The 72,089-nt window shown below is 36.9% G+C and overlaps 3 protein-coding genes and 1 pseudogene across 5 annotated transcripts; all 4 read left to right on the top strand.

Annotated features, from left to right (window-relative positions):
• The first annotated feature begins 19,597 nt into the window (after positions 1 to 19,597).
• LOC108999050 lies at positions 19,598 to 22,757 on the top strand (annotated as a pseudogene).
• A 12,038-nt stretch (positions 22,758 to 34,795) lies between these two features.
• Positions 34,796 to 35,954, top strand: LOC118348222 (uncharacterized mitochondrial protein AtMg00820-like). Its single transcript, XM_035689265.1, has 2 exons — positions 34,796 to 35,179; positions 35,838 to 35,954. Exons 1-2 carry the CDS (start codon positions 34,796 to 34,798, stop codon positions 35,952 to 35,954), a joined length of 501 nt encoding a protein of 166 aa, XP_035545158.1.
• Positions 35,955 to 44,075: 8,121 nt separating this feature from the next.
• LOC108999067 (receptor-like serine/threonine-protein kinase SD1-8) lies at positions 44,076 to 51,410 on the top strand. Its single transcript, XM_018975865.2, has 7 exons — positions 44,076 to 45,547; positions 49,509 to 49,661; positions 49,751 to 49,941; positions 50,034 to 50,244; positions 50,330 to 50,567; positions 50,704 to 50,854; positions 50,961 to 51,410. The coding sequence occupies exons 1-7, from the start codon at positions 44,278 to 44,280 to the stop codon at positions 51,270 to 51,272; spliced, it is 2,526 nt and encodes an 841-aa protein (XP_018831410.1). The 5' UTR covers positions 44,076 to 44,277; the 3' UTR covers positions 51,273 to 51,410.
• A 6,027-nt stretch (positions 51,411 to 57,437) lies between these two features.
• On the top strand, positions 57,438 to 65,964 carry LOC108999048 (G-type lectin S-receptor-like serine/threonine-protein kinase At4g27290). 3 transcript variants are annotated; one of them, XR_004801371.1, is made up of 9 exons: positions 57,438 to 58,981; positions 59,650 to 59,784; positions 61,737 to 61,894; positions 62,040 to 62,250; positions 62,380 to 62,617; positions 62,693 to 62,843; positions 62,964 to 63,245; positions 63,329 to 63,403; positions 65,934 to 65,964. XR_004801371.1 is itself a non-coding variant. In XM_035689659.1 (8 exons), exons 1-8 carry the CDS (start codon positions 57,703 to 57,705, stop codon positions 63,350 to 63,352), a joined length of 2,478 nt encoding a protein of 825 aa, XP_035545552.1. In that variant the 5' UTR covers positions 57,438 to 57,702; the 3' UTR covers positions 63,353 to 63,453. The 3 variants fall into 3 exon arrangements, 2 of the variants coding, with proteins under 2 accessions (XP_035545552.1, XP_035545551.1); XM_035689659.1 differs by lacking the exon at positions 65,934 to 65,964 and having other exon boundaries at positions 63,329 to 63,453; XM_035689658.1 differs by lacking the exon at positions 65,934 to 65,964 and having other exon boundaries at positions 62,964 to 63,453.
• The last annotated feature ends 6,125 nt before the right edge of the window (positions 65,965 to 72,089 follow it).

Raw genomic sequence — 72,089 nt, 5'->3', positions numbered from 1 at the left:
ATGATTCATTTTTCCAGTAGCTCATTATAGCTTTCTTTCTTGAATCCTCCAAAAGAGCTTTGGATTCCTAGATATTTCATTCTAGATGTGGTTTCTTTATACTCCAACTTTTCGAGGATGGCTCTTTTTGTTGCTTGGTTTGTATTGCCCGTGATGAAGATTGAGGATTTTGCATTATTGATTTTTTAGCCTGACGATGCCTGATATTTTTCCAGATTCTCATTTATGGTCCTTGTTGTGCTTTTTGTGGCTCCCCCAAATATCATGAGATCATCTGCAAAAAATAGATGGGAGATTGGCTGGCAGTTTCTGCTTAGTTTAATTCCTTCAATGTTTCCGATGGCCTCCAATCTGGTAATTAAGCTTGATAGAATCTCAGTGCATAATATAAATAGAAAATGTGAGATGGGATCACCTTGTCTGAGACCTCTCTCCGCTTTGAAAAAACCTCTTGGAGAACCATTTATGAGAACCGAAAAAGGATGTCATTGTTATACATTCTCTGATGAGATTGATCCACTGACTGTTATAGCCTAAACCCTTCATTACCACAAACAGGAAATCCCATTCTATAAAATCAAAGGCTTTCTGCATGTCTAGCTTGATCGCCATTCGGCCTTTCTTCCCTTTTAATTTCTTGAAATGGTGAATGTAACACCCCGCTCCTTCCTTCTTACGTACGCTCATTCTTTCTGACGTACGTTCATTCTTTCTGACGTAGGTAAATTCAACTGCAAGCCTCGTCATGCATGCCGAACCACAATGGTGTGTTTTCAAAGATAGTATGTGACTTCTAAGGCACGCCCAGTGTTTTAAATGTGCTGGAAATATTTACAAGGAGTATTTCTAGTGTTATTAAACCAAACTTGATTTTAAATACGACAATTATAATATTTTTGAAGAGCTCCAAAAATATTATAATTGCCGGAAATCATTTTAGTATCATTATTAAAATGATTTCAACTATTTAAGATATTATAAGATTTAAATTATGTTGAAAGCTTTTATTAATTAAATGATTTTATTCTCTTAAATATGTTAAGTAAGACTTCATTATTTTATTAATGACGAAAGAATATTATTTTATAAACTAAAGTTAGTTTAAATAATATTCTATCTTAATTCCTCTAAGTGTTTTTAATTAAGTTAATGTTTACGCATTTTCAAATCAGTATTTTAATTCTCCACCGTTAGATCATTTTGAAGATCCCAAGATGAAGGGACTGGGCTAAATACCCAGACCCCTCTTCCTTCTCCCTCAATTTTCGCCCAGCTCTCTCTCTTTCCTCCCTCTCCCTCGCAGATTACACTGCACGATACCCCAATGCCCGAACTGCTCCACCCCACAGCCCGGCATCGCCGTGCGCCGGTAGGTCTCACCTCTGCCACCACCGGCAAAACCTCACTCTGGCGAGCCTCCCCACACCAGTCTCACTCTCTCACGCTCTCTCTTTCTCTCCCTCGGCAGTGCATAGCCCGAATGGGCTTCACGTTGCTGTGCTGACGTGCACCGTCCAACTGAGCCACCACCTCCACGGCAGCTTCCCCTCCCACCGGCCATCACCCTCTAGTGAGCTCGGCCCCCTCCATGCGGCCACCTTCCTCCCATGCACGTACATAGTCAAACCCATGCACGAGTTCACTGTGCATGTTCCTAACGCTGTCGTGCGCGGCCACATTGGCCACCGGACACCACCACGAGCTCGTCCTGGTCTCCCGCTTCCTCCTTCACCTGATCCGAGGCCCATAGCCTCCCTCCACCGCATGAGCTTCTCCTCTCCCTCACGCATGGGTTCTCCTCCCTCCACCACCGTACGCAGCCACCCACGGTGTGTGACCACCCTCTCCAGCATCCTCAGACAACCACCGACCCATCCCAACCGTCCATAGCCCTGATCTGCCACCCATGCATGCACACTCTTTCTCACTTTCTCACGGGCTTCTCCCCCCTCAGACACGGCCATTCCTCCCACCACCAAAATGGACCGTCGTACCACCACCACTGAGCCTCCATGGCTCCACCAGCAGCCTCCCTTAGCCAAACCCCAGGTCCAAACCACCACTTTATATGGTGGGTAGCCACTGCACGTGATGGACAGCCACTGCGTGTGGCTGACCGCCACTGTACACGGGTAGATCCGCCGTGTTACGCTCCTTGCCACCATCACAAGACCACCACGAGCCCTTCCAAGACCACACCTAGCTATCCAATTGCCCAAATAGCCACTATACGTGGGTTAGCCGCCACGTACGACACTTCCGATATCATCGACCGTGTCGATCAGCGAGCAACGGACGGGTTACCCCATCGATATTATAAGCCTCTATTCCTCGTTATTTATGTTAGATGTTAATTAGTTGATTAGGTTGTGGAATGTACTATTAGTATTGTGAAGTTCGCTGTATTGTGATGTGCTGTGTAGTGAAGTGTTGGGCATTTTGTGTAATGAAGTGTGGAGCATAGTTGGGAAGTGTGCTGTGAAGTCTTGTGGACAGTGCTATGTAGTGTGGTTGTGGAGTATGAGCTGTATTGGTGACGTGGCATGTGGAATGGGAACAGTACACGCTGAGTGTACTCTATGTGTGGTGTAGTGTGAGATAAGAAAAGTATATGTAAAACATTCCCTCCTAGCATATTGTGGAATGGTGGAGTGATGCACCATATCGCGGGTATGCCATAGTGGTGATGTGGCGAGTGTGTGTAAAGGGAGTACACATGGAGTGTACTTCATGTGGTGGAATGATGCACCATATGGCGGGTATGCCATAGTGGTGATGTGGCATAATGTGTGTGAAGGGAGTACACGTAGAGTGTACTCCATGTGGTGGAGTGATGCACCATATGGCGAAATAATGGTGATGTGGCGTAGTCTGTGTGAAGGGAGTACACGTGGAGTGTACTACATGTGGTGCAATGATGTACCATATGACGAGTATGCCATAGTGGTGATGTGGTGTAACGTGTGTGAAGGGAGTACACGTGAAGTGTACTCCATGTGGTGGAGTGATGCACCGTATGGTGGGTAAGTCATAGTGGTGATGTGGCGTAGTATGGGTAAAGGGAGTACACGTGGAGTGTACTCCATGTGGTGGAGTGATGCACCATATGGTGGGTATGCCATAATGGTGATGTGGCGTAACGTGTGTGAAGGGAGTACAAGTGAAGTGTACTCCATATGGTGGAATGATGCACAATATGGCGGGTATGCCTTAATGGTGATGTGGCGTAGTGTGTGTGAAGGGAGTACACGTGGAGTGTACTCCATGTGGTGGAATGATGCACCATATGGCAGGTATGCCATAATGGTGATGTGGTGTAACGAGTATGAAGGGAGTACACGTGGAGTGTACTCCATGTGGTGGAATGATGCACCATATGGCGGGTATGCCATAATGGTGATGTGGCGTAGCATGTTTGAAGGGAGTACACGTGGAGTGTACTTCATGTGGTGGAGTGATGCACCATATGGAGGGTATGCCATGATGGTGATGTGGCGTAACATGTGTGAAGGGAGTACACAAGGAGTGTACTCCATGTAGTGAAGTGATGCACCATATGGCGAGTATGCCATAATGGTGATGTGGTGTAACGTGTGTGAAGGAAGTACACGAGGAGTGTACTCCATGTAGTGGAGAAATGCATCATGTGGTGCGTACGCCGCAATGGTGATGGGTCGTAGTGTGTGAGAGGAGAGTATACGTGGAGTGTACTCCATGAGGTGCAGCAACACAACTTGTGGCGTGTCGCAAAGATAAGGACGATTGTGTGATTGATGGGCGTAAAATGTGGTGAGTAGTGTCGGGAACTGTGGAATAGTGTCCCAAAGTAGCTGTGATGTGGCCTATAGTCTGAGGTGACAGGTGTCACCGTAATTGACTTATGGCTAGGAGTATGTGTGAAGTAGCAGAACAAGTGTAAGAGTGTGTAAAGGAAGCATGACTGGAGAATGTCACAAAGTGACATGACCACTAGTAGTCGTGCTTATGATGGGTGAGGAGTTAGTGTAGAAATGGTGTGGCAGGGATTGTGACAAATGTCACGATGTGTTAGGAGTACATGAGGAACCGTACTCGTGATGAGTTAGAAGTTGGAGTAAAAATGACGTAGTGGGATGTCAGGTGACTTAACAAGGTCATGGTGTAGCTTGGGCGTAGTCCCAAGCTATATGACGTGACATAAGGCGTAGTAGTGAATGGAGTCTTGTCGTGTTAAGTGTTGGGATGAACTGTCAAAAGGGACGGGTAACATGAAGAGTCATGCTAGCCGAGTTAAGAGAAGGTTGGTATTAGAGTATGGCCCTTGTCCCTACGAGCGGGTGATCAACATGTTATATGTTGGGCACGTAAGAGCACGGGATAGAAGGAGAGTGTTCGAAGTGATGTGTAGCTCTATTTCTAGTTTAAGTTGCTTATGCATTAGATAGAGAATGACGTTAAGGTTATGTGTATGCATGTAGATTGCCATCTGACAAGCACATGAATGGACTGCCTGATATGCAAGTAGCATGGAGTCCAGGTAAGTATTACGTTCATATCTTCTAGAGTTTTATAAAATAAAAGAAAAAGAAAACAAAAGGCTTTTCCTTTACAATCTTTACGATGCAGTACTAAAAGACACGAAAGACGTTTTACGAAAGAAAATATAAGTATTCAAAGGTATACATATGTATGGCCCCTCCTGGGCAACACCCTGTTTACGAATCCAAAGTATTAGTTGTACGCATGTGAATGGATGACTATAAGTTGTATCTATTTTAGGTATTTTCTAAGAAAATCCATGAACTGATGAAAATGCATGAAAGACGATTTTCGGGCTTACGCCCCCAACAATGTTTTCTCATGAAAAATAATGTTTTCTCATGAAATGACTGTTAAATGAAAGAAAAGAAAAGAATGAAAGCTACAACTCTTTAGAGTTGACATGAATGAATGAATGAAAAGCAAGAAAGACGTGAAAACTGATGCTTTTATGGATCCTACTAACCGATGCTTTTATGGATGTCATGAGGTGATGCTTATGGATGCCATGAAAGATGACGTTTAAGGTGATGCTTATGGATGTCATGAAAGACGAAGTTTAAGCCCATGTTTTAAACGATGTTTTTCCATGAACTAAACCGTTAAATGAAAAGGACTGAACTGTAAGAAAGAACTAAAATGAAATGAATGTTTACTGTATGAAGATACGTAACGGCCATATGAATGAATGGAAAGGATACCAATGAATGGGCAGATTGCAATGCTGGGTAAGTAGTACTGGTAGTGCACCCAGTGCTGCCCCTGACTAAAAAGGGATTCCCAACCCGTGGCCACTGGTAGAGTCCGGGTCTAAAGGAAGACCGCTAACCCCAACACACGGGGAGTAACAGTGTGTACTGGCCTATGAAAGTAATAAGAAAGAATGGATGAATGCATGAACGTATGAATGCATGAATTCTTAAAGAAATGAAGGCACTGACGGGACACATTTACAAAAAGAAAGCCCCTTTTTAAAAAGAAAACCCAATCCAATGACGTTTTCCAAAAGAACGCATGTAGGCACGTATGTATGTATGTATGTATAGTATGCATGGAATGATGAATGCATGATTGAAAACCTATGTTGTTATATTTTAACTGTATAAAGTAATGCTTACAAGTCATCGACTCATTTTAGTTTTTATGTATGTCTCTCCCCACAGGAACTGAAAGGTAAGGACGGACATGGCCCATGGGGAAGAGCACGGAAGTATAGGCATGAGCGTTTAAATGTACGAGAGACCTTTTTTATTGTAAGATTAATGTTTTCCACTGTAAACCTCTTTTATTCTAAAAGCACATTTTATTCTATAAATGTAGAGTCTTGCACCCTGGGTATGCAAGTAAAAAGTTTTAAATCAAACGGTAATTCCCGTCGTCCTTTTTAAAAAGATTTTATAAAAAGTCTCACCACAAGGATGGGCGTTACAGTGAAATAGCTCATAAGTGATAATAGATTTATCCCTGATATTGCGACCCAAAACAAAGGTTGTTTGAAAATGGGAGATTATAGTTGAAAGTTTTTTTTTTCAACCGATTTGCCAATCTTTGTGATGGTTTTATAGATAACATTGGTCAAGCTAATTGGCCATAAATTTTTTGGTGAACTCGGGTTTGGCACTTTTGGGATCAGAGCAATGTTTGTATGGCTCATTTGTTTCAGTATCTTCCCACTTCTGAAGAAATTCTGGATCGCAGCAATGACTTCTTTTTTAATAATATTCTAGTAATTCTTGTAGAAGAGAGCCGTCATACCATCCGGACTTGGGGCTTTGTGATTTAGGATTTGTTTTAGCGCACCATAAATTTCTTCTTCTTTTGGTATTGACGTTAAGAAAACATTATCTTGATCTGATACTTGCTTCTGAAATAAGTCTTCAAGCTCTGTTGGAATGATAGGTTTTGTGGAGGTCTAGATGGCTCTGAAATGATCTATAAAAGCTAATTCAATAATATTTTGATCCATGGTCCAGTTACCTAGATTAAGCTTGAAGGAGTCAATTCCATTGGTTTTCCTTCGAATTGTTGTTGAAAGATGGTAAGATTTTGTGTTTAGATCCGATGTTATGAGCCAATTGATTCTAGACTTCTGGTGCCATAGTGTTTCTTCATGTTTCAATTGATCTTGAAATTTTATTTGCAACATGCGTTCTTTCTAAAGACTGCTGGTACTCGGTTGGGCGCATTAAAGATTAGTGATCTCTGATTCTAAATGTTGAATATTCTCTTGTCTTCTTCCAAAGTGCACTTTGTTCCAGTGCTTGAGCGCTTCTTTTGTATCTTTAATTTTTCTACAAAGAATGAAAGAGGGATTACCACTAACTTGCTTGCACCATGCTTCTTGTACTTTCACGGTGTTTAACAATAGGGGATGATGGTCCGATGCCCCTGATGTGAGATGTTGAATAGTGGCATTAAGGAACAGTAGTCTCCATTGTGCACTTGCTATTCCTCTAACAAGTCGTTCCCTGATAAGTGCTCTACCTTGTCGATTATTAGTCCAAGTGAAAGTGGGTCCCGAGAAACCAATATCAACTAGTCCATGAGTAGTCATAAAATTTTTTTTAACCACCTATAGAAGAAGAAGTTACTGGACGCCCCCCTATTTTTTCTGATTGGTTCACTAGATCATTGAAGTCCCCTATGCATAACCATGGGCTTAGATAAGAGTTGTGGATGGTGTCCAAAGAGGTTTAGAAATGTGCTTTTTGTTGCCATCTTGCAAGAGCATAAGCATAAGTGGCTAACCAAGGGTTATGAGAAGGGTCAGAGTAAACCAAAATAGAAATTGCATTAGTATTCAGATGCACCGGTTCTATATCCATACCCAGTCTCCACGACAACAGAAGTCCTCCATTTTTCCCCAAGGCAGGGAAATTAATAAAAATATGGAAACCTAAGCTATTTACAATACTAGGGGTGCTTACATCAGGCACCATGGTTTCCAACAAAGATATAATATCCGGATTATACTTTCTAATGTTAGCCCTAAGACTTCTGATTGCTTTGGGGTTGGCCAGTCCCCGGCAATTCCAAACCAGTGTCTTCATGGAGCCTTTGAGGGCCTAGAAGCCCCCGCCTCGCCTACTGCTTTCTTCTTCTCTGATGAAACCAATTTTGATGTAGCTCAAGTATACGACTTATTTTTTATGTAGTCCTTTTTCTTTTGAATTTTCCCAATGGTTTTTGCATGCATTAAAAGGAGCATATGAGCCATGTCTTTGTCCTCCTTGCTAATATTGATCTCCGTAGCATGTTCTTCCAGATGATCCTTTGTTAGATTCAGCATTTTGCTTTTAAAATTTTGTTCTTTTGCATATGTTGAAAGCAGGTTCCTTTTCAAAGGGTTGGGGTCGCAAGTCTGGCTAATATGGGCTCCAAGATGGACTAGGATAAGCTGCACCGGTTCAGAAACTTGCTCAATGCGGATTGAGGGCCTTTCAAAAGACTTGGGCCCATGATAGTTGCTAAAGATAAGTGAAAGCATTGGGCTTGCTTGAATAAATGGGACCATTTTATTGAGCTGGCCCGAGTCTATACTAATATAGCCTTGAGAGGCTTGTGTGGCTTGGAAGTCTTGCGGCCCCGTAAAAGTCTGAGCCAATTTTGGGCCCATAGGAGGAGTTCCACTCGATTGGTTCAAAAGATGGGAATTAAGGGACTCAGTCCATTGAGTTTGATGAGCTTTAAAGCTCATATCAATTGCATGAATACACTTCCAGTTCTCTGATCACGCATCAGGGTTCAATGCATAAGGGTAACAGAAACTTTGCATTGCCAATTCCATCAGGTTGCTATAAAGAAGTTGTTGTTCCGTCAGATGGGAGTGGGTATGATTGCTTGGGTTGACTGATGGGAACATATTTGGTGGGAAGGTATTAACTTCCGGAGTAAAGGGGAACAGGTTGGTTGTGTAACGCCCATCCTTGTGGTGGGACTTTTTATAAAGGACGACGGGAATTACCATTCGATTTAAAACTTTTTACTTGCATACCCAGGGTGCAAGACTCCACGTTTATAAAATAAAATGTGCTTTGACAATAAAAGAGGTTTACAGCGAAGAATATTATTTTTACAATAAAAAGGTTATCTCGTACAATTAAAACCCATGCCTAGACTTCCGTGCTCTTCCCCATGGGCCATGTCCTTCCTGACCGTTCAGATCCTGTGGGAGGAGGGGCATACATAAAAACTAAAATGAGTCGAAAACTCGTAAGCATTACTTCATACAATTAAAATATAACAACATAGGTTTTCATTCATGTATTCATCATACCTACATACTATTACGTGCATGCATATGTGTCATACGTGTGTTCGTTTGAAAACGTCACTAACGAGGTTTTGCTTTAAAGAGGGGCTTTCTTTTCATAAAACGTTTCTCCCATCAGTGCCTTCATTTCTTCAAGAGTTCCTGCATTCATACGTTCATGCAACATCCATTCTTTCTTATCACTTTCATAGGCCGGTACACACTTACGCCCCGTGTGTTGGGGTTAGCGGTCTTCCTTTGGACCCGGACTCTGCTCGTGGCCACGGGTTGGGAATCCCTTTTCACTCTGGGGGTAGCACTGGGTGCACTACCAGTACTACTTACCCGGCATTTCAATCTGCCCATTTATTGGTATCCTTTTCATTCATGTGGCCGTTATGTATTTTCATACATTTCATGCTTTCATGTCTTTCTTGCTTTTCATTCATTCATTCATGTCAGCTCGAAAGAGCTGGAGCTTTCATTTAGTTTTTTCTTTCTTTTAACAGTCCTTTCATGAGAAAAACATCATTTGGGGCATAAGCCAGAAAATCATCTTCCCTTTTTCAGTTCATTTCAGCTCTATCCTTCTTTTAACGGTTTGTTCATGGAAAACGTCATTTAAGAACATACAAGAGCTTAAACATCAGCTTTCATGGCATCCATAAGCATCACCTTAAACATCGTCTTTCATGGCATCCATGAGCATCACCTCATGGCGCACATGAAAGCGTCGGTTCGTAGGATCTATAAAAGCATCCGTTGTCATGCATTTCATGCATTTTCATCGGTTCACGGATTCTCGTAGAAAATACATACAATAGATACAGCGTATAGTCATCCATTCACATGCGTACAATTAAGACTTTGGGTGCATAAAAAGGGGCTGCCAAGGGGGGGCCATACATACTTATACCTTTGAACACTTAGTATTTTCTTTCGTAAAGCGTCTTTTATTTTTTAAAAAGAAAAGCTTTCATTTTCCTTTCTTTAATTTAAAAAAACTCTAGAAGAGTATGAACGTAACACTTACCTAGACTCCATGCTACTTGCATATCATGCAGTCCATTCATGTACGTGTCAGATGGCAACCTACATGCATACACATATCTTAGCATCATTCTCTATCAAATGCATAAACAACTTAAACTAGAAATAGAGCTACACATCACTTAGAACACTCTCAGTCTATCTCGTGCACTTATGTGCCCTTTACTATGCTAAACCATTCGGGGACTACTTACGATCACCACATCTTTCAACTCAAAGTCTTGCCTCGAGTGCTCATCCACTAAAGTGAACCCATGGATTAAGACACTAAGACATTCATCTTACTCTTCTTACTAACCACATTCTTCGCATGATTCCAACCGATGGAATCACGCATCCCAATCCTAACAATACACCCGTCACTACCTTCATGCACCTTAGCTTATACTAATCCTCATTCTCATCCATACAAGCCACACGGCTCTAAGCCAATTCTGAGGCTTAAGCACCATGCAACTATGCTCAGGACAAATTACCCATTACATATGGTGAATCCGTCTGGCACATGTGTCTAACCAGATTACATATGTACCTTACCCCTTTATCACCTGAGACCAACATATAACATGTTGATCACCTACTCGCAGGGACAAGGGCCATACTCTGATAGCAACCTTCTCTTAACCCGGCAAGTATGACTCTTCATGCTACCCGTCCCTTTTGACAGTTCATCCCAACACTTAGCTCGACAAGACTCCTTTCACAATTACGCCTTATGTCACATATAGCTCGAGATGGCTCCAAAGCTACACTGTGACCTTGTCACGTTACCCAACATTTTGCTACGTCAACTCCTAACTCATCACGAGTTCGGTTCCTCACGTACTCCCGTCACATCGTGACATCTCGTCACATCCCCGTTACGCCATTCCTACACTCTAACACTTCACCCATCATAAGCATGACTGTCAATAACCACGTCACTTCGTGACGTTGTCCTGTCATGCTTCCGCTGCGTACTCTCATACTTGTTATGCTACTTCGCCCATCACAAGCACGACTATCAATAGTCATGTCACTTCGTGACATTCTCCAGTCATACTTTCTCTGTGCACTCTTACACTTGTTCTACTACTTAACGCATACTCCTAGCCATAAGTCCATCAGACTACATGCTACACCATAACTACTTCAGGACACTGTTTCGCAGTTCCCGACACTAATCATCAAGTTCCACGCCCATCAATCACACAACCATCATTATCTCTGCGACACGCCACATGGAGTGTCGCTACCTCGTGGAGTACACTCCACGTATACTCCATTTTTACACGCTACGACCCATCACCATTATGACATATGGTGCATCACTTCACCATACGGAGTACATTCCGCATGTACTCCCTTCATACACCATGCCACGTCACCATTATGGCATATCCGCCACATGATGCATTAGTCTACCACATGGAGTACACTCCACGTGTACTCCCTTCACACATACTACACCACATTATCATTATGGCATACCTGCCATATGGTGCATCTGTCCTTCACATGTACTACGCCACATCACCACTATGGCGTACATGCCATATGATGCATCAATCCACCACATGGAGTACATTCCACATGTACTCCCCTCATACACACCACGCCACATCACCATTATGGCTTACCTGCCCTATGGTGCATCACTCCACCACATGGAATACACTCCACCACATGGAGTACACTCCACCACATGGAGTACACTCCACGTGTATTCCTTTTACACGCACTACGCCACAGAGTACACTCCACGTGTACTCATCCCGTTCCACAATATGTCAAGGGGGTATATTTTACATATACTCTCCTTATCTCACACTACGCCACACACAGAGTACACTCAGCGTGTATTGTTCCCATTCTACCTGCCACGTCACCAATACAACACATACTCCACAACCATACTACACGGCACAATTCACCACACTTCACAGTACACTTCCCAACTACGCCCATCAATCACAACGCACTACATAGATAAGCCCAACAGTTCACATAGACGGCACATCACATCACCACACTACATAGATATGCCCAACACTTCACTACACAGGATGCCCCACACTTCACTACATAGAATGCCCAACACTTCACTACACCGAACATCCCAACATAGCGAACTACACAATACTAACAACACAGTCCACAACCTAACTAATCAACTAATCAATATCTAACATAATTAACGAGGGATAGAGGGTTATACCATCAACGGGATAACCCGTGCGTTGCTCGCTGATCATCACGACCGATGATGTTGGAAGGATCGTACGTGGCAGCTAACCCACGTACAGTGACTGTTTGGGCGTTTGGATAGCTAAGTGTGGTCTTGGAAGGGCTCTTGGTGGCCATGTGATGGTGGCAATGAGCGTAACACGGCAGATCTAGCCGTGTATAGTGGTGGTCAGCCACGCGTAGTGGCTGTCTATCACGTGCAGTGGCTGCCCACCACATAAAATGGTGGTTTGGACCTAAGGTTCGGCTAAGGGAGTTGCTGGTGGAGCCATGGAGGCACTGGGGTGGTGCCACGGTGACTCACGGCGGTGGAGAAGCCGTGGGAGAGTGAGAGAGTGTGCATGGATGGCAGATCGGGGCTATGGGCAGTTGGGATGGCTCGGTGGTGGCCTAAGGAGGCTGGAGATGGTTGTTACCCGCCGTGGGTGGCGGCGTACGTGGTGGAGGGAGGAGAACCCATGCGTGAAGGAGGGAGAGAGCCCATGCGATGGAGGGAGGCTATGGGCCTTGGGTTAGGTGGAGGAGGAAGGGGGAGACCAAGAGTAGCTCGTGGTGGTGTCCGATGGCCAAGGTGGTTGCGCACGGCAGCGCTAGGAACGTGCACAGTGAACCCATGCATGGAGGAGCTACGAACGTGCATGGGAGGAAGGTGGCTGCAAGGTGGAGGCCAAGCTCGCTGGACGGTGATGGCCGATGGGAGCAACAACTACCGTGGAGGTGGTGGCGCCGAAGGACGGCGCACGGCGGTGCAGTGAGCGCCAAGCCCATTCGGGTTGTGCACTGCCGAGGGAAAGGAGGAGGGAGCGTGGGAGAGAGATGCCGGTATGGGTGAGCTCGCCGGAGGGAGGTGGAGCCGGTGATGGCGGCAGTGAGGGCTACCGACGCACGGCGGCGCCGAGCTGAGGCATGGAGCATTCGGCGAGGGGGAGAGGCCGCGTACTGCGTACACTTGAGGGAGAGGGAGGTGAGAGAGAGGACTGGGGAAAAGTGAGGAAGACAGAGAGGCGGTCTGGGTATTTAACTCAGTCCCTTCGTCTGGGTCCCACGTATCGATCTAACGATGGATCTCAAACACTGATTTAAAAATGTGGAAAACATTAACTTAATTAAAAGCGCTTAAAGGAATTAAGGTAGAATATTATTTTAAACTAACTTTAGTTTATAAAATAATATTCCTTCATCATTAATAAAATGATGAAGTCTCACTTAACATATTAAAGAGAATAAAACCATTTAATTAATAAAAGATTTCAACATAATTTAAATCCCATAATATCTTAAATAGTTGAAATCATTTTAATAATAATATTAAAATGATTTCCGACAATTATAATATTTTTGGAGCTCTTCAAGAATATTATAAGTGTTGTATTTAAGATAAATCTTAATTCAATAACACTAGAAATACTCCTTATAAATATTTCTAGCATATTTAAAACACTACACGTGCCCTAGAAGTCACAAGATATCTTTTGAAACACGTCATCGTGGTTCAGCACACATGACGAGTCTCGCAGTTGCTTGATAGAAGGGGCAGATAATTTATCCCTCGGAGTTTGCTTACATCAAGAAGAAACGTATGTCAGAAAGAGAGAAGCATACGTAAGAAGGAAGAAGCGTACGTAAAAAGGAAGGAGTAGGGTATTACAGGTTGGTGGAGCTTTTTTATGATTTACAATGATCTGATGAGGATGGTGAACAGTGAGCTGGTGAAAGAGCCGCTAGCAAGTTTCGCTACCCTCTGATTTATGGCACCGCCGTGAGCTGTTTGATTTTCCGTTGGTTCCTTGCAAGTGATATTTCCCCTTTGTGTCATGTTTCCTGCAAATTTTCCTTTTCTGGAACTGATTTTGGGCCCTAGAAATCCTATATTACCAAGTGAAGCTTTGCCTATCAAAAGATCCAGAGGATGATACCCTTATAGGAATCTAAATAAAAGGAGGGTTATTGATAGTGAAAGGGGGTTCCTTGACTGGCGTCCTAATTTCTCTAGTCAATATGATCGGGGGGCCTCTTTGACTCTTCAATTAAAATCTCATTTCCTTTGTCAATCTTTGCTTTATCTGAGGGGCATTTGTTTTGTTTGGCTCTGAGTCTTTGTCTAATACCATAGCAACTGCATTGCTAGTATTTGTTACGTTGACATAGGCCATTGGTCCTTAGAAGACCAAAGAGGGGTGAAAAGCCTTCATGCCCTATATTTCGATTGTAGTAGTAGGATATGAATTTTCTATGAAGTTTTCCTCATCTTGTAGTTTTTCCAACTGAGTGGACCTAGGGTAGATAGCTTGGCCTTACTGTGGGGGAAGAATGATCCCCGAAGTGTGGCACTCTGCTCTCAGCCATGGGTAATAGGGTAGTTGATCAGAGATGACTTTTAAAAAGTTGCAAAAAATATGGGAGTGCCCCAATCTACCACAGGGCATAGCAAAAATCTAAGAGTCTCTCACATGTGAATGATACCCATATGTCATTGTTGTCGTTCCTAGAGAGCCAAAAACCTTGTTTGAGAGGTTGATTTATATCTAGTTCAGCTAGCTTTGATCCTAACAAACTTCTGGCAAGTGATTCCAAAATTAGGATCAACGTCTATGTCCAATAGTGCTCCTTGTGCTTTCCTAATTTTTGTAGCATTTTGGACAGTAGTGTGATCAAAAGTAAGACCATGAATATGAATATGATAAATTGATGAGTATAGGCTTATCTCTTGCTAGGTTGATCCAACTAGCCAGTCCTTGAGAATCAGAAGATGATCCTTGAAATTCTAAGGAGCCTGGTTTAGAATCCTTTGTTTGTCTCGAACTGATTGGAAAGTGAATAGGAACTTGTTAACATCCAGATGTTTAATGTGGAACTTCTTGTGAAAATTCCATGCTGTTTTGAAAGTGGCAAGTAGTGAGATTTTGTTGACAGGCCTTGTTGCTACAATTCTTCCAATTAACGCCAACTCGATTGTTTCTTTTGCAGTCTTATGTTGGATTTAGGTTGAGGTCCTCTCTAGATAGTGCTTCAGTTTTAAGCCAACGTTAAATTTTTATTAGAATTCTCAGAATAGATTAAAGACAATTTCATGCAACTTTGTCATCTAGTCTATCATATTTTGATCATGCATAATAGTTGCAGCTTACTCGTTAAATAAAAAAAATAAAAAGAAAAATTGAGGAGGTATTTATTATTTATCTTTTGCATAAATTTTAACCGTTTAAAGTTATTATTTTTTTTGGTACCTAAGTAAGATCTCATCTTAATCCTTACCCGCGAAGTTGTGCACACGTGAGGCTGACTTCTCTTCAACTACATAGCATATTTTATTACTTCTAAAGAACCGTGCTACAGCCCCCGCTCCCTCTCCCGCTCTCAGTCCCGCTCAGTGTAAAATATAGTGTTTTTTTATTTTATTATTTTATACATGTATTTTTTTAACACTATAAAATATTTTTTTAAAAAATAAAAAAATTATAATATCATTAAAAAATACTTACTTAATCATTAAGTAAAAAAAAATATATTAAAAAATAAAAAAAAAATATAGCGAGATCAGGAGCAGGACCGGGAGTGGTGAGAGTAGCATTATTCTTCTTCTAAAAGTACGTAAAAAGTAATATATGCTTTTACTGTATGCTCCGGAGCTCTCACGTGATCTGACTTATTTGATAGCGCTTGGATCACGAGACTTGACATATCGATCTGCGCTATCAGAGCGCGTAAGCAAACTCTTTCCCTACCGAGTCAATATTTTCGTTTTTTGAAATAATGTTTTAATACCGAGTCAATATTGGTCTCCGTGGACAAGCAACAATACGTCAATTTTTTCTTCATATTTGAATTAGGTTACGTTTAGATGTTAAATTAAATTAAATTGAATTAAATTAAATTAAATTAATAAAATATTATTTTTTAATATTATTATTATTTTAAAATTAAAAAAAATTAAATTATTTATTATATTTTATATTAAAATTTTAAAAAATTATAATAATAAATTAAATGAATTGAAATGAATTTAGAAACTAAACGTGCCCTTAGTCTCTACATTGGAAACTAGTCGTCTATAAAAGCTGATGAGCACTAGTGTTGGTTTTATTATATGTATTTTCAAAATTATATCTTTTAAATATTAATTTTATATATCAAAAAAAAATTTTGCGTTGGATTATGTATCTTTAAATTAAGTAATAATAAAATATTTTTATTTTTATTTTTATTACTTTTTTCTTAAAATTATTATTTTTATATATTTTATAGTCAGCAACATGTCATGCTCAAAAATACAAATTCCATATATCTAAATATTATCAATTTCATATATCAAAATGACCAATTTTATCAATAAATATTAATATGTACCAAAAATCATTTTGTATCATCAACTTAATGCAAATTTTATATATCATGATCATCTTAATATAAATTTCACAAAGTTGATTTTAATGGATAGGAGAGAGAAAAAATAGTAAAATAATATTTGAAGAGTGAATATTATTTCTTCAAATTTGAAGAAATGCTATTCATAGCTAAGTAAAATTTTGAAGATTCATAATCTAATGTAAACTAATTTAGAGAGATATTATGTCAATATGAAGATTCATAAACCGTTGCCAATGCTATGAGGAAGGGTTTAGTTGCAAATAAAGAGTTATGCCATATATATTTATATTTTATTATTATCTCATTATATTGATGTTATTTATTTATATTTAGGTTTTTATGTTTATAATATTTTATTAATAAAATGATAAAAATAGATGAAAACATTTATTTTATCGTAACCCTAAAGTTACACACGATTAAGAAATAAGGTTCAATTTTAAAAGTACTTTGATAATGATTAAGGGACGTTAAAGATTAAGGCGTGGTTTAGATAGTGAGATAGGATGAGATAGTTTTAGATGAAAGTTAAAAGTTGAATAAAATATTGTTAGAATATTATTTTTTAATATTATTATTATTATTTTGATATTCGAAAAAATTGAATTGTTTATTATATTACGTGAAAATTTGAAAAATTTTTAATGATGAGATGAGATGAAATACTTTTACTATCCAAACAAGACACTGATAGAGAAACAATAATTTTTATAATTCTTTTACAATAATAATTTAAACCAAATGGATTGTAATAAAATTATAATGCTCTTAAAATCTTGTTTTACAAAATGATCATTCTTCATTTAAGACTAATATTGTATAAAAATTATGTTAATCGTTTTTCTTAAAAGGATATAATTTACGCGTTGTTGTGAACGAACCGATCGACCAAATCATCATGCACTATTTATTCTACCAATATTAAGTACTTTGTCTATGCTTCCTCTGTACGTAGGGTCTCCCAGCTTCCACGCCCAGACCAACTGTTACTCTCTTTAATCTGTTTTTATTCACTGAAATTTCATGTTTCTTGCTTTTGTTTCAAATGCATGCATCTGTTTTCTAACCTATGGAAGGTTTAGCGTGTTTTGAATTGTAACTTCTATCATACTTTAGCGTCATGTTTGACCTTTCAAATTTTGAGGACAAAATTTTTTTTTTAAGGAAGGGAGGATGTAACACCCCGTATTTTTTTTAGTATATTTTTTTGATTGAAAAATTATTTGTTATTAATTTAAAATTTGATTATCTTGTTTTAAATTTTCAGATTTTAGTGGGTTTATTTTTTTATGATCTTTAATTTGTGAAAATTAAATTTGACATGTTTCCTTAATATTAATAATTGTTATGCATTTAAATTCTCTTAATTTAAATTAGTTTGTGAGTTTTAAAAATTATTGTATTGTTGGATTTAATTATTTTATTTTACTTAGTCACTGTATTTAAATTTATTTTATTTAAAACTGTGGTGTTGAAATAATTTTTTGTTGGAATTTTGTGACCAAGTTGTGAGTTTTAGACCTCATTTATTTCCCTTTATTTTTTCTTTTTCCACTTTCTTTTTCTCTTTTCTCTTTTTTCTTCTTTCTTTTTTTTTTTCCTTTTCTTTTCCAGAACTACTCCCTCCCGCACGCAACTTTTCTTCCTCTCTCCCCGTGCGTTGCGTCTCCTCCCCAGCCCACCGCCGTGCGCCTTCGTCGGCGACACCGCCCAACCCATGGCCTTCCCCACCCTCCGGCGACCACCTCATCCAATCTCAGCCCCTCTCGCGTCGCCGTTTGTCCCCACGCGCAACACATTGCCGCGGCGTTCCTTGTGCTCGTGCATCGCCGTCGCGCCACCACCAGCCACCATTTCTTCACCACTTCATCCTTGATCTCCTAGCAACCTAGTGCACCCATCCTTGGCTCCGATCTGTCATTGGTGAAGCCCCATCTATCTCCATCTCCGATTTGAGTATTTTGACCTTAAATCACATGAAAGAGATCACATAAAAATAAATTCACAAATCGATATGACTTTTTATAAAATGTTAGATCTACTTCACAATTAAATAAATTTTATAATTTAACGTATCACGTCAAGTTATGAGTTTACTAATTTTGTGATATCTCTTTGTGATTAAAGTATTTTTATATTGAATAATCTCAAAACATAAAGATAATGTGACATCATTAATTAAATATCTAAGTTATTACCCTTTTTATAATGTATAAATCATCATATAATAGCTAGAGTAAAGAAATTACGTACCATGCAGTCTGGTAATTTAAAATTTATGCAAGAACTTTAAAGCATAAAACCTAGAGAGGAATGGTCGATGCATAGATGCATAAAAGCTTTGATCAAGATCGCATGAATCATGTGTCCGTACTCATTATGACTCTCGGAAAATATATGGTAGGAAAATACGTGTCTCTCGAATGCAAGTTTCCCAGTCCAACTTGTCCGCCTCACATCATATATATTCAGATAATACCAAAAAAAACACTTAATTTCCTTGATATCAGACGCCATTAATGTTAATATATACTTATAGATCTCTAATTACCTGCAGACGAATCTCCATAATCATGATCACCTATTGTGAGATGGGCAGAAACCCAGTAGGTATTTTTCAGTTATCATTCTTGTTCATTTCTAGCTTTCTTACTTTGTTTTGCCATGCAGAAAATGTAATCGCACAAGGCCAATCCATAAAAGACGGCCAGACCCTCATATCAGAGGGTCAGAACTTCGTACTGGGATTCTTCAGCCCTGAAAATTCATCGTCAAGGTACGTTGGAATATGGCATGACAACGGCATTCCGGAACTATATTCAGTCATTTGGGTGGCAAACAGAGAAAGACCAATTTCGGATAAGGAAACTCATGTTTACTGGCAGAGCTTCAAGGACCCAGCAGACACATATTTGCCTGGCATGAGAGTGGAAGTGAATGCTGAAATGGGTGAAAATCGTCTTTTCATTTCATGGAAATCTGCCAATGATCCTTCTCCAGGAAACTACTCCATGGGAGTAGATCCTCGTGCCTCGCCACAGGTATTGATATGGGAGGGAGAGGAAAGGCGATGGAGAAGCGGGTACTGGGATGGACGAATATTTTCAGGTGTATCAAATATGACAGGCAATTATATGTATGGTACTTTTGTACTTTCTGATAAAGAGAATGGAAGCAGGTATTTTACTTATACCCCGTTGAATGATAAAGATAAGTTGAGATTTCGGATAACATGGGATGGACATGAAGAGCAGTCAAGATGGGGAGAAGATAATTGGGGACAAAAAGTGGAGTGTTATTCAATCTCAGCCGGCAAACGATTGCGAGCAGTATAACAAGTGCGGTGCTTTTGGGATTTGTAGTGCAGTGGATTCTCCGATCTGCCGTTGTATGAAAGGGTTTGTTCCAAGGTACACAGATCAATGGAGCAGAGGAAATTGGTCAGGCGGATGTGTAAGGAGGACTCGGTTAAATTGTCAGAGTACTAAATTGTCGGAGGAAAATGATAATGGAGATGGGTTCTTCAAATTACGTTGCATGAAGTTGCCAGATTTTGCAGATTTGGTGACGCTCAATTCTAATGAGGCTTGTGAGGAAAGGTGTCTGCAAAACTGTTCTTGTACAGCGTATGCATTTGTTACTGGGATTGGGTGCATGATATGGAAAGGGGATTTGGTTGATGCTCAGCAGTTTGCAAAAGGAGGTAATAGGATGTATATCCGACTTGCGAATTCCGAAGTACTAGGTAATGTTAAATTTCGCAGTTGTCATTCTTATTGTTCTTGACATAGAAAAACTTATCATATTCATTCAGAGAGTGCAGTATTGTCGCCCCTATAAGTTTCTTTTTCTTTTTCCAGATATCTTTTTATGTTATGCATCAGTTTTCTGCTATTGGTTTGTATGGCTGGTTTTGGACATATGGCATCTCTGTTTGCACAAGTCAGTAGAGGAGATTTCAAAGGCCATTCCCATTAATTTTCACTGAATTCTAGTACTTGTCCAAGCAATTTATTTTACTCCTTTTGTTTCCATATATTGAAGATAAATCTGTTGAAATTACATGAAATCTTGCAAAAATTTACATGTACTATTATTGTCGGTTGATATGAATAGGTGGCAAGAGAAAATTATCCACCTTTATGATTATAATAATTGCTGTGGCTGGAGTACTGGGCCTAGGAGTACTATTCACACTCTTGTCGTGTTGGCTCAAAACAAAACTGGAAGGTAATATCTTTCCAAAGATTTCAAAATGTACCCATTTGCGATGATCGATCTTAACTTGGAAGTCTGCTCTTTACTTTGTTTTGTTTTAATTAGTTTTGGCCACAGTTTTCACGATTGCATGTTGTAAGTACGGTCATGGCATAGCAATTTTGGAACAAAGCAAAAGTAGAGAATCATCTCCAAGATTTTCAGGATCTGTTGATCTTTCCACTGAATTAGGAGATCAAGCAAGTATGCCGGACTTACCAATTTTCAATTTCAATTGCCTACAACTTGCTACGAACTACTTTTCTGAAGAAAACAAGCTCGGGGTGGGGGGGTTTGGTACTGTCTATAAGGTGACTATTTATGATAAGTTTGCCTGAAAAACTCTTCTTAGAGAAGGGATGTTAAAACTTAAAACTAGAGATTTCATTTTATTTTTATTTTTTATTTTTCCATTTACGGGGGAAGCTTCCGGGTGAACAAGAGATAGCTGTAAAGAGGCTTTCAAGAAGATCTGGTCAAGGTTTGGAGGAGTTTAAGACTGAGATTATACTAATTGCCAAATTACAACATAGAAATCTTGTCAGACTATTAGGCTGCTGCATTCAAGGGGAAGAAAAGATGTTGATATATGAATACATGCCAAACAAAAGTTTGGATTACTTTCTTTTTGGTACGTTCCTTTTTCCCTATCTACTGCTACCAAAAAGGTTGCCTGGAAATATTATATATCTAATTCATAAAGGATATTCCAACAAACAGTTCCTGTTAAAATGACAGACACAACCAAGCAAGCACTACTAGATTGGAGGAAACGTTTCGCAATTATTGAAGGGATCGCAAGAGGACTCCTTTATCTCCATCGAGATTCGAGGCTAAGAATAATTCACCGCGACCTAAAGGCCAGCAACATTTTGCTTGATAAAGACATGAATCCAAAGATTTCAGACTTTGGCATGGCTAGGATATTTGGGGGAAACCAGCATGAAGCCAAGACAAACCGAGTGGTGGGAACCTAGTGAGTATATATAAACTTTATCAATTATGAAATCACTTCTTGTTCTAAAAGTTTTAACTAATAAGAAGATATAGATTTTATTATTTATTTTATATCTTAACACTCACTCTCACGTGTGGATCAAACTCTCATTCAATAGATGGTCTAACACGTGAAATATTTAATTAAATGAGATAGAGTGTAGAGTTGGAATTTGAACTCCAAGACTTAAGCTTTGATATAATGTGAAATTACCATTTGTTTCGAAAGGTTAAATTGATGCGAAGATGTAGATTTTATTATTTATTTTATATCTTAACCATACGTAAAATATTAACCATATTTCACCCCACTTCAAGAACTAGTTCAATCTAAATTCCGCAATCTTTGTTGAAATGCAGCGGCTACATGTCTCCTGAATATGCAATGGAAGGTTTATTCTCAATGAAGTCAATGTCTATAGTTTTGGGGTACTATTACTAGAGATTGTGAGTGGTCGAAGGAACACTAGCTTTCGTTTATCAGAAGACTCGAGCCTTATCCAACATGTAAGTATGTCTAATAGTATGTTCCAATATACAGTGAGATTAGACAAATAACCTCCACTCAGTGATCAGATACTGCATGCAGCGACTTAATTAATTTCTTGGCTGGTATTATAGACATGGCATCTTTGGAATGAAGGAAAGGCAATGGAGCTCGTTGATCCTTCTATTCGAGATTCATGTTCCGAAGATGAAACATTGAAATGCATTCATTTGGGGATGCTGTGTGTCCAAGATTCAGCAGCTCAGAGACCAACAATATCATCTGTTGTGTTAATTCTAGAGAGTGAAGCTATAAATCTTCCGTTACCCAGACAGCCTACTTTCACTTCAAAGAGGGGCAACTCTATTGAGTCAGAATCCCATATGGAAGGCCATGGAAATGTATCCTTAAACGATTTGACAGTAACAGTGGTCTTCGGAAGATCATAGAGTAGTTTTTATCTTTTCTTTTGCTCCAAGTGGTACAAATGCAGTGAGTATAGTTTATGATTTCAACTCAGCTTTCGTAATTAACCAATGTATATCAGATTCCTATTTGGAATCTAATAAGCTGATGAATTATGTTTCTATGAAGTAGGATTTGAGTTAGACAAACACTCATACAAAGTTAAAAGGGGAAATTAACAGATCCAATCGACCCAGGAACAGCTTGAGGAGTGCACTCAGATTCTTTTCAATTTTTCTTTTTTTTTTTCTTTATTAAGTCTTCTCAAATGATTATTGGGTTAAAAACAAAACTAGGCCGGAGTTTTTATACAAAAAGTTTCCCTCGTCTTAAGCCTCCACTGGGCGTGAAATAAATTTTTTTGGTTTGTTGGAACCATTGGATTTAAGGGCAGCAGGGTTATCATTGGGGCCTTTAGAGACATCATCTTCCTCTAGTCAAGAGGATCCTAAACCTCCATTATCTCTATTGTACTGTGACATATGACATATGTGAGACTATGAAAGAGTGTACAAATCATCCAACATAGTGGATCTGCTCTCCAAATACCATGTGGACGTAAGTTTTATGCCAAACCAAGTAAATATGTTTCCTTCTCTCATCTATATATCTTTTATTATTTACAGCTATTGATAAACATAAGAACCCATACCGACACTCAAGCAGCCATTGTGGGCAAAGGATGGCTCCTCCTTTCTCTTCGGCTTGTCCAAAAAATGTATCAACACAAAGAATGATAATAGAGAGCAAGGAAGAATCAAATTAGAAGAAAATTGAGGAGAGAGGAAAATTTGGGTTAAGATCAAGGGGAAGGGGAAGAAACTCTAGCAGCGCGGAGGGTTGACCTCCCCAGATCCAATCGACCCTGGAACAGCTTGGGGAGTGCACTCAAATTCTTTTCAATTTTTCATTTTTTTTCCTTTATTAAATCTTCTCAAATGATTATTGGGTTTAAAACAAACTAGGCCTGAGTTTTTATACAAAAAAGTTCCCTTGTCTTGAGCCTCCATTAGATTCGGAAAAACAACTCTGATGTCAATAGACACAACACTCACTAAAACCAAAAGTGGACTGGACACGCCAAAAACATACCCAGTTGACTCTATAAAAAGCATGACATTATTGCCTCTAGTCCTCATAGCCAAGCTATGAGTCAATTCTTGAGCCAAAGCAGCGTCGTCAGAGATCATTCTAACCTCAACAAATGCACCCTGCTGGCGAGAGACAAACTTGGGCATAGAGACAACTTTATACGAGACTCGGCTTAAAATGATAGGGATAAACCCATCAGGCTTAAAGATGTTGAAACCACCAAATACAATCCAAGGCAGATTTGGAGGTCTCAAATAAGAAAGAGAGTTAGGGTGAACACAAAAACTCACAGTGGAATATATTTCTACCCTTTCGATGTGTAAATTAAATTAATAATCTAGTAAATATAAACTCACAAGCAAGACACAAGAATTTTTATGTAGAAAATCCTCCAATGCCAAGAGAAAAGCTATGGGATCTAGTCCAGCTAAACTTCCATTATCAATAATAATGAGGTTACAAATTGTCTTCTCTAGAACAATATCTAGAGGCTACCAATACATCAAGAATATCTATATTATTGGTTCAAAACAAAATCATCACCATATAGATGGAAAATCACAAAAGTGACAAGAAAGACTTCACCAAGTGAGTATTTGTAGAGGACAGATGAAGATGAATCTCAGCGATCGGCACTAGTCAAAATGAAGTTGTCGACATCATGAACAACATACTGAAATTTCATTAAAATCGAACCACGGATGATCTCTCAAATGTTTGATGGAAATGTGAGAAAAAGGAAAAACTTCATACATGCACACATGGTTCTCTCTCCTTTTTCTCTCCTATCTATTCCACTTCTCACTTTTCTTTCTTTTCTGTGCAAGTACGTCACTTTCAGCCGACACTCTCATTTACTTATATATGTGTATGACAAGAAAAATTACAAGTATGTCATTGCCATAATTTCTCTCACATGGAGGGACCCACCACAACAAATCTCCATTTCCCGACTATGTGAGAGGTTCTACTAAACCTACTTTTGCTCTACATACTTTGAGTTTTTGCATAGGCGATGGTTTTGTCATCATATCTTATCCATTTTCATCAAAATAGATTTTTTCAATCTATAACAACTTTATCTCCAATGCATTATGAATCCAGTGATACCTCAAATCAATATGCTTGGATCTTGAATGAAAGGTTGAGCTCTTGCTGAGATGGATAGTGACTATAATAGTAGAGAATATACTTCTCTTGTTTCTGACCTAATTCTTCTAAAAATTTCTTCATCCATAGCAACTCTTTGCTAGCTTCAATTATGGCAATATACTCAACCTCTATGGTAGATAGAGCAACATATTTCTGCAGTTTGGATTGCCATGACACAGCTCCCCCTTAATAAGTAATCATATACCCAGAAGTGGACTTTCTGGAATCAATATATCTAGCAATATCTACATCTGTAAACCCATCAAGCTTAGGCTTACCATTTCCAAAGCACAAACACACTTTGGAAGTATATCGGAGATACTAGAGAATCCATTTCACAGTTGCCCAATGTTCTCTGCCAGGATTAGAGAGAAATCGATTGACAACTTCAACAGCATGAGCGATATCGGGTCGTGTGCACACCATGGCATACATTAAGCTGCTCACAGCTGATGCATAAGGCACATTCTGCATCTCTTCTTTATCTTTCTCACTTGTAGGACTCTACTTTAAACTTAGCTTCAAATGACCTGCAAGTGGAGAACACACTGGTTTTGCACCACCAAGACTTTTAGCATTCATAGTGCAAACATTAGTATGAAACAAATCAAGAATGTCACTCATTCTAGAAGGAGAAAATTTCTTAAAAGAAATTCTTCATTGCTTTCCCATAAGACAATAAGTAACGGCATTAGTTGCGTACCTTTGATACTCGATAGGACCTAGCTTCTTTGCAAGAATCTGAAGTGCTTTCTCACTAATGTGGCCAAGTCTCTTATGCCATAACTCAATGGAGATTTCATTCTCAGCAGCAATAACATCGCCCTTGATGAATCTTGCATCTGTCTTGTAGAGAGTGTTGACCTTCCTTCCTCTTGCTAGAATAAGAGAACCTTTACGAAGTTTCCACTTTCCATCTCCAAGATGATTATGGTAGCCTTCATCATCCAATTTTCCAATTAAAATCAAATTAAAATGCAAATCAGGAACATGCTTGATATCTTTGAGAAACATTTTGCACCCAATGTTAGTTTCTAATTGCACATCTCTAATGCCCACAATCTGACACTTTGCTTCATTTCACATCCTAACCCAACCAAAGTCACCACTGGTATAGGAAGAGAAGAAATCTCTATGTGGGGTAATACGAAAAGAAGTTGTTGTATCAATTATCCAAATAGAATCCTAACAAGTAATATTAACATGAGTATCATCACAAACAATGAACATATCAGTATTAGATGCAATTGTTGCAGTTTCTTTTTCTTCTTTCTTCTCTTCATTTTTTTCTTTCGGCTGTTCCATTTTAAAGTTCATGCACTCTTTCTTCATATGCCCAAACTTACAGCAATGAAAACGTTTTATTCCTTTTCTCGAAGCGGACCTTCCTCTTACCTTGTCACCACTGTTATCACCACGAGGTTTTCTACTTTTACTCATCCCTCGCTTTTCTATAACAAGTGTCTCTGAATGAGAAGGAATGACATGCTCTTCTCTTCTTGCCTCTTCATTGAACGTGCTATCTTTCACCATACTCATAGTCATTACTCTACTGGGCGTAGAATTACTAAGAGATACAACCAAAGTTTTTCAATTGTTTGGAAAAGAACTTAACAAAAGTAAAGCCTGAACTTCTTCATCCAAGACAAGTTTCATGGTAGACAACTCATTTAATAATTCTTGAGAATTATTAAGGTGCTCTACAACACTTTGTCCATCTTATATTTTAAATTCACAAGCCTTTTTATCATAAAAGCTTTGTTTTGTGCAGTTTTTTGCTCTTAAAGACTTTCTAATTTCATCCAGAGACTGTAAGCATCTACTTATTTGGTTACATGATGGAAGACACTTTGGTCAACTCATTCCCTGATATGACCAACAACTTTCCTATTTAATTTATTTCACTTATCATCAATTTTCTTTTCTGGTTTAACATCGATCAAATCTATAGGCTTAAATAACTCTTTGCAATACAGAACATCCTTTTATCCTTGTCTTCCAAATTGAGTAATTGAAATAAGTGAGTTTGATCATGCTACTAGATGAATCCTCCATATTTAATCCACGATGATAAGTAACAAAATAATCATCTAAAGCTCTCATACCACTTTGTTAGGGTGACTACAAAAAATCACAGCGGAATATTTTTCTACCCTTTCGATGTGTAAATTAAATTAACAATCTAGTAAATGTAAACTCACAAGCAAGACACAAGAATTTTTACATGAAAAACCCTCCAATGCAAAGGGAAAAACCACAGGATCTAGTCCAGTTAAACTTCCACTATCAACGATAATGAGGTTACAGATTGTCTTCATTAGAACAATATCTAAAGGCTACCAATACAGCAAGAATACTTATATTCTTAGTTCAACAAAAAATCATCACCATACATATAAAAAACCACAAGAGTGACAAGAAAGACTTCACCTAGTGAGTATTTTTAGATGACAGAAGAAGATGAATCTCAACGATCACCTAGGGGCAAAATCAAGCTGTCGACATCATGAACAACATATTGAAATTACATCAAAATCGAACCATAGATGATCTCTCAAATGTCTGATGAAAATGTGAGAAAAAGGAAAAAAATTCATACACGCGTGCATGGATCTCTCTCCTTTTTCTCTCATGTCTATTCTTCTTCTCACTTTTCTTTATTTTCAATGCAGATACATCACTTTCAGCATCCACTCTTATTTTCTTATATATGTGTATGACAAGCAAAATTACAAGTATGTCATTGTCATAATTTCTCTCGCATGGAGGGACCCACCACAAAAAAGAGAACCCCACAAGAATTTCCTTTGGCGTTACATTTAGCATGTAACCAAAATAACAGAAATATTACCACTCCAATCTACGTAAAAAGTAAAAAGTTGCTCTAAAGATAAAAGAACATAAATGACCAAATCATCTTTAGTACAAATCCAAGCTTTACCACCATAATCCCCACTGGGAAAAACTTGAGGCAGATTGAAAATTTTGTCAATGCTAGCAGCTTTTATAAAAGGAATTATAGGTTCAAAAAGAGCAATTTATTGCAATTTATAGAAATTCACCAAGTTCTCTAAATGAAGCATAGTATCTTTGTTGGTGATACCTCTCACCCCTAGTAATTCGTATTTACGAGTCATATTTATGTCATATCAAGTCATGAGTATTATATTAAATGGAAAAATTTGAATAAGATTTTTTTAATTAAATAGGTAGATCCTAAAATTCAAACTATACCTATATAAATAAAGGAAGACACTATAACACCCGGGTCCAGCACCAAGCCTAAGCCAAGCCGCGATCTATAATTTTTTTTTAGGTTATTTATTTATGGGAAGCCCATTTGAAATTTATTGGATAATTTTTTTAATAGATCACGGGCCCAGAATATTATTATGACAAATTATGAATTTTATTGGGCTTGATAATTAGGTTAAAGCCCATTTACTATTTATGGACCAAGTGAGCCCTAAATAATTAAAAATTGATCCAATAAATTCTTCTAAAGGCTCGGAGATATTATTGGAGGATGCATTTATTTTAGACATGAAGATTAAGGCTGGTTTAAATATTTGTGTTCAATTTCAAACAGGTTAGGGTTACAATTCTAGAGTCTCCTTCTCATTAAAATTCTTAAATCGACTATTGATATATATTCAGCCCCATGCATCATGAGTGGATCTTATTCTTCTTCAAAACCATAGTTTAGTTTTCTGGTTACTTCGCCCATGTTCACCACTCCAACAGCACGATTCTCTACAAGCTGCCAGCCCCATATCCGTTGACCCATACTCCTTCGCTGCGGCACCTAGATAGGCTGAGAGATAAGAAACCCACCCACCACAAAGCTTTCTATCATGGCCAAAGATGCCCCCACGTCTCACAATGCTGCACCCTCACGGACTTCCCTTTGCCCCTGTCGCACGAAACAGCAACAAGCCGCTGCAACATGAGAATACCCCATTGTTGTAGTATGTTCCCGATGGTAGAACAATCAAACCACGAGCCCTTTCCTCCATATAAAATCGATGTAGGTCAGGCATGAGCCACCCAATTGCACCACCACAAAAGCTCCTATTCTACCACACGAAAACAGAGCATGACCAAGGGAAAACAAGACCCCACATCCCTCAGTTTCAGCCACCGTTTCTTGCTGGAAACATCCACTTCTCAAAATTTTTGCACCGGCCAACCCCCACAGATCAATCATGCTACTCCCAGTGCCACCATGCTCTACCGTACGTAAGCCTTTTTCTCTCTCCACGTTCTTTCTCTCGCAACTCTCTCTCTCTCTCTCACTCTCTCTCTCTCTCTCTCTTGGCGAGTCTCTGTCATGGTAGTTATTCCCTAGTAAGGGTATGTCTCTCGGTTAATTTCTCCACTGGATCTGTTTTTCTGAGAATTTGCATGGAGCCTTCTAGCTTTTACTTCCTTCGGTCTAGCATGTCTAAAACCCACTAAGCCTTTTATATTGTGCAGTCTTCCCTTGAAACCATAATGTTTGATCTATGTAATTACTTTTATGTCCTTGAGTTATAGTCTAAGGCAGAATTATATTTTCACTGAGCTCAAATTTTAAGTTAAAACATGTTTTGAGTTAGACTTTGGTTCGGTGGGCATCAAGGATTTAATGAATATATTTTGGTAGCAAGTTCACATGTTTGCATGGACAATATTATAATACCAATTTATGAAGTAATATGATCTTAGGATTTTACGGTGCAATCGTTTGGGAAATTATATGAAAATTAGAATATTTGGAGAAATGATATTTTTAGGGTTTCAAAGATTTTAGGTTTTGAAGAATTAAAATAGATTATTGAGTATTTCAAATTTAATTAGGAAGTACATGTTCAATTGGGAATTTACGCAAGTTACATGAATATTTTATAGGTGACAATAGATATTCATTTGGTACTGTTTTGGAAAAATTCAGAAAAATTAAGAAATTTGCATAAAAGAAAAATCAACTCAAGTTGATTTATGAAAATGTGCAAAGAAATGTGAAAACAATATCAGTTATGTTTTTTGCATTACTCATAAAATATGTATAAAAGAGAAAATATTTTTTGGCATGATTTGTGTTGACATGAGCAATATTTTGACATGGCGTTTTTGAAATGTACAAAAGAGTGAATATGAAATATGAAAATTTTGTACATATTATATGAAGATGTTCTAAATCTATTTTAAATATGTGAAAATGATATGAATATGTTCAACACTTTGTTTTTGCATTTTGAACTCTCTGAAAAGGCTCATGTTTACATACTATTATATATTTTTTGCTTACTAAATTGTTCATAACTCACTCCTTATCTCCACAATATTTTTAGACGTTTTTTATGTTTCAGCTAAAGATCAAGAATAGAAAGCATGTATTAGGCTAAGTGATCATAATGGATTAAATCTAAAGAAGGTACTTTGGTTATTGGAGATTTTTATTCAATAATTTTGTTTTGCTTAGTCGACTTGGTATTTTGGAATATTGATGTTTATTTTGAGATTTTGTGGTATTTAGATTAATCATATTGGAATAGTTGAATTGAAATAGTGAGCCTTATGCATCATTGAAAGTTTAGAGCCTACAACTGTTTATTTGACATAAGATTTTAAGTGACAAGAGAAAACTCTGAGACCCATCTGAGAGCAGGGCGATACAGACACGACACAGCCTGTATAACCTATTCAATAATTAACGTTTCTCAAATTAACTTAGATAGGACTTGTTTAACATGCTTCATATAAATGGGTTGAACTGACCCATATATTCATTTTTAATCCAATTAATATGATTTCATATATAAGAAAAGATAACTATGTAAATCATTCACAATTACAACTAGATTCATGTTAAATTATTTTATGATTAATATTGAAATCAATAATAAATAAGAAAATTAGTATTTTCATAATATAAAATTACATATGAACAAAAAACAAATATAATAGTTTGAGATGTTAAATAGTCAAATATTATTACTAATGTTACATCTCCACAACATGTTGATTGTGGGTTTTGCGGTTTGACCTGCAATTATTGCCACCCGACCTCTCACATTCAAAACCATAATAGAGTTCATGAACAGATAGTTTGAGTTTTTGTGTTAGAAATTACACCAGTTATTCGAGTAACCCTTCTACCTTTGTTCTTAATAGAACTTGTCACAATTTCATAACACGACAGGATAGCTTTCCATAAATGCTTTTATCTTTTTGATGATGCTATGGTAGAATTAATCAAGATTCAAAGTTATTAGCAAGCATAGAGAGAAACATTCTTTGGCATTCGATCTCTAGACTTGAGTTCAGCTCGAGAGGTTTGTTTCTTTTCATTAACCATTAAAATGTTTTCAAATATGTGGGTAACATTGGGTTCTGCCTTAGGCTCTAAAGTAAGGCAAGAACTAGCATGGATGGGGTTTGCCTCTTTACCAGAACTACTGCTAAGAAAAGAAATAGGTTCATTGAAAACATTGGATTTTCTTTCCTAAAGGGCAGCAGGGTTATCATTGGGGTCTTTAGAGACATCATCATCCTTTAGGCAAGACGATTCGCAACCTCCATTGTACTATCGCTATTGTACTGTGACATATGTGAGGCTAAGAAAGACTATACAAATCATCCAGCATAGTTGATTTGCTCTCCAAATATTCTAAGGATGTAAGTTTTTTGCCAAATCAAGTAAATCTATTAACTTCTTATTAACACAAACAATCCAAGCACGACAATTGAAGAATTACCAAGCATAGACGAAGACTTACCAAATGAAGAACCTGTAATCACAACCTCCTCAATCCCAGCAACGGCTATCAATCCTAACCTCCTCAATCACAGCAACGTCGCAAGATAATCCCACTTCCTCTCCAACGGCTAATTCTTCATTGTATTTTTTTGTCAAACTTACCTTGAATACTTTGTCTTCAAACGGTACAATACATCTGGTGTTGATGTAATGAACATATAAATAGCAATGGTAGACTCTCGACATACTCACGATGACTAAGACTTTGTATCAAAAAGCTTGAGTTCTTATTATCTTTATGGTATCAGAGACTGCCACAGGACGAATGGGGGTCAACACTACTTACATCGTGACAAGGACCAGGAAAAATATTGACCTGCACATGAGGGAGGGTGTTGAAGAATAATCCCACATTGGCTGTGGATAAGGTCTTGGACATGTTTATAAGCAATGAGCAATCCTCTCTTGTAGAACCAGTTTTATAAGATGAGTTAGGCCCCTGAATTTCTTCATGGTATCAGAGACCGTGTGAGTGAAGAGATTCTTCCTCCATGGCCACCGTTGCTCTCAATGTTGGAAATTTTGTCACTCTACGTCTCAACAACAGCAATTACCCCCTTTGGCCTAAACAACTCCTAGCCTTAGCTGAGAGCCAAGACTTAGTAGATCATCTTCTTCACGGGGACTCTGCTCCTCCCGAATTCAACCCACCTCTTGATGGAGCATCAGACTTGGGAAAACAAGAACAAAACTCAGAGTATCTTCAATGGCGCAAATCAGACCGCCTACTCAGAGGATGGATTATTGGTACCCTCTCGAAAGAGGCACTTGGCCTTATTGTCGGATTGGACTCTGCTCATCACGTATGGATGGCACTCAAGGTAGCGTATGCTCATGATTCACAAGAGTGTGAATTTCATCTTGCCCAGCAACTTACATACCTCAAGAAGGACCCATCAACGCCCTTTGCCGATCATCTTAGAACTTTCAAAACTTTGTGCGATAACTTGACATCGATCGGGAGGCCAGTTGCGGAAAAAATGAAAGTATTTTCTCTATTGAACAGCCTTGGTTCCCGCTATGAGCCGTTCACCACCTTGATGCTCAAGCCTCCCATGCCTTCCTACGCCGAGATAATCTCGCTCCTTCAAGGGTATGAAATTTGCACTAATCTTCATGAATCTAACAATTCGTTTGCATTTTATGGAAATCGGACAGGTACGACGACCTTCAAAGACCACCGTGGTGGTGGTTGTTCGTAGCAACGACACTTCTCCTCTCGTGGCCGTGGGTTTCACCCAGCCAGTCATTCTATACGCGAGAATCAACAAGGGTTGGTTCCTCACACAGGGGCTTCTTCAGGTGGCACTTCTACAACATGTGAGCCCACTGACCGTCCCACCAAGACCCATGACCCACCACCCACATGCCAAATTTGTGGAAAAAGGGGTCATGTTGCACTTAAATGTTGGAACCGATTTAATCACTCGTACGAGCCTGATGATATTCCTCAAGCACTAGCCGCTCTGACATTGGACCAACTTTCTCCTGAAAATGAATGGATTGCTGACTCTGGGGCATCTGCTCATATGATAGGTAACTCAGGTATGCTTGAAAATTTACGTTGCTATTTTGGTCCTGATGCTGTCATTAGTGGCAATGGTAGTTCTCAAGCTATTACACATGTTGGTGATACGTATATCAATAATGGTTCCTCTCGAATTAAATTACGTGATGTTCTTTTAGTACCAGCACTAGCAAAAAAATCTGTTATCTATTGGCCAACTTACCAGTGATTATCCTTATAACTGTGAATTTTATGGTGGACGTTTTGTTGTTAAGGAATGGGAGACCAACCGCATCCTAATGAGCGGGCGACGGAAAGGTAACCTCTACACTTTATCTGCCTCTTACGAAGCACATTTCTCAACTCGTTTTCGGACTGTCTTTGAAGATGTGTGGCATCAGCGTTTGGGACATCTTTAGGCCTCTGCTATTCAAGTCCTTAAATCTAAAGGACTTATTCAAATTTCAGGCACTAATAAAATTCAGTCTATTTGTGAAAGTTGTCAGTTAGGCAAATTAAGTAAATTTTCTTTTTTACTCTCTTCTAGTTTAACTCATACTATTTTTGATAAAGTTTATTGTGATTTATAGGGCCCTGCCCCTGTCGTTTCTGTTGGTAAATTCTCTTACTATGCTTGCTTGATTGATGCTTTTTCTAAATTTATGTGGTTCATTCCACTCCACAAAAAATCTGATTTTTTCCCAACCTTTTTATCTTTTGAAAAATATGTAGAACGCCAATTCAATAAAAAAATAAAAGTTTTTCAAATTGATGGGGGTGGTGAATTTGCTAACAATCAATTTACCTCTCATTTACAAAAGCAAGGCATTATTCACCAGTTTTCTTGCCCCCATACTCCTGAACAAAACGACACTATAGAACGGCGTCATCGTACCATTCGTGAACATGGTATGACAATGCTTTTTCATAGTGGTGTTCCAAAACGTTTTTGGGTTGAGGCGTTTGCCACTGTTGTCTTCTTAATTAATCGTCTCCCCACTTCTACTCTTGATTTACAATCCCCTTTCTCTATTTTTTATGGCACATTTCCTGATTATCGATCCTTGCATATTTTTGGCTCCAAATGTTATCCCTACACTTGGGACACTAAGCAAAATAAATTTGATCCAAAACCCTACCACGTGTCTTTTCAGGCTATAGTGACCGCCATCGTGGGTACAAATGCTATCACCCACCTATTTGTCAAACTTATGTATCTCGCCATGTTGTTTTTGATGAACTTACTTTTCCTTACAAAAATCCTGGGAATCTTCACCTTTCCCCACCCTCCGAGCCAACGTTGTCTATCTTTGACATTTGGATTTCACCTCCATCGACCCCACCTACTTCCTCCTCTCTCTGACCTAAATATTCCACTACCTTCACCCATCCCCTCCCTCGCCCCTCACCCACCACCTCATCTCCCTGCTTCAGCCCCTCCCGACAGCTCTCCTTCATCTCCATGTCCAGCTCCTTCACCTATATCGACCCCCCCACCACCATCTGAACACACCATGATTACCCGCTCCCGTGCTGGTATTCGCAAACCCAATCCCAAATATGCAAATCTCCATGATCTAAGTAACATACCGAAAGAACCCAAAACCATTCGATCTGCCCTCAATGACCCTGGATGGACTCAAAGCCATGCTTGATGAGCTAAAAGCCTTGTATGCCAATAATACATGGACTCTTGTTCCTCGTGAGTCCTCTATGAATGTTATTGGTTGCAAATGGATTTTTAAGACCAAACTCAATGCAGATGGAACACTTGATCGGTTGAAAGCTAGTCTGGTAGCCAAAGGCTTTCACCAAATAGCTGGTATTAACTATCATGAAACCTTTTCTCCGGTGATCCATCCAAGCACTATACGGACTGTTATTACTATTGCCTTGATCAAACATTGGGACATTCGACAGCTGGATGTCAAGAATGCTTTTCTCCATGGTGATCTCAATGAACCCGTCTACATGGAACAACCTCTAGGTTTTATCCACTCTTCTCATGTTTGTAAATTAAACAAAGCTTTGTATGGCTTAAAGCAAGCCCCACGTGCATGGTTTGATAAATTCAGTAGTTTCTTATTTACATATGATTTTCATTGTAGTACTGCTGATTCCTCTTTATTTATTTATCGTTCCTCTCGTGGTTGTCTTATATTACTATTATATGTTGATGATATATTAATTACTGGTTCCTCCTCAGATTTTCTTTTTGAATTTATTTCCACCCTTAGTAATCAATTTTCCATGAAAGACCTGGGTCCTATCCATTATTTTTTAGGGGTCCAAATTACTCAAACTCCTGATGGCCTTACCCTGACCCAAGCAAAATATGCCCATGATATTTTAGACTGTGCCCAAATGAGTGATTGTAAGCCCATGGGCACCCCCATGATGGCCAAGACCAAAGATCTTACATCCACAACACCATATTCTGACCCTACTTATTATCGTAGCCTTATTGGTGCTCTTCAATATCTTTCCCTTACTCGCCCTGACTTTGCATATAGTGTTAATTTTGTATCTCAATTTATGCATTCTCCTACTGACGCTCATTTTAAAATGGTCAAACGTATACTCCAATATGTGAAAGGCACAGTTGACTTAGGCCTTTGTTTAAGTTCCAACTCTACACTTGATCTTTATGCTTTCTCTGATGCAGATTGGGCTGGATGTGCACTCACCCGACGGTCAACAACAGGCTGTTGTGTATTTCTTGGTAGTAACAGTATTTCTTGGACAGCAAAAAATAGCATACTGTCTCTCGCTCAAGCATTGAAGCTGAATATAGAGCTATGGCCCAAACCACAGCTGAACTCACTTGGATCTCTTTCCTCCTTCGTGATCTCGGCATCACGCTACATGCCCTGCCTTTACTACTTTGTGACAATCTCAGTGCACTTTACATGACCGTTAACCCAGTTTTCCATGCTCGTAGCAAACACATTGAGATCGACTATTACTATGTACATGAACGTGTTGCTCTTGGGCTTCTCCATACTCGCCATGTTTCGGCCTCTTTGCAAATTGCTGACATTTTTACCAAACCACTAGGGTGCCCGGCTCTATCTCCTCTTTGCACCAAACTTGGCCTCGTACCTCGGCACAGTTTGCGAGGGCATATTAGCACAAACAATCCAAGCACGACAATTGAAGAATTACCAAGCATAGACGAAGACTTACCAAATGAAGAACCCGTAATCACAGCCTCTTCAATCCCAACAACGACTATCAATCCCAGCCTCCTCAATCACAACAACGTCGCAAGATAATCCCGCTCCCTCTCCAACGGCTAATTCTTCATTGTATTTCTTTGTCAAACTTACCTTGTATACTTTGTCTTCAAACGATACAATACCTCTAGTGTTGATGTAATGAACATATAAATAGTAATGGTAGACTCTCGGCATACTCACGATGACTGAGACTTTGTATCAAACAGCTTGAGTTCTTATTATCTTTACTTCTCTCTTCTATATTTCTTTTATTATCTTCTGTCATGGATAAATGTAACAACCCATATTGACACTCAAGCAACCATTGTGAGATGAAGACGGCTCCTCCTTCCTCTTTGGCTTGTCTAAAAAATGCATCAACATATGGAATGAGAATAGAGAGGAAGGAAAAATCAAATTAGAAGAAAATTGAGGAGAGAAAGGGCAATTTGGGGGAAAGGGGAAGGGGAAAAAACTCAAGCAATGCAGATGGTTAACTTCACCAGAGCTCAAGGGCATAAATGAAAAAAAAAAACCACCATCATTAACCAATAGCATGCGTGGAATACTTTTAAACATTAAGGTAAAATACTACCCAAGCACATGCCAACCACTATGCAACTTGGTATCATTGAGGTATGTTACTTGTAGCCATTGTAATGGACTTTATTTTGCTAAAATATTTTGGTGAGAAATAGGGTTGTAAATGAACCAGTATATTCAATAACCCGCTCGGTACTCGCTCGATTAAATTCGAGTTGAACTCGACTCATGAAGAAAAAAAAAACAAAACAAAACTCGACGGTGAAAGTAGATACCTGCTTGATTACTAAATGACACATACCTGACTAAATTCAACTCAACTCAACTAAGGCTCGTTAAGGCTCACTTGTTTATGCCCAAATCCACTCGATTAAAGCTTATTCATATATTGATAAATATATACATACACTTATGTATATATACATATATATATATATATTAGCTAATAATATAACACTTTTATAATTAAATATATAATATGTAACCTAATTACTTATGCCCATATATTGAATGTGCTTCATAGCTATATTTTATAATTTATACAATAATTAGTCTATAAGATTTAATAATTTCATATCTAAACTAGCTACATATTAATTACTTATAAATTATTTATAAATTTTTAAAATCTTATGTATATATACATATATATGTATTAGCTAATAATATAAGTAACTCTTTTATAATTAAATATATAATATGTAACCAAATTACTTTTGCTTATATATTGAATATGCTTCATAGCTATATTTTATAATTTATACAATAATTAGTCGATAAGATTTAATAATTTCATATCTAATATGTATGAACCATATATGAAATAGATATATGTTATCATATTATGTGTATATATTAATAATTTATGTAAACATATAATATATTGTTATTATGGATAAATATAAACTAGCTACATATTAATTATTTATAAATTTTTAAAATCTTATAATTCAATAGAGATTCTACTTATTAGTTGTACTCTAATATTAGTTTTTTTATTTACCTAATTTATTAATTAGTAAATCTTATTTAAAAATAATAATAAACAACTTGAGCCAAGCTCGAGCTTGTTTTTGGGACGAGCTTGAGTTGAAATTTTATCTTACAAAGTCGAGTTCAAACAAAGGTTAAATAAAAATCTCGAGCTCAAGTTTTTTTAGTCGAGTCGAGCTTGGCAAGCCAAAAACCGGTTTGGCTAAGCTCAACTAGTCGATTACATCCCTAGTGAGAAATCATTTATTTTAAACATTTTATGACAACGAATTAAATTTGGTTGTAAACAACACCATTTGTGACAATTTTAGGTCCTCAAAAAAACAAAAAAATAAAAATAACAATGGTAGTAAAAATGAGCCACTTCACAATTATAGACCTACGATTACATATTCTAAAATGTAACACAAGCTCCTCATGTGTTTGATAAATATTGCATACCACAAATTTAAGGTCATATAAATGTTAAAATTCTCCAAATTCATATCATAGAAGGGTAGCTAGAGCACTTCGCATAATATACCTTGACGAACACAAATTTGAAGTTCCTAATTAAGTTGCTTTGATCGATGATGGGTTGGTGCATGCAACAACTTCATGGGCTTTTAATTTGCTGAATTTGTACGTTTTCTGCATGGACCTGTGCTAGCTTCGAGTCATTTGGGTTTTGAGATCTCAATAACCTTGCTTTGTATTATGTTATGATCTTCTTTTCTTTTTTTTTCTTTTTTTTTTTTTTCAAATTCAGAAGTACATTAATTATTTCCCAAAACTTGAATCATAAATAACTTACATATATGCATGGTACGTGGTCATGATGGTGCCCCATGCATGCATGGCTTCTTCACTATATATCATGATCTGCATGGAATAAGAGCATGGCTAGCTGTTGGTCCTCCATGCTGCATGGACAAGTTTCTCTCTCTTTTCCTGTTTTGAAGTTTATTAAAAATGCTCGAATCTTAGGACCAGAATACATATATATATATATATATATATATATATATATATATAACAAAATTAGTAGACCTAATAAATCCATGCAGAGCTCAGTTTTTTAACATTAATGCAGGATCGATCATCGCTACGTACCCACCATGCATAATTTATATCTCTAATTAAAAAGGCCAATTAAGTTACTTAGAGTACTGTATTTTGTAAATCTGCAGATATGAACCAGCTTTAACTTTAAGTTCATGTGCTTCATGAATCTTGGTCAACAAGCATATATGTTAGGTTTTCTCTTTTATTAATTAATTAATGGTTTGAACATATATGATGGCCGCTAAATTAAAAGAGTAGTAGACAACAAACCTGCAGATTCAAAACGACCCCAAAGAATTTGAAGTGATCTGCCAAATATATTATTATAAGAAACGTGATGATAAGGAAAAAACCAAATATATTATTATAAGGAAAGAATTTGAAGTGATCTGCCAGCATTGTAGAATCAAAGTTGTTTTTTTATTTTATTTTCCTAGCTTGGGAATCAAAGTCATTGATCATTATCAGTTGATCTTGATTGAATATGATGATATATATATATATATATATATATATTTATATATGATCTTTGAAATCCAATGAGAAAAGTTGACAATGTCATCATGAGCTTATTTTGCAAACGAAAAGGCCAACATGGTGAATATGGAATAATTAGCATATACTCATGCGCCCCATTGAATAAGATTGCACATTCTTCGAATTAGCTAAGCGAGTAATATGGTAGCTACTTGCGACACCACCTATGTAACATTCGCATAAGTGGCGAATCATGTGGTAGGCATGCATGTGTTAGCCAACAAAAAAATGAAAATTAAAAATTGAATCATATCTCAAAATCATACATGTCACATCAACGATATCGAATGGGTTTGGACGGGCAATTTGCCCTGCCCAAACGGACGAGCGGGCAGGATTTGGTTAAGAGATTAGAAGTTCATGGGTGCGGGTAGGTAGCTCCACCCGCCCGGGTTTAAAATACCTTGCTCTCATAGTACGTAGTAGCATCAGCTTGCCCATCCTATTAGCCTAAGTTTGCCTAATAATATCAATCACATATTCTACCTTTTGTCTATTCCACTCAAAAGACAATCACACATTAGATTATCCATCTAAGCTTTATATAATAAATAATTATTATTAATTTAAGACATTTTCATTATTTCTTTGTCTAATTTATTTTTGTTATATTTTGAAGTTCTACTAGTCATATGTTAATTGTTAATTAAATCAAATATATTTTATGTTAAGTTTCATAATTTATAACGTGCACTTTTATGATTTTTTGTTTTTTTTTTTATAATTTATAACATAATGATTGTTTAGTTCATTCTAATTAAACTATTATTTTTTGCTTTTATTTTCAACGGCCATTTTTCCTAATCTAACATTAATATGTAAATTCATTGATTACAATTATATTAAATCCCATATAAATCTCTTTAACTTACCAACCGAATATCTACATTTTCCATCTAATTAACCATCTTCTTTTGCCAACATTTCTTCAATCCAACAATTATATAATATATCATTCCATTTAATTTTATTCTTATGCCAAACTTTCTTTTATCCAACTTTCTTACACCAATGTTCAAAATCATAAAGCAGTTGGGATCGGATGTTACCTAGCTTGTTTTCAGGGTAAAGAGTGATTTGTCGAGATCAGTTCCTGTGTTTACCAGTTCTGTGAGAGAGAGAGAGAGAGAGAGCACAAAAAACTCAAAAATCAATTACACAACAAAGGGAATAGAGGACAAGCCATGCGTCATCGAAGGCCATACCTGGCTCAATTGTGGCGTCACGAAGACTAGACATTGCTGCTGTGGGTGGTGCAGAGGTGATGGACGTTCAAACCTGTTGCGTGAAATGAGGGCAGCGAAGGGGCTCGATAGATTAATTTCACAAAGGTGGACTAATTCTCCAAATGCTGCCAGTTGAGGCTACGTCCGTGACGGAGGTGATGCTGACAATGTCGGAGTTGAAGTGGCAATGGAGGATGATCAAAGTTGATGGTGGAGAACTGTTGCCTCTGGTGAAGGCGAGGATCAGACCTGACGTTTGGGTTTCTACTGACATTTGGCTAAGCTAGTACTAGTGTTCTACATTCAATCTTTCATACTTAAAACCACAAAGAAAAGTGTGCTAGAACAAGTCTGGAACCAAAATAATAACATGGATATTAATTACAACTTTGGCCGGGCACATGATATATGGAAGGGGAGTTTAATGGAATTTCAATTTGGATAAATATTTAATTTTAACAAATTACCTTATCGACTGTGTCTATTCTGCAACTATATAGCTAGTTATAAGCCAATATTTGTGAGTGATCTAATCACACAAAAGCAAAAAAAATACAGATTTTATTAAAAAAAAAAAGCAATACAACATATTATTCTAAATAGGCTTGAAAACTCACTACAAGAAAAATGAACTTTTGTGATCAATTATTGCAACCAAAAGATTATTCGTAACTAATTTTAATTACAAATAGTCATTTTGTTAGAATTAACTAATCGTAAATAAATAATTTTCTTATAGTGAATTATGATGGAATTACGTACAATTACATCATTCTATATATATAAGCACGCTCTTCATCATGATGTTAATTCATGCATGGGTGGTTTCAAGATATAATATGCCTCTAGAAAACTTTCATCGCTAGAATAGAACGAGCCTAAGTGATTTTTTTTTTTTTTTTTTTTGTTACTTACCGATGTGCAAAAGTTTATTGAATAGAGAATGAGGAGAATTAAAAAAAAAATCTAAGAAATGAAAAATTGAACCAAGTGATGATCTATAAAATACCTTTTATTTTAATTTCAGAAATATTTCACTATTTTCTTCTATATATTGATAGTACTGAAAAATCATGAGAAAAGTATCCATTGGAACTGTACACACATTTTGCACACCAAAAGAATGCAAATATCGTGCACATGCAAGAAGAGAAAAAGATCCAAAGTTAGTCTGCCTTGCTTTAAAAGGGCGAAGTACCTAAAGTATGGGGAGAAAAAAACAAAGGCCAGGCCGGCACACAATGAAAGAAGAAGTACTGCGCGCTGAAGCTCGCCAAAACCTAACAAGTAGACGTTTGGGATCCAGTCGTCGGCGGCTAGAGTTTATAAGTACTGTAGCTAGTATTAGTCTTTTATTTTTAAAAATATATATATTATAAGCGTTGGTTGTGTATGATGAGTACTGAGTCATCATGTATTTTAATTAGGTATGGTGAGAAAAACTGATGCGCTCGCTAGCTTCTAGTTGAAAAGTACTGTAAAACCCCCTTTACACCACATCCAGAGTACTTTAGACATTTCTATCTTAATAACTCAAGTAGCTAGCTAGGTAACAGTAGAATAGACTATAAAGCATACTAAGTGCTTATTATACGCGTGCCTGCGTGTGTGTGGACCCAAACTAATTAATCAGGTAATGATCTTAATTAATGTCATAATTAAATTTTTGCAGATTAAGTCAAAGTTTGAGATGAAACCAAAAATAAAGGAGATATATTTTCAATCTAGCTAGGGATAGAAAGTCAAATCTAATGATGCAATGAAATTTGTTAATTTCTCCGCGCCTTATAATTATGATTATATATTAATTTCTCTCATCTTTTTGCCTTTTCAATTTGGCATTTTCAATAATTATTGCTAACTTTTATCTTGATTTGTTGTTAACTACTACTACTGCTGCTGCTGATCAATAATAGGAGTATATAAAGTTAGCCTAAGGTCAATTCATGAATACTTATCTTCATCCAGATATTATTCTATGAGTAATGTTAGAGAGAGGCCACTATAATGGTGTACATTTTACACTCACTACGTGACTACTTCTAGTTGATTGTAACATTATCTAGACTACACATCTCTCCAAGTGAGTGTTGAAAACAATCAACTAGAAGCAGTCATGCAATGAGTGCAAAGTGTACACTGCTATAATGACTTCTCTCTAGCATTACTCTTATTTCATATACACTAAAGTCTCATTTAGGTGTGGAATCATGTACTAAAGTCCTCTATATAAATTGTGTTATAAATTACAAATCATGCATGAACCGTTGGGAATATTAATTTAAAACATTGAAAACCCTTTTCATAATTGATATCATGATGAATGAGTTTGCCAATTGATTTTTTAATAAGAAAAGAAATGAAAATAAACATATATATACATATATGTATATATACAAGGATGAATATCATGTGTCCCCCTAACATTATGCAAGCCCACTACTACCAATAATCCTTCTCGATAGGTGAATAAGGAAAATTATTAAATCCATTGATAGCGTGACATGATGATACTCGAATTCAATAAATTTGTAGTGATACATAATTTTATGGTAGAGATTATTTTATATCGAGTACTACTTAATTATAATTAGAGAAATAATAGTTGCAGTTATGAGTATGCAAGCGCTGTACAATCACTTTAAAAAAATGAATAAATATTAGACCCACATGAGAAGAAAATTAATTTTTTAATAGTAGACCACATCTTTTTTTCAAAAGAATTGTACGATACTTGCACATTTTACGACTGTATATATGTAACATTACTTTTATAATTATTCATAGAATCATGTAAATCTTATATATGAACCAATTAGCATCCCACACACTACACATTTTTTAATTTTTTTTTCTTTTTCCATCTTAGTACGTATGTAATGTATGGATCAATTAGTTTAGCATAAAGAAAAAAAAATTAAAAATTAAAACATTAAAATATGTGTAATGTGTGATGTGGGATAATGATTAGCAAAACCTTTATATTTAATAATAATGCTAGTATGCCCTCTCATTTGACTCTTTATTTTGATCATTTATGCATTTAATTTTTTTTATTTTTTGATTAAAGAAATGATTATTAATATATTAATATATTTTTTACTTTTTAAAATATTTAAAAAATATAAAAAAATAAAAATAATAAATTTTATCTAGATGACGGTACGTTCAGCAGTCACTACTAGGTGACAGCTAGCATCACTCTATTTTTAATATTTTCCTTAAATAAATTGACAAAACGAGGGCCTTGTCTTTGGTTTCGTAGATCGCCTACCAATTTTGACCCTGAAAAACCCATTTGCAAGCCCAATATATATTCTCGAAGCCCATCCCACTCAGAATTTCAGTCACATTTCGAAATTCCCTAATCGAAAGAGGAAACGGTGAGGAGGACGACCAAGAAAAATAAGGGAAGGTAGAGGTCAGCATTCTCTGCTTTCCTCTCTACCCACCAAAGAAAACCAAATGGCCTCGACAACATAGAAGAAAACAAATACCCCACCTCTCATATGCTTACGCAGAGAAGCCTCCCATTGCACGCACAATGAGAGACATCACTAAGCTCCATTGTTTCACTGTTTTCTGCCTCGCTTTCTTCCCCAAAATAGCCATCTCTTTGGACACCTTAACTGCAACACAATCACTCTCAAAAGACAAAACCCTTTTGTCCGCCGGCCAAGTTTTTGAGCTGGGTTTCTTCGATCCAGGCAACTCAAAGTGGTACCTGGGAATATGGTACAGAGACATCCCTGATAAAACGGTTGTTTGGGTTGCAAATAAAGATACCCCACTTTCAAACTCCTCCGGCACCTTCAAAATCGGTGACAATGGAAACCTAGTTGTTATCCACCAAGATGGGAAGCTGTCGTGGTCGTCGAATCAAACGCAGGTCGTTAATCCAGTCGTTCAGCTTTTAGATTCTGGAAATCTTGTGGTCCGAGAAATAAGCGAGAACGACCCGAAAAAGTATCTATGGCAGAGTTTTGATTATCCTACGGACACTTTGTTACCGGGTATGAAGCTAGGGTGGGACTTGGACACTGGTTTCGAACGGTACTTGAGGTCGTGGAAGAGCTCAGCGGACCCTTCAACCGGAGACTACTCTTTCAAGTTAGATTTCCATGGATTCCCAGAAATTTTCTTGTTGAACAAACGAGTACCAAAATATCGAAGCGGGCCCTGGAACGGCAAAAGGTTCAGTGGGGTACCGGAAATGGATCCTTTAAACGGTCTCGACTTTAACTTTGTTATGGATTCACACTATGTATCTTACTCATTTTCGGTAACAAATGCGTCTCCGCTTTCCCGGTTGATTATGAATGCAACCGGTAATCTTCAAAGGTATACCTGGATTGAAAGCAGGCAGGTGTGGAACCTATATTGGTTTGCCCCGAAAGATCAATGCGACAGCTATAAAGAGTGCGGTCCGTACGGTATATGTGACACAAATTCTTCACCGGTATGCAGATGTATGCAAGGCTTTGCGCCCAAGAATCTGCAGGCATGGAACTTCAGAGATGGGTCTGATGGGTGTATGAGGAATACGAGTTTGGGTTGTGAGAAAGATAAATTCTTGCTGTTGAAGAATATGAAATTGCCGGAGACTTCGACTGCTTTTGTGAACAAGACCATGAGTATTGAGGACTGTAAAGAAATGTGTTTGAAGAATTGCTCTTGTACTGCTTATGCAGATTACGAGATTACCAATGGAGGAAAGGGGTGTGTGACATGGACCGGTGAGCTTATGGACACGAGGGAGTATACCCAAGGTAGCGGCCAAGATCTCCACGTTCGATTAGCATCTTCTGAAATAGGTATGTTCATACTTTCCTTTGTCTCTCTTTTTATTGATTTTCATTATTTAGTATTCTTGTCTTGCGCCTCGATAGTTTCAGAACCTGCACCTTTCTGCAATTAAACTTATGGCACATGATTCTCGCATCAACGTCCATAAACACCAAACGAATTAGAAAAATGTTGTTTTTGATCTTAGATTTTGTGATCTCAATTACACTGATGATATTATATGAAAGATTGGAGAGTTTTACACTAGCATTTTGCATTTTCCTGGAGGCTATCTAGGGAGAAGCCGTCTGTTTCATAAGGATGATGAAGTTTGAACCGATAGATGATCAATGGTGACCGATTTTTGTTTTATTATTATTATTTTTTATTTTTTTCGTAGTAATTAAGTAAATAAATATTATTGAGTTTATCTATTTTTTGTAAAAAAAAATATTTAAAGATGTTAAAAAAAGGAATATATGAAAAAAAAATCTGAAATAGAAACCAAACCCCACAATTGGGTGTTACGTTTGGTAGTGATGTAATTATATTTTGTGAATAATAAAATAATAATAATAATAATATATTAAATAATAAGTAAAAAATAATAATAAAACATGTTTAAAATATTACTCAAACTAGCTTATAGCCATGGTCTATAGGCATTGTACAGAAGTCACAGGACAGGGATGCAAAGCGAATCAAAGCAGATTCCATCTACCAAACCATCAACACTAGTCGTGGCGTGGACGGAAAGTCACAGGGGGTGGCGTAATGAGTCATGACCGCCACCACTACCAGCACGTGCTAAACCATGATTCAAAATCATAACCATTTTTTGGCTGTTTCTTTCGCATGGATCACTGCTGGTGATCGTGGCTTTTGTTTCCTGTCCCTTCATTGGTTCCCTGAAATACATTATAGTAAAGCATTTTTTTCCTTCTTTGATTCCATCTTTGTGGACCCACCAAAAAGCTGATTACCTAAGACTGCACGACCAGTTTCTAGGAACACCCAAATGGCCCCCAACTAAGCATTTGCTGGCCGTCGTTTATGACCTTTGTTGGCTCGGTCGGCTCCACCCACTGCTACAACGTTTTACGTTATTTGATTTGCAAAATTAATGTGACGGTGAATAATTTGTTAGAAAGCCAATAATAATTCTGTGGGTATCGCCAGTGGTGGAATTAGTATCATATTCGTGGCTTTATTTGCATTCAAAATCCACCTCAACTCATCTCAACTTATATCATCTCATCATTATAATTTTATCAAATTTTTACATAAAATATAATAAATAATTAAACTTTTATTCTACTATTTACAAACTATCTTAACTCATCTCTGAATCCAAACCATTCCTAAATCTTTTGGGTTTTCAAAATGTGGATTAGACAAAAATAAATTTATAAATTAATGTGATTTAATGTGATACGTCAGATTGTAAGATTATTTTTATTATAAAGTAGATCTAACGGATTTAATAAAATCATATTAATTTATAAATTTACTTTTATATATATTTATATATATGTAGTAATTCTCTTTCCAAAAAGGTGTAAATACTTGGTGGGTTCACTGTTGACCATACCCTTTTTCTATGCCCTTTGATATAGCACCGGATCTACCTTTCTCATCTTTTATTTTTTTTATTATTTTATTTTACCTCTCTGTTTATTATTATTTTCATTTTTTGTGTGAAACCACCACAAATAACCGTAGTCCACAGAATCTGTGTTCTGTGGTGCAACAAATCATCTTAAACGTATGTAGTTTATGTTTTACATTGTTTCTCCTGCGTGACAAAGTTTGCAGAAATGTTGAGCCTATAATTGTTTACTTTTCACTTTTTTTCTCTCAATGTAGCACCAAATTCCATCACTAGAGCTACTCTCTATAAGAGTTTTGATTGTTTACTTGTCTTTTCCATACCTAAAGTAGAAATATAGGATCATGATAAGGTGAAAGGCACATAAATATCTAGCGAAGAATTTGAACAAATGATGTGATTTTTCTTTGAGACCTTTAAGGCCTTTGTGGTGAGTTAGGTATGAACAACTTTAAATATAATTATATATACTTATATCATGATCTACTTTAAAACTTGTTTTTAAGCCACTTGATCTGACAATTTTCTTGGTGACTATTATCATTTCCCAGCATCAATTGATCATCAGTGTAGTATAACAAATGGAGAATAACTTTAATGGGGTCCTTTTAAAGATAACTAACATGTCAATTTCTCACCCAATAACTACAAAAATAGTCTCAATAAATACAAATCCCTCTTTAAAATAAAGGTATTAAAAAGTCAGGGTGGGTGACCACCTTTTTTGGGGTAAGTGCCAACCATCTGGCCATGGAGTGAAAGTATATACGTGGGGTGGCTAAGGCCGGCCATTCCAAAAGGTGGCAAACAATCACCTCACGTATGGTTCTACTGCTTACTAATCTTTTGGGGTCGCAAGAACTAAACCCCACATTGTAAAGCTACTCTTGCCAGCTGCCGAGATCACCCTCTGCTGGGTGGTCCGCCGTCGCATCAAAGGTGGTGTCATTATAGGAGTGGCTGGAGAATCCCCTCAAGGGATGATCCCCACCTTGTTTTTTTTAAACACTTTTTTAATGAGTTAGTATTTAGTTCTTTAATTTTTGAAGGTAAGTTAAACTTTGTCAGGCTCTACTCTTTCCTTGGTTTTTTTCTTTCTATTAGAGAATATTGATTTACAACATATAAAATGTATTCATTTTGGTCATGTTTCTTTCTCGACCATATTCAATTGAGCAGATTTTCAAGTGGTAAGGAAAAATACCAAACCAATAATTTTTTTAATGATTAATTGCAAGGAGAAGAGATAAAAGGTGAGACCTGTAACTGCACTCCAATCTTATCCCCTAGGAAGTATATTAATCTTTTAAATAGTTTTAAATACTTATAAGTATCATCCATCCTCCCATATCTTTTGGTGTTTGGGGGCAACTGGAAAAATACAACTTCACCTAAATTGTTGTGTATAAGATAAACTAACTTTAACACATAAAAAATATTTTCACCAGCAATGATTAGGGTTATACTTTTGACTTTTCGAACTAGGCCAATGACAATGGGTAAAGTGTTCCCATCCATTCTGACTTCTGATATTGGCTTAACTTGGCTTGATATAAATTTGGGTTCCTTTGCAAGTTTTATTTTTTACTTTTTGGCTTGCTTGTTGATCCCCTCCTCTTTAGGGCTATTTTTTGCTACCTTAAGTTGGACAAGTACCACTTTAGACTCTTTTTAATGGGCCATAATAAGCTATATTTTTCAACAGAAATATTTAAATATAATTTTAAAAAAATAATATGACATGGTCGGTTCAAAGGTCAAATTTTTTTGACACCCTATTCTGCCTTCCGACCCAAACATTTTATGGAGACGAAACCAAGGTTTGCCGGCCAAGCGGACACTCGTTAGGTCAGCTTAGAGGTGCAAAATAAAATTATCCTTAAATTTACTATGTAATCTTTCGAGGTTGTGTTTTAGAATTTGTAATATTTGGGGTCGGTTAAATCACTAATTATTCCAAAATTCTAAGATTATGAAAATTTTGAATTTATCTATTCTAATATTCCCCTCATTTGTAGATCAAATTCTTTGTTAATAAGTACATAAGTAAAATAAAGTTTAAGAATGAAGCTAAAGTTTTGTCATTGTACTTAAATGAATGATTTCCGTGTTAAATTGACTTATTTAGTTAAACGGAGAGGAATTCAAAGACATCCTCAGTGAAAGCTATTTAAATTTAAGTTTTGCTTCATTGAAGCTCTTGATTTGTTCAATACGAGGGAGAATTTTTTTGTAAATTTTTGGACTAATGCAGCAGTATTTATGATTGTATCTATGTATTCCTTTATCATAGGATGATCATGAATGCAAATATTGAAATACACGCACGTATATTGTGCCTAAATAACAGTCAGGACTCATAAAAATATGTTGTGTTTCAGATGATGGTGGAAGTGTAAGCTCTGGAAAAGGTTCTGACAGGACTAAGCAAATAATCACAATTGTAAGCATTATGGTCGGTATAGTCATTCTACTATCAGGATTGACAATCTACTTTGTTTGGAAGAGGAACCGATTCCAAAAGATGCGGAAAGGTATAAAAATTTATCATCCGTTTGAAAAATGAGTGTGAAACGAAGTCACTGCCTTTTTCTGAATGTTCTTCTTACTTCATCTAAGCCAGGTCTTCAAGAAAGAAGCCAGGTTTTTTTGTTAAATGAAGCGGTCATTTCAAGCAAGAAGGAATACTCGAGTGACAGTAATATGGATGATCTAGAACTGCCACTGTTTGATTTTGTCACTGTAGTAATGGCGACAGAAAATTTTTCCGACAAAAACAAACTGGGACAAGGTGGTTTTGGCAGTGTTTACAAGGTAAGTTCTTTGTTAACGCACTCCACTTCTCATTGATTCAAATCCACATAGGCGCTATGTTAATGCTGATGGTAGTCTGTGTGGCATGTCAGGGTAGGTTGGTAGAAGGTCAAGAAATAGCAGTAAAGAGGCTCTCAAAGAACTCTGGGCAAGGAACTGAAGAATTTAAGACCGAGGTTAGATTGATTGCGAGGCTTCAGCACAGAAATCTTGTTCGATTGCTGGGTTGCTGCATTGAGATGGACGAAAAGATGCTCATTTATGAGTATTTGGAAAACAGAAGTTTGGATTCTGTCTTATTCGGTAAGTCCCTCTTTGAATGTAGGAGGTCAAGTTAATTGAGTTCTGTTTGTTTACATACTTATAATAATGCTAAATGAGGTTTCAGATAAAGCAAAACGCTCCTTACTGGACTGGCCAAGGCGATTTCACATTGTATGCGGGATTGCTAGAGGGCTTCTTTATCTTCATCAAGATTCTAGATTTAGAATTATCCATAGAGATCTGAAGGCAAGTAACATTTTACTTGACGGAGAAATGAACCCAAAAATATCAGACTTTGGCATGGCTAGGATTTTTGGTAAGGATCAGACAGAAGCAAACACAAGGAGAGTTGTTGGAACATAGTGAGTACCATAATAAGATCTCTGTAGCCTTCTTTCTTGGATCATACTCAGACCTCCTCGCAATACTTGTTTCATTCTCTCTCTCTCTCTCTCACACACACATATAAATAATATCCATATCTATTTGTCTGTGCAGTGGCTACATGTCTCCCGAATATGCAATGGATGGACTTTTCTCTGTGAAATCTGATGCTTTTAGCTTTGGTGTTCTAGTGTTGGAGATTATAAGTGGAAAAAAGAACAGGGGTTTTTATTACCAAAACAATGAACTAAACCTTCTTGGACATGTAAGTAAAGAAATACTCAAAGTTTCTTAAAAGAATAATGCTTCATTGTAATCACATTTCACCACACTGAATCATAAACCAAAAAGTTGAAATTACATCGTTTCAGGCATGGAAACTTTGGAGAGAAGGAAATGGTTTGGAATTAATAGATCCATCCCTGGGGGATGTATACTCCTCATCTGAAGTGATGAGATGCATACAGGTTGGCCTCCTGTGTGTCCAGGAGCAGGCAGAAGATAGGCCTACAATATCGTCTGTGTTGTTGATGTTGAGCAGTGAAACTGCAACAATGCCTCAGCCTAAACAGCCCGGTTTCTGCCTTGGACGGAATCCTGTAGAAGGTAGTTTTTCATCTGGTAAAAAAGAAGAATCATGCACTGTAAACCATGTTACTGTTACAATGCTAGAAGCTAGGTAGTGAAAGCTAAGGCCTCATCTAGCATGTTTGTATATATTTTTTTTTAACCTTTGAGATTTTGTCTACATCATCTGGGATTTTTGACAAAGTTTTGGGAAACCGTTATCTTCTTTAATGCAACTCCCAAGGGGATACCGCTGTCAATCTCTATATCCCTCAACACAGCTTACCTTAATTTCTCTTGAAATTCATTGTGTCAGCAAGTGTAATGAATACACTGAGGCCAAAAACTGACGGTGGCTAGACCAGTTTAGAGTATTGGCAATGGACTAGCCATTGTGAAGTTTAAAATTTGACTAGAATATTAATTTTTAACTATAATATCAATTTTTGATTAGATGAATCCACATTGGACTAACCATTATAAAATTAAAATAATAATATAATATTATATACATATATTTTTTTTATTTTGTATTTTTGTAAATACAATTTATATATTTTTTATATCTTCATGCTTTGTAGAAATAATGTGTCTACTCTATCAATCAATAGAAATAATGTGCATGCCATGCATGTTTTACCATTCAAAGAGAGGGAAGTGATTAAATAATTAAATATTACTTTCTATTGTGAATAGTAGCTAGCCATATTTGGAGAGGACTTAAGATTTACTATTCATCAAGTCTTAAGCTTTGGACCCTTGGCTAGTCCAATGTGGAGGCTTTTTCTCACATCTAGTTAAAGTTTGGACTTGTATTGACATTTGGCTAGTCTATTGTCAATGCTCTTAGTGCTCTCATAATACCCTGTAAATCGGGCGGTTGATGAACGCATTTTTTTTTTTAATACAAAATAGAAATTGTTTTAGTGGTCAAATTAGGTACATTTATTTTAGCCATCTTTCAGCCAAACATATCCTGCTGGAAAAAAAAAAAAGTTTTATGATCTATCTCAAATGGTTAGTGTAACGCCCCATATCCGAGTGGGGAGGAGAATTATTACATGTCACTTATAAACATATCTCTTAATACATCTAAAAAAATGTCCAAAGACTTCATAAGCAAAATCAATCTCATATCTTCTAAATAAACTCATTACAAACTCCACGTAGTCTTTACTGCAATAATAATAAATCAAGGGGTCCACAATCTTCCGGTAATGATAACATACCAAACTGATAAAACCATAGGTCTTACTAAATCAAAATAAAATTAAATCTTAACATAATAAACTGATACATCTAAGTTCCAATAAATCTAAACGTCAAAAAGAACTTCAAACTCTTCTTCTAACCATGGTACCCATAGGTACTCAACCGCCTATCCATATCTAGCCAAACTCCAATTTCTATTCCTGACCCCCAACTGGGTCATCAATATCATCTGAAAAATAATGAAGAAAATGGGTGAGTTATCAACAACTCAATAAGCAGAAAACTTATACTAATGTGCAAACATGAGCCATTTTTAGAAAGTTTGGTATGCAGAAGCAAAACATTTTATTTTCATATGCATCACTCAACACGTATTATCAGAAAAATAAGAGCGACACTTCAATCTTTTAATATTCATAAACTATTTTCATATTCCAGAACAACACTTTGGCATAACATAACTGAATATCTTCATCTTATCATGTCATGTTATATCATATACCATGTTTAACCCGTGGTAGAGTTGTGCTATCCCCGGTGGCCAAACCAAGCAGTATCATATTGTGAAACTTTCACTTTTTCAATCTCGGAGTCCCGAGTGTGCACACAGGAAATAACACATAAAAGACCACTTTATTTCCAAAATGGTTGCACTCATATCATATAATGTTGGTACCAACCATATCACGTGAACCCGTATCATCATATCAGAACTATATTCAGAATCAGAGTAAAAACATATAAGTATACCAAAAGTTTTTCATATTCATATCATATCAACCAAATGTTGAACATATTCATATAATTTCCATTTGATCATAAACAAACCCAAATTATTTTATATCATACGTACAAAAATTCACAGTTATCATATTCGCTCTTTTGCTCATTTCATAAACATATCAAATGTTGCTCATGTCCACACTATTAATGTCAAAATGTATTTTTCTCTTTCATATAGATTTTCATGAGTAAATGCAAAACACATATACTGAAGTTTTTTTCACATTTTCTTTTAAAAACATATCATGCACATTTTACAAACCAACCTGAGTTCATTTTTTTTTTATGCAAATCTAGTATAGGAACCCCGTTTACCTTACTCTTGCAGCGTATTATTTAAACCTTGAAAATGACCTCTATCAGTCTCGTCACCTATTCATAAAATAAGATACATAAACTAAGTGTTAAAAGACAATTGACACAACTTTTATCTAATTAAATAAAACTCATAATCCCAAACCATATAATAGCAAAACAAAACTCACTATGACAACCATATAGTAAATTGGACAGCCCACATTCCAACCCAAATTACCATATACTAATCTCAAAATTGTCCAATACACCCACTAAAATCAACGTCAAACGCAATCAATCAAAATATCAACCCTACTTCAATGGCCCCTAACTCCAAGCAATCATCACAAACCAACCAAAACAACAACAATGCAACTCCAAATAATTTACACTCTGTTCCATCAGTCATACAAAACCTGAATAGTATATAAAAAAAAAAGTCTCTACACAATCCCGAGAACCCATTAAAAACACTGCATGTCCCACTCAAATAAATCCAAACAGAACATTCCAACACATGATGTTCGCTTATACAAAGAAAATGCCCAAAGAACAACCCATGGACCACACTAAATAAAAACATGACCTAGAATTTCATTGGAGTGAACTGAATTAATAGAGATGAATGCGTATGTACGGGCGAGAGAAACAGAGAAACAAAGAAAGAATGGGTTACCGGCAAGAAATAATGTCACCAGTAGTGGCTTCGATGGTTACAAGGCTTCAGGGATTAATGAACAAGCAGCACAACAAACCAAAAGGAAAACTGCACTGAAGAGAAAGAGAGAGTGCCGACAATGAGGGCCCTGAGTTTCGGAATTAAGGTATAAAATGAGAGAGGGGGAGAAAGAGATATACCTAAAGATGAAACACAGCGCAAGAGGGAGAGAAGAGCCGAGTCTGAAAGGAGAACACCAACTGCAGAACAAAACAGAAGCGTGAGAGAGAAACACAATCGTCTGCTGCAATGGAGGGAAGCGACAGAGTGAGAAATTGATTCAAATACTCTCACTACTATTCTTTATTTTATTATTACTTTTTACCTACTTTTCTACTATTCATTACTTTTCACCTACTTCTTACTACTATTCAAATATTTTATTATTACTTTTTCATTACTATTCACAAACATTCTCAACACTTCTCAACACTTCTCACTACCCAAACGTAGAAGCCCTGAGATTCGGAACCATAAAACAGAACCAACGACAAGAAAATAAAATGAAAATGGAAGGAAGTGAATGTGGGTTACGTGTTAGAGAGGAGTCTGAGCGAGGGAAACCCAGAAAAATAAAAGAAACTGAAAGAGAAAGAGGGGGAGAAAGAATCGAGGGGGAAAGAAGAGAAGTTGAGGAAGGAATTACTTACCCCCAAAACGACGTCGTTCGCACACCTCCAAGGAAAAGGGCTGGGCCCTCGAGCACGAACCAGCCTCACAAACAAAAACTGGGCCTTATAGTTAGAGATTGTTGAGCCGTCTGACTAGTATGCTCTAGAACCAGCACCCCATGAACCGAGTAAAATGATCACCTATTTTGTTTGAATTCCATTATTGATGAGGAAAATAATAGGTTGTATCATGTTGACCTAATTATAAATAAAAAGATAGAAAGATACAAATTACTGCAAATATATGCTAACATCTCTCAACTCAAGGTGGGGGGAGTTAGTTTGTGTTTAGAAACAAGAGCAACAAGCTGGCCACACTAACGAGATTTCAAATAATGTTAGCAATGTTTTTGATAGAGGAGATTAAGTGACAATTAGCAATATGTTTGGTACGTTGAAAGGTACGGGTAATTTGCGTGGTAGTACTAGGAGGATTATAATTCATAATAGAACTAGTCATTTGAGGAGAACCAACATTCATTAAAAGCTAGCTTAACCATAAGAGTTTATGTAACACCCTGTCCCACTGTGAAACCCAATCCCTAACCTGATTAAGCCTAGCCTTCAAGAGAAAAACGACACCGTTTTGGATAAGCCATCTCCCTTTCAAAATTTTTTCTTGACTCGGACAATTACTGCTCTTATCTCTTTCCATTCAGTTTTTTTCACACCCCCGAATCCCTCTCCTCCTCGAGTTCCACCTCCCTACGCCTCTGTAACCTTTTTCTTTCTCCCTTTTAAGTTCTCTCTCAACAAACTCTTTCTAAGTACAGGTTTTATAGTTTATACCCTTCACTCCTACTCCACCACCTCAAACATTTTAACAATGGTACAGTGTGCAAAACTTATTTTAAAGAAAAAAAAATCTAAAACTCTTGAATTTCTAAAAACCTAAGTGTTAATTATTTTTAATACAATCTTCAGACCATTCTGAGTGTAAAATAATCTATTCTAGTCTCTGTGTGGTCGAATCCGGTCCACCCTGGCATTGAATATAGCAGATCCGAGGTGTTGGATTTGTGCTAGAAAGGCACTAGATTCAGGCTGCGTTTGGATGATGAGTTGATGAGTTCTCTATGAATAGTAGTGAGTGAAGATGGTAAAGTGAGTTCTGTAAGATCTATCTAAAATGTGTTTGGATGTTAAGATGAGTTTAGATGCATTTATGAGAAATTGAAAAAATGTTGTAGATTCCACGTATAACAATGTGTTGAGTTGAAAAAAGATTGTGGGTCCTACATGTAAAGATATTTTAAAAGTTGAGATGATAATTTAAGAGTTGAGTGTTTAGATATTATAAAAGATCTAAATCTAAATCAAACTCAACTGAACTGAATACAGTCAAGAAATCAAACGAGCCCAATCATGTCTGGCTAGTTCAGTGGCACCGTCTTTGAACCACCCACTTTTTTTTTTTTGTTTTTTGTAATTTTAATTTTAATATAACGTTTTAAAAGTATAAGATTTTAATCTTAGGTGATGAGTCTATTTTGCCATTGAATAAAAAAGTTGGTGCGCAAATTTTCTATCAAAGCGTGTGGAAGGAAAGTGAAATAAACTCGTGGGTCGACAAATCTTGGTTCGAGACGGTAAATCTACGTTCAGAAGTAACACGTAATAAATTAATAATTGGTACAAAGAAAATTCAAAACGTGGGAAAAAAAGGAAGACTCCAAACCATAATAAATTAATAAAGAAAATTCAAAACGTGGGAAGAAAAGGGAAGACTTGTTTGGACTTTGGGGGATGATGTCATTATTATAATTTTTTAAATTTTTTATATAAAATATAATAAATAATTTAATTATTTTAAATTTTAAAATATTAATAATATTAAAAAAATAATCTTTATTAAATTTTTATATATCATCTCAATTAATTTCATCTAAGAGCATTTTTATTGACTTGGTCAAATTCATTTTTAAAATTTAGTAAAATCACACTTTTTTATATTTGTCTATTCTATTTAAATTCAATCTCCATATTGGATTAACTATTTACTCTCTATATAATAATAAAATATTATTAATTTTTTATTTAATTTATTTGTATCACATTTTATAATTCTACCAATTTAATATTAATAATAATTATATTCTAATTAAATTAATATTAATATTTATCAAATTTATTAAATATTAAATATTAATATTAATAATAATTATATTATAATTAACTTATCATTATAATTAACTTAATAATTCATATTCTAATTAATATTAACTAATTAATTTATTTTTATCACATTTTATATTTAATAATAATAAATCGAACTAAATTTCTTAATTTCAAAAATTACTTACATTTTTTGTAAGAGAAGTGAAATTTGAATATTTTAATATTTAGCTAACTTACTGTTTAACTACAAATTTAAAGAATTATTATAGTAAAAATTTAAAATTTTATAGAGATATCTACTTTAATGTAATAATTTTTTAATACATATTGAATGAAATTTAGCTATCATTCAATTTTAGTCAAAGCCAAATTCTCTAAACTATCTAAACGGCGCCGAAGATACTGAACGAGGGCAACAGTCAAAAGAGATTATAGGACTTGAGAAGTCCCTCGTTGAAATGGGGAGGGAATACACGGTCTAAGTTTGGTCGATAAAGGACCTCGAACAAAAAGCTCCAAATCATTCTCGTGCTGGAAGGTGCCGTACGTGGATTTTGTCACCCGTGATTACGTTTGGCCATTTGAGCATGGGAGAACCTGAAGCCCCGTTTTTCAACCGTTATCTGTCTATTCTTGACATTTTCAGCCCTGCAAGTGTTCCCGTAAGACACACAGCCAATTCTTGCACCATGATTCTGCTACCTTATTATTTCTTTAAGAAACTCCTCCATTTTCCCACGACCGAAAATGGGTCTTTCGCCGTTTCTCATATTGTGGTACGTTTGGTTATCCTCAGTCTCGCCCCGGCCTTCAACAGCAGCAACAGTTTCGGACCGCTTGACGCAGAACCAGGTGCTTGAAGATGGGCAAACATTGGTCTCCTCTGGGCAGCGCTTTGAGCTCGGTTTCTTTAACCGAGGCAATTCTAGCCACAGGTACTTGGGCATTTGGTACAAGAATATCACTCTCACCGTAGTCTGGGTCGCCAACAGAAACAAGGTTATCAGTGGCCAATCAGGGTCACTGTCAATGGGTTCAAATGGATTCTCACTTTTGCTTAATAATTCGGAGAAAATTTGGTCTGTAAATGCCACCAGGGTGTTAGAGAGCCCCATTTTGCAGCTCTTGGACAATGGCAATCTTGTTTTGAAAGAGGAAAACAATCCTGATCTGGAAGGGTATGTCTGGCAAAGTTTCGATAATATAACCGACACCTTGTTGCCAGGTATGAAGCTTGGTTGGAACCTTAAAACCGGCCTGTACCGGAATATGACATCATGGTTATCAGCTGAGGACCCATCTGCCGGAGACTACACTTTTAGCCTAGACTCCCCTGAGACACCTCAGCTGGTGCTCAGCAAAGGGACCCAGAAGCAGTACAGGTGGGGTCCGTGGGATGGAGTCAGGTTCAGTGGCAGCAATGAGCTGAGGTCCAACCCTGTGTTTATACCCATTTTCAATTCAAGCCGTGAAGAAGTTTATTATACATTCGAGGTGATAGACCAGGAGTCAACCTTGTCAAGGTTTGTGGTGACTCAGCACGGCTGGATTCAGTACCTAACATGGAGTAAGAGTAGCAATGAGTGGGTTACGATGGTGACTCTTCAGAGGGACAGTTGTGATAGGTATGGGACATGTGGGCCCTATGGGAATTGTTACAGTGATGGCCCGAAATGCAATTGTTTGAAAGGTTTTACGCCGAAGTCGCCGGAGGACTGGTCGAGGATTATTTGGTCAGGAGGGTGTGTGAGGAGGTGGGAGTTAGAATGTGAAAATGGAGATGGCTTCGTCAAGTATGGAGGAATGAAGTTGCCTGATCATTCGCATTTGGTGGAGAGTAGGAATTTGAGCCTTGAGGTTTGTGAGGTTGAGTGTTTGAGGAATTGTTCGTGTATGGCATTTACTCTGATAGATATCCATGGAAATGGGGGAGACTGTGTGATGTGGTTTGGTGATTTGGTTGATATGAAACATTTTCCCAGTGGTGGGGATGATCTCTATATACGAATGGCGAGAAACGAACTAGGTATGTAACTTTCATAAACAATCTTTTGAGGTAGATTCTTCTAGTTCAATAACTCACACACAGATAGCAACCTTCAAAGTGCCGGTTTTAGCCTTCAGTGATAAAATAGACGTTAAAAAAACTTCACACACCCACAAACTTAAACTGTTTCTACCGTATATTGGGGTTTTGATGTTAATTTGCCTCCTCCATTCAAAAAGGTGGGGCAGACTAACTTTGGAACGTGGTCCTGAATCCTAATGGCTATTGACAATTTATCCTCCAGAAGCACTGTAAAATTAGCTTATTCATACCTTTAATAATCTTGCTCTAACATTCTTTTCCCAAGAGGATCTGAATGGCACATGGTAAAATGAGTTTTTGTTTTGATGAACTAGATAGGGGATACAAGCCACGGGTCCTTGAGACTCAATAGATGTGAAGGGTCAGTATTTCAGGGCTTTTGTCTCTTAATAGTTGCTTCAATTTGTGAGTGTATGGCTTTCAGATGGAAGGTCATATTAGTAAGGTCACAGAATTGGGCAATTTATGCTGGTCTGTTATGCTACCTTAGGCTTTAAAAATTGATTGCCCAAGTGGTTCAAAACATAAAAGCAATTTCTATGCTACTGGCAATGTTTTGTCATTTTTTCGAAAAGACTCACTCTGTGAACTTCTTTGGTGTCCAGAGTCAATTGCTGATGCCAGGAGGAATAAACGAGTAAGGGTGATTGTCACTATTGTCATATGTGTGGCTACTGGGATGCTTCTATGTGGTGTCGCTAGCTGGTGTGCTTTTCGAATAAGAAAAGCAAAGAGAAGAGGTAAAACACATACTGAGATTGCATACCGAAGGAGAGCCGCGGCTTTGACTTGACTCTTGGCTCTTGGTATTTTCATTTTTGTAGAAGCTATTGATGAAACATCATAAATTTTTTGGACACTTGTTAAATCAGAGTTTTTAAGATATTGATTGAAGCTCTTTGGGTATTTATTTTTGTATCTACCTTAATACATTGCCAATGACTTTAGCATATGAGGAGTCTTTGGTTCAAAAGGAATTTGAGTGGGATACACTTAATAATATACAGAAGTGATCTTTCACTTGATGCCACTTGGTCCTAACAAAATGGGTGTACAAGACCTTGACAATAGATTATTTCTTTTAAGGGAGCTATGTTGGAGGATATTATTAAACCACAATCCATTTATTAAAATTTTAGGCTTAGATCAGTTTCCCAAGGTCTCACTGGAAAACCACCAAGTGTTTCGCCACTAAAAGTTGTATTAAAGATGACAGATTATCAGAATGAATTTCAGAAACAATGACTTACATGATAGAGTCAGCTCCAATAGTTATGACCATTTGACTCCTGGTTTTATCTTATTTCACTTGGTAAGGCTTCTTATTGGTGAGAAACATGGTTGTTGTGGTAGAAGTTCACATGTGGGGAAGATTGTTAAATTTTCATGCGGCACCCTTCGTCGAATAGTAGCAGCCAAGTGAGTGGTTGGTATAACATTGTTAGTCCTTTACTAATTGGTATAAGCTTTGAGGTTAACGTCGTAATAAGATAAAACCATACTTTGGTAAGAATTCTCTATAATTTTTCACTCTCTAGTAAGTTATTGATAAAATAATTAGTATCTTGTCAGTCAAATCATATTTCGGTCACCTCAATTGTGAACAATGTAGTCCTTTTATCTTTTCTTAAATGCAAATTTAGCTGTCTTTAGAACTTAGCAGTACTACTTGTATACCTGAACTCTGCACAAGCATACTAAATTAATACATATGAAAGATACTATATTTAAAATGGTATGTCCTTGAGCTTCTCTACAATATAGACTTGATGCCCATAATTTAGTTCAGCACAATATCTTCTTTCATCTTGCTTTTCTCTGTTTCTACGTTAGTAACTGGAAACCTCATAATTCAAAAATCTTTGCTTAAGCAGCAACATTGTTCCTTCTTGAGTGGTTAGAAGACAGAGCTCTTTATAGTGTGTAAGAGATCTTCACTATAAAGAATTTTATCTTAAAGCTCATTAAGTTCTTCTAAAATCAATATCCTTTATTAGTATATCGGTTACAAAACTAGATAAGTATGAGTTGAAAACTAGAAAAGTAAGCGGCCAAAAAACTAAAAGATTACCACCTCGAAATGAAATTTACTAACTTAATTAGATATATCATTGTTCATTTGATAACTTTAACTTAAATATATATAATAGTTAATTTTTTTTTTAATAACATAATGGAGGAGAGAATGATGTGTCTGAACATGGGCAAAGCTCTCTGCTTCAAAAAATATATATTATAATCAATGAATTTGGTGATAACTTCCATTATTTTCCAAGTATGTTCTTCTTGATAATCTGGTTTGTAATTGTTGAATTTTCCTGTTTCTAACAGATATTTCACTGCACTGTACTGAAAGAGAATGCATATATATATATATATATATATATATTTATTAAATAAAGGACCATGCTTTCACCAATGATGCTTGTTTTGTGCAAAGCAAGGTGTCCGATTCCTGTCTGCTGCTATAAATCTTCTGTCAAAAGCTTAAAATCTGAGTTTGGGCTATTTATTGAAATTCTCGGGAGCTTTACAAGCTGACATTTTTTTAGCATATTTGTGTATTTATGTATTTATTTATTTTTATTGAGTCACCTTGCATACATTTATGCTTGTAGCATTTTGTGCATGCTACAATCAAAAGTGCAATAACTTAATCTTTTCTTTCTGCTGATCAACTTGTTTGTAACAGCTGCAAGCTTAAACCATCCCCGTAGATATTTAATGGAAGAAACTCAGGAGGAAGACCTTGAGCTTCCTCTTTTTAATCTGAAGACTGTTTCGGCTGCTACTGACGAGTTCTCTTTTAGAAATAAGATCGGACAGGGTGGCTTTGGTCCTGTCTACAAGGTATTTCATCATGAGACTACCGAAACTAAAATTATGTGGTAAAAACCATAAGCAAAAGTTAAATATATAAATTGGTGGAAAGTGAAGCTGTGTACTTCCTTGTATCTGATTGGATTTGTTAAATTTTGATATGACATTCTCATAGGGTGTATTACTGAGCAAACAAGAAATTGCAGTTAAGAGGCTCTCTCGGGACTTGGGGCAAGGTCTTAGAGAGTTTAAGAATGAAGTTATTTTGGTTTCAAAGCTTCAACACCGTAATCTTGTCAAGCTTTTGGGATGCTGCATTCATGGAGATGAAAGGATGCTAATCTATGAGTACCTTCCCAACAAAAGCTTGGACTACTTTCTCTTCGGTTCGAGCATCTAACACTTGATATATTTCTTCCTGCTTCATTGAGTGTTTTTTTTTTCTTGTTCGCATAATTCTCAATAAATTAACAAATGAAAGAGGCTTAACGTTCTTTAATATATGCTTCTTCCAGATCAGACTAGAAAGAAATTACTGGCTTGGAAGAAGCGCTTTGGCATTATTTTGGGGATAGCACGAGGACTCCTTTATCTCCATCAAGATTCCAGGCTAAGAATCATCCATAGGGATCTCAAAGCAAGCAACATCTTACTAGATAGTGAGATGAACCCCAAAATCTCCGATTTTGGACTTGCAAGAATTTTTGGAGCAGACCAGACACAAGAGATGACCAAGAGAGTAATGGGAACATAGTATGTGGTTTAAGAATATTCTCAAAATACATTCCTTCTGCTTACAAATGCTGAATTTCTTGTGTTGACATGCAGCGGTTACATGTCACCAGAATATGCAATGAGTGGACACTTTTCAGTGAAATCAGATGTATTTAGCTTTGGTGTGTTAATGTTGGAGGTGATAAGCGGAAAGAAAAACTGGGGATTTTGGCACCCTGACCATGACCTCAACTTGATTGGACATGTAAAAATACAAAGCTAAAATAATTTCCAAGTTCTCTTGCTAAATAAGTTCAATTTCTTAATCATATGACTTCAGTTCTCTGCTCTGACAAATTTAGGAACATGCTTAAAATTTTTTCAGGCATGGAAATTGTGGATTGAAGGGAATCCATTGGAACTCATGGATGCACTGATGGACGACTCATATTCTGTGGATGAAGTTGTAAGATATATCCAAGTGGGTCTTTTGTGTGTACAGCAACGGGTGGAAGACAGGCCAACTATGTCATCGGTGTTATTAATGTTGGCAAATGAGAATGCAATGGTGCCTCAACCCAAGGAACCTGGTTTTTACACTGAAGTTTCTTCTATGGGAATGGATACATCATCGAGTGGGAAAAGTCGTCATACTACTACGAATGAGGTATCTGTTACAATGTTTGATGGAGGATAGATGTTTTGGTTGTGATATTTAAAAATCTTATAGAGTTTGTATAAATTGTACAGTTCTCCACACAGGAATTAAATTAAACTACAACATAATTTCCAGAATTTATGAACGACAAGACAGAAGGTTCACAGGTATGAAAAATATGTTTCACATCTCACAAGTTTTGGTTCCTCATCTATTGAACCAGTGGACACTCAAATTTATAAGAAGTGTTTCTTTTAGTTTTCTTCTTCCTGCTTCGTATAAGAGCCTTAATTTTTTTTTTTTTCATTGCTTATTACCTAGCCTTTTTGTCAAATTCTCTGATGCTAATGATTATTTGGGAGTTTTCGAGCAATAGTGGAAAATAGGACATAAGCCAAGAGCCTGTCAGGTTAATGCAATAAATGCCTGTGGTCTATGCACAGCTTTGTTTTACTTCTCACTCTATGAAGTAGTATCTTCTCCAATTCACTTGAAATAGGTAGTACCAATTTAGTTGGAAAAAAGTGATGGTTAACGAATCACTTTTAGAAATATCCCATTTTTACCTAAACTTAGACACTCTCTGTGAGGACCTCACCTATTTGAAGGAAAGAACTCCCCGCAAGCGGGCAAATGCAACCGGGAAGAAGATAGAAGGGTGATGCCTAAGCAAGAAGCGAGGGGACTGCCAGGCGAGCAAACGAGAAATGTGAACCAAGCAAGCCGGAACATTGGACGATCAATCAGTGGGTGAGTAAAACGTCATGGCAAGCAAAGGCACAACATAAGCAACACAAATTAGCAAGTTAAGCATCACCTTGGGCAAGCAACGAACAAGTAGTGATACTCCGTATTTTAGTGTATTTTAACTGAATGATTATTTTAATTAATTTAAATATTAGTTCTCTTGTTTTAAAATTTATTAGATTTCTCGTTGGTTTATTTTATGATTTTTTTTAAAGTTGTGAAAATTATTTTGTTATGCTTTATTAATATTAATTATTGTTTTGCATTTAAATTTCTCTTAATTTAAATTAGTTGGTGGGTTTTAAAATTATTTTATTGTTGGATTTAATTATTTTATTTTACTTAGTCACTATGTTTAAATTTATTTTATTTAAACTGTTGTTTTGAAATAATTTTTGTTGAAATTTTGTGACCCAAGTTGTAAGGATTAGACCTCATTCTTTTCCTTCCATTTTTCGTTTTCCTATTTCTTTTTCTCTTTTCTCTTTTTTCTTCTTTCTTTTTTTTTTTCTTTCTTTTTCTTCCGGAACTGCTGCTTTCCCGTGCGACGCCCCTCCCTCTCTCTCCCCGTGCGTTTTTCTCCTCTCCACCAAGCCACTGCCGCGCGCTGCCGTGACCGTGACCGCCCAACCCATTCGCTTCCCCATCGGTCGGCGACCACCACCCTCCGATCTCAGTCCCTCTCGCGTCGCCGTTTGCCCCCACGCACAACACTATGCAGCGGCATTCCTTGTGCTCGCGCGCCGCCGTCGCACCACCACCGGCCACCATTTCTTCACCATTTCATCATCGACCTCCTAGCAACCCAATGCACTCAATCCCAGCTCCGATTTGCCACCGGTGAAGCCCCACCATCAACATTTCCGTTTTGAATATTTTGGCCTTAAACCGCCATTTACTCCGCCACCTACGGCCAACCACCACCACCACTAGCTTCACCGACATTCCTAAACTCTTCCCTATCAATCTCGGGTCTTGGTTTGTCCCAGTTCAAAAGTGAGTTTTTGAGACCCATGGCCACAGTGCATTTTGCACTATTCCGTTGTTGTGCCGCCACTTCTAGCACTTCCGAGATCTTTCAAAAATTATATTATAGCATTGTAAGTATTTTCCTAAAGAACTTTTGAGATTTAAATGTATTTCTGCGGTAACTCATATTTACTGTTAATTAGTTGGTTTTGCCGGACTGAGTCCGAGGAGTAAGGGGGTCTGTTGGATTGGATGATGGGGTTGTTTGTGTGATTGGTTTATGCTATGAAATTTGTTGGCTATTTCGGGTTTAAATATTAGTGTTTTGAGTTTGACGTTGGTCATGGTGGATATTGGTGATGTTTAAGAAGTGATGATATATTTTGGGATTATGAGAGTTTTAAGTTTTGAGAAATTAAAATAGGTTATTTTAGAAGCTTAGGCTTAAATATCGAAATCAGTGAGTGATTGAAAACTTACGGAAATTATGTTATTATTTTTATAGGTGACGATTTATAGTCGACTCGACATTTTTGAGAAAAATTCTGAAAAGCTAAGTTGTCTAGGTAAGCGAGGTTCATATACTAGTTTTGCATAAAAGAAATGAAATGAGGTTGGCTTTGAAAATATGCATGTTTGTTTGAAAAGAAATATGAAACGATCTCAAATGTTTGTTCTGCATATGCATAAATTCTATATAAGAGAAATTATTTATAGTCATGACTGGTGTAGACAAGAGTTAATTTTGCGCATTCTGTTTCTGAACTCTGCAAAAGGAGCGAATATGAAAATTTAAACGTTTTTTCTATGAATAAATGAATATGTTTTGGATTCTGTTTATTTCGAACATGTGAAATGATCTGAAACTATTCAGTATTTTGTTTTGATATGATGTGTCATCTAAAAACCTTAGCATGAAGTTCTGATTCTGTATTTGAATGTGATCCGATTCCGATGATGTTCCGTTTTGTTTCTGTTAAGGCTCATCCACGGGAATAATGGTGGTTTATAACCCTACCACACGGTGAAACATGGAATACGGCCCAACCACGAGTATAATGGTGGTTTATAACCCTACCACGAGGGTAAAACATGGAATACGGCCCAGCCACGGGTATAATAGTAGTTTATAACCCTACTACGGGGGTGAAACATGGTATACGGCCCAGCCACGGGTATAATGGTAGTTTATAACCCTACCACGGGGGTGAAACATGGAATGAGGGTTAAACATGGTATTTGTCCCGATGTGATGCTATGCGATGATATGAATATAATGTTTCAGTTTAGATATGCCAAAAGACTTTCTTTTTGGGAACAAGTTTGTTTTCTGAAAATTTTGCTCTGATGTTTTGTAACAAGTTTTGTTTATACATTCTGAAAGAAAAATATATTGTTTTTGCATTTTGAAAGTAAATGTCTTGTTCTGCATACCGAATTTTATAAATGCTCATGTTTACATGCTAGTATATGCTCTTTGCTTACTTAGTTATTGATAACTCACCTCTTATCTCCACAATATTTTTCAGATATTATAATGGTTCAGCTAAGGATCAAGATTACGAGGCATTGAGTGAGATGATTTAAGTGTAGTGGTTCAAGCATATGAAGTTTTTTATGAGTATTGTCGAATTTTATTAAGGAATTTTATTGTGTTATGATGACTTGACATTTTTGAAAAATTAGTTATATTAAGAAAATTAGATTGAATCGAATTTTCCATATGATATTGAGAATTTGAAGTCTATTTTTATATTGTTTGAATGTGAGTTTAACTGTTATGAAGTACCTCTCCGACCCGTGCGGGACGGGGACGTTACGCAAAGAGACCAAAGGGATACGTGTTCTATATTGGGCGAGTAAGGGGCGTACAAGCAATTTGTGTGGGGGCAAGTTATGAGTAGACTACAACGCGGGTGAGCAACGCATAGCCAAAAGAATTATCGGGCGAGTAATAGACAACACAATACGGGAACTGGAACGCGGATCGCCCAGAGAGATAGCACAGGAGTGCTTCGATGGTAGCATGTGACTTATAAGGTCTGTACCTAGGGGTGAAAAAAAAAAACTGGTAAACGGGGCCAGGCTGGTGGGTTTGGTTCGGTTCGGTTAGGTTAGGTATCAATTTCATTTTTTTCAAAACTGGTCAAAATCGATCCGGTTCCGATTTTTCTTTTTTTAATACAGGACCGGACCGGTTCATATATATATTTTAATTTTTTATATTATATATAATTTTATATATAATATATATAATTATACATAAAATCGTTTTGTATTATATGATAAATTAATAATTAATATAATATTAAATTTTAAAATTCTATATAAATAACTATATATTATCACTATAGTCTATTGTATTAATAGTTATATTAATATTATATCACTATATATTTTAATATATCAATATATTATATATTATAATATATCTACATATAGTCTATAATACAATTATAATATATATCATAATAAACTACAATATTTTATCACTATATTATTATGTACTATAATATACTATATTATATACCGGAAAAATAAGACCGGAATCGATAAAACCGGATGTACCGGTTTAGGGGTGTAATCGGTGCGGTATTGGTTTTTCAAATATCAAAATCTGTATATATCGGTTCGATTTTAAAATACGTCCAAAATCGAACCGAACGGAACCGAACCGATTACACCTCCATCTTTACCCCAACGATGACATCTTAACCAGAGCATGCATGGGAAAAAGAGGAGTATGGATTCAAAGACCATGCAATTGAGCTTAATGTCACGTGGACAATTTTCATAGGCAGCAGATTGAGCTTCGATTTTCGAGGGAAGCGTTAGGGATGTGCAAGAATTCTCTCATCAACATATTTGGTTATGTCATCCTTTAATCCAACGTACGCGTGGTGTAACACCCTAGGCCTAGGGCCAAAGCCCAAGTGCCAAATCCAGCCTAGCCAAAAACAAAACTTATCGTTTCACCCACACCCTCAGCTTTTTCCCCTCTTCTTTCCTCCCCCAGCCCCCGATACCCCACTTTCCCCCTGTTTCATGCAGTGACCGCAGAGACCCCCCTCTCTCTCTCTCTCTCTCTCTCTCTCTCTCTCTCTCAGTTCAGAGTTGGTCGGTCTAGGTGTTGCTTGCCGCCGACAAGGGTGACCGTCGTTGAATCCGCCTCAGGAGTTAAATATGGTCTCTGTTCTGATATGATGATTGATGATTCTATTATGATATGATACGATGATGATGTTCAGTTATGATATGTCAAAGGATTTTTGAATTTGAAGATTTTGAATTGTAGCTCTGATATTTTAATAACATGTTTTTGTAATGCTTTGTCCCCGGAGATCCAGAGAGTTAGCTCTTGTAACTTAAAACCATTTCCCATAACATATTTATATACTCCAAATTTCTCATAAAATATAAATTCATTTATTTAAACCAAATATATATGTTCATTCACCAGGAAACCAAAGAAATGTCTTAATGAAACAAATTAAAATCTCCACAAACACTCAGAAATATCCACGACTCAAAATACTAAAATAACATAAAATAATAAACCTACTGAAAAAGACTCTAATAAATACTTGTACCCTTTGGCATTTATTCTTTTACGATTATCAAACGTTGCTAACACTTAATACTCTTGACTTCCAGCTGAGGCATTAAAATTATCTGAAAAATATTCTGGAGATAAGGAATAAGTTATCAACAATTCAGTAAGCAGAGAATATATGTTAGTATGTAAACATTTATATTTTCAGAATGTAGAATCAAAACATATTATAAAAATTATTAGAGCGAAAGTTCATAAATATTTTTATTCAAAATTCATTTGGCATAGCATAACCAAAACTTCATATTAGAAACAAAATTTCATGTTTAACCCCTGTGGTAGGGTTGTGCAAACCCTGACGGCCAATCGAGATAAAACAGAATGTGAAATCTTCCCCTTATTCATTCTCGGAGCTCCGAATGTGCACACAGGAAAGACCACGCAAAAAAACACTTTGGCTTCCAAAGTGGGTGCACTGAAAACAGAAAAGTTAGTATCAACCCGAACAAAGACCACAGTTTTACACCCGTGGTAAGGTCGGAACAGAACATAATAGAAACAAAATGTCATGCTAGAGATTTTCAGAAATCACATCATATCATATCAAAGTTCAGAACATATTCGGATCATCTTTATATAATCATGCACAAATTTTCATATTCGCTCTTTTTGCATAGTTTATAAACAGAATGCCAAAAATAACTCATGTCTACTACACCAGTTATGACAAAAAATATTTTATGTTCTTAAACAGGATTTCATGCGAATACAGATAAAATGACCGAGGTTGTTTCCAAGTTTTTCTTTTTATAACAAAATATGCATATTTTTCATAAAATCAACCTCAATCCAATCATTTTATGCATCGTCTAGCATGGGAACCCAACTTAACCGAACTTTTTAGTTTTTCTAAATTTCCTTACAACAATGCTAAGGGATATCAATCGTTACCTATAAAATAATTATGTAACTTAGGTAAATTTCTAATTAAACACATACTTCGTAATTAAAACCTGAGATATAATATTCGATATTTTTCTTAAAGTCTGAACATTCTTGGAATCCTAAAATATTGACTCTCCCCAAAAAGCTTTGATTTTCACAAAATTTTTCAAAACAAATACACGATTAAATCCTAACATCATATTACTCTATAAATTAGTCTTATAATATTGTACATGCAAACACTGATCTCAACATCAAACTTACACATTACTCATTATATTCATCTGTGGCACATAAATCTGTGCAACCCATAAAGTAACAAACCCATAAACACTATAGGTGAACCCATGGCCATTTCGATAAGCAAGGCCCATTGTCCAAAATATACTAACCGGCCTGTAACGAGGGAACAACTAATTACTTGGGAGAGAGAGAGAGAGAAAATGGAGAGAGAAAGCTCACTGAGAGGTAGAGTGGGGCGTTATCGTTGTTGGTGCACGGACTACAATACGGATGGGGAGTGTCTCATGGTGGTCGCGACGACTAAGTGGCTGGTGGTGGCTGAGATTGTAACACCCGGATCCAATATTGGTATAGTTGGATTTTAGATTTTTACTTATTTATTTATTTTTTTTTTATAACTTGATTGTTTATTTAAGTTCTTAATTTACGATTTTGAGTAGCGATTTTGTTTTCTTTTAATTTGGAGTTCTTGGCCGTTTATTTTATTTTTTTCCCGCATGTTTCATTTTTTTTTTAATTCTTTCTCTTTCCGTCTATTTTAATTTTTTTGCACGGCTTATTTTTTTTTTCCGTCGCACAGCATGCATACACGCACGCTTTCGTTCACGGCATGCTTGCACACACACGTCCCTCATGCACGTCCCGCGTCCGTTTGGTTTTCATCTAGGGTTTTCTTTTCATGTTCAATCGTCTATTTTTATTCATACGAAGAAGGCTCGCACCGCTGCCTTCCCACGCGGAACCATAGCCCAGTTTTTCCTCCTCAGCCTCCATCCCCTCGGTTCCTCGCACCCCGAGTCGTGCAGCACCCCAAAGCTTATCCGCGTACCGCGACGCCGCCCCAGCAACACCGCAGCCTTGCTTACCACCAAGCTATAACCACTGCCCGAGCCCCACGAGAACCGCACAACCACCACCGAAGGGTAGTCTCACTGCCAAACTTTTCCACATCACGATCCAGTCGCTGCCGCCAGCGTCTTACCCGTAGCAGCACCCCACGAATCAGCCTCAACGCTGCCGTCGCGTCCCGCCCTAAACCATCGTTCAAGCCATTGAAGGAACCTCTGTTTTTGTCTCCGAAAACAGAGTATCTTTGTTTTTCATTTTCTGTTTGTTGCTGTTCGACGCAAACCAACCGAGCGCCGCCGCACAGCGTTCTAGCTTTTGGTGTTTGATGAGTTAGTATGTGTTTTGGAAGTGAGAAGTCTAGGAAAAATTTATGGTTGGAAGTAGATTTTCTAGGGATTCGGGAATTCGTGACTTGAGTTACCTAGGACTTAATTTTTTGAGCATTTGATTGTACTATTATTTGGAGATTTAAATATTATTTTGGGAGTTCTCTTTTGGTTATTTGTGAGGCTTAGCTGGTAAAGATTGATTATGTGGAGATTAGTTCTTTTCCGACGTATGTGTTTGGGATTCAATGTTTTAGGACTAGAAGTTGTTAGAGTGAACAGCGGAAGCGTGGTTGTAATGATATAATAGTTTGAGAGTGTATTTTGTTTTTATTGAGGTTTTATATTAGGTGGAGATTTTGGAATTTATTGGTTGGTCTTTAATTGCATTATGGAGGTTTATATTCTAAATTTGATAAAGCAGTATGTGCGAACGTGTATGGCTAAGGATATTATAGGAGAATACAATCGATAATATTGGAGAGTTAGTATTTGAAATGTTAGGTTCGACAATTTTTTTAGATTATTTATTTAGTGCAGCAATATAATCAATGTTTGGGGTAGGCATGAGATGTTTGTAGTGGATAAATATTTAGGTTTGTGGTATTAGCAAATTTCGAGGACGAAATTTTTTTTAGGAGGGGAGAATGTAACACCCGGATCCAATATTGGTATAGTTGGATTTTAGATTTTTACTTATTTATTTATTTTTTTTTATAACTTGATTGTTTATTTAAGTTCTTAATTTACGATTTTGAGTAGCGATTTTGTTTTCTTTTAATTTGGAGTTCTTGGCCGTTTATTTTATTTTTTTCCCGCATGTTTCATTTTTTTTTTAATTCTTTCTCTTTCCGTCTATTTTAATTTTTTCGCACGGCTTATTTTTTTTTTCCGTCGCACAGCATGCATACACGCACGCTTTCGTTCACGGCATGCTTGCACACACACGTCCCTCATGCACGTCCCGCGTCCGTTTGGTTTTCATCTAGGGTTTTCTTTTCATGTTCAATCGTCTATTTTTATTCATACGAAGAAGGCTCGCGCCGCTGCCTTCCCACGCGGAACCATAGCCCAGTTTTTCCTCCTCAGCCTCCATCCCCTCGGTTCCTCGCACCCCGAGTCGTGCAGCACCCCAAAGCTTATCCGCATACCGCGACGCCGCCCCAGCAACACCGCAGCCTTGCTTACCACCAGGCTATAACCACTGCCCGAGCCCCACGA

This window comes from Juglans regia, chromosome 4, assembly GCF_001411555.2.
Source record: "Juglans regia cultivar Chandler chromosome 4, Walnut 2.0, whole genome shotgun sequence".
NCBI lineage: Eukaryota > Viridiplantae > Streptophyta > Magnoliopsida > Fagales > Juglandaceae > Juglans > Juglans regia.
Note: the sequence above shows the minus strand (reverse complement) of the source record. Positions and strands in the feature narration are given on the sequence as shown.

Coding starts and splice junctions, on each gene's coding strand:
- LOC118348222 (XM_035689265.1), top strand. CDS start 34,796: ATGACCCTGGATGGACTCAAAGCCATGCTTGATGAGCTAAAAGCCTTG. Junction 35,180..35,837: donor GTTTTATCCACTCTTCTCAT/GTTTGTAAATTA, acceptor TCTCTGATGCAG/ATTGGGCTGGATGTGCACTC.
- LOC108999067 (XM_018975865.2), top strand. CDS start 44,278: ATGAGAGACATCACTAAGCTCCATTGTTTCACTGTTTTCTGCCTCGCT. Junction 49,942..50,033: donor GTTTTGGCAGTGTTTACAAG/GTAAGTTCTTTG, acceptor GTGGCATGTCAG/GGTAGGTTGGTAGAAGGTCA. Junction 50,568..50,703: donor AGGAGAGTTGTTGGAACATA/GTGAGTACCATA, acceptor TTGTCTGTGCAG/TGGCTACATGTCTCCCGAAT.
- LOC108999048 (XM_035689658.1), top strand. CDS start 57,703: ATGGGTCTTTCGCCGTTTCTCATATTGTGGTACGTTTGGTTATCCTCA. Junction 59,785..61,736: donor AAGAAAAGCAAAGAGAAGAG/GTAAAACACATA, acceptor TGTTTGTAACAG/CTGCAAGCTTAAACCATCCC. Junction 61,895..62,039: donor GCTTTGGTCCTGTCTACAAG/GTATTTCATCAT, acceptor ACATTCTCATAG/GGTGTATTACTGAGCAAACA.